General features: G+C 40.9%; 2 protein-coding genes and 1 long non-coding RNA gene across 3 annotated transcripts; 2 read left to right on the top strand and 1 right to left on the bottom strand.

Moving 5' to 3' along the window:
- Nucleotides 1–24,061: 24,061 nt before the first annotated feature.
- LOC122404176 lies at nucleotides 24,062–24,736 on the bottom strand. Its single transcript, XM_043408104.1, has one exon. The coding sequence runs from the start codon at nucleotides 24,734–24,736 to the stop codon at nucleotides 24,062–24,064; it is 675 nt and encodes a 224-aa protein (XP_043264039.1).
- A 2,966-nt stretch (nucleotides 24,737–27,702) lies between these two features.
- On the top strand, nucleotides 27,703–37,561 carry LOC122404174. The gene is made up of 3 exons (XR_006259699.1): nucleotides 27,703–27,718; nucleotides 37,185–37,200; nucleotides 37,364–37,561. It is a non-coding gene; the product is annotated as an uncharacterized LOC122404174 (long non-coding RNA).
- Nucleotides 37,562–65,830: 28,269 nt separating this feature from the next.
- LOC122404175 lies at nucleotides 65,831–67,315 on the top strand. Its single transcript, XM_043408103.1, has one exon. It carries the CDS (start codon nucleotides 65,978–65,980, stop codon nucleotides 67,313–67,315), a length of 1,338 nt encoding a protein of 445 aa, XP_043264038.1. The 5' UTR covers nucleotides 65,831–65,977.
- The last annotated feature ends 1,148 nt before the right edge of the window (nucleotides 67,316–68,463 follow it).

The raw sequence follows: 68,463 nt of genomic DNA, 5'->3' as shown, positions 1-68,463 counted from the left end.
ATTTGGGGAGGAGGAGCAGAATGCGTTTCAGTCTCTCAAGAAGCTCTGCGCCGAAAGCCGGTTTTGCGAATATATCGGCCCGAAAAGAAACAGAGCTTCACACCGACGCGTCTATGTACGAGCTACGGGGCGATATTGCTACAGGCGACAGCGAGGACGGCGCGTTTCACCGTTATACTACCAAGTGGGAAACCACACCATCAGAGCAACGATACCCGAGCTACGAGCTCGAGGTCCTGGCGATTGTGAGGCCCTAAGAAGTTCGGGTCTATTTGTTGGGCATTCGATTCAAAATATCACGGACTGTCGGGCGTTCGCGCTGACCATGAGGAAGAAAGACCTCTGCGTTCGGGTAGCGCGATGGGCACTTTGCTGGAGGAATTCGAATATGCGATTGAGCACCGGCCGGGAACAGCTCGAATGAACACGTTGACTGCGCTAGCCGTATCCGACGTCGAATTGTCTCGCGATTGAGAGTGGGGACAGCATCACAGCGTGAATTTGTAAAGCGCAGGAACGCGACGATGGCCTGCGGAAATTATGGATACTGTTAGCGAGCGGGGAATCGACGGGTACATGACAAGCGGGGGCTCCTTCTGCGTGAGGTAACGGCGAATGCGTATCGTGTGGTGCCCAAGGACATGCAGACGCAGATTACGCGAAGTGCACGAAAACGGACACTTTTCGTCGCCAAAACGGAGGCATTATTGCGTCGCGATTATTGGTTGCCCGCGATGCGGGAAAAAGCGGGGAAAAAAGTCGATAATTGCGTGGACTGCATTCTTGCTGAGCGTAAGAGGGGGCGGCAGGAGGAGTCTTGTTGCACACGATTGAGAAGGGGGATCGGCCCCTCGATACCTATCACGTTGACCACCTTGGCCCTCATTGCGTCCACCAAGAAGCGGATACGGTCACATTCTGGTTGTGGTGGATGCATTTTCTAAGTATGTATGGTTGTACGCCACGCAGTCGACGAATTCTGTAGAGGTTGTGATCGGTTGAGAAAACAGGCGGAGATTTTCGGGAATTCGTGACGAATCTCTCGGATCGGGGCACAGCGTTTACAGCCCAGGTATTCGAAGATTACTGCGCCGACCAAAGAATCGAGCACGTCTGATAGTCACGGGGGTGCCGCGGGGAAACGGGCAGTTTGAGCGAGTGATCGCCGTTGATTCCGTTGCTCACAAAGTTGCTGCGCCGCAGCCCCACGGAATGGTACAAGCACCTATCTAGAGTTCAGCATTCCTCAACGCCACCCCCCACCGGAGCACAGGGGTGTCTCCCTTTACTCTGCTTGTGGGACACGTATCAGTTGAGGACGACCCCGCAGGTAGGGAGTTGCTCGAGGCCGAATGGGCGAATGTTTCAGAGCGAGCGGGATGAGATGCGACAGCGGGCGAGGGAGCGGTTGCGGCACGTCCAGCAGGAAAATCGGAGGCAGTACAACAAGAGGCGAAAAAAGGCTCAAGTCTACCGTAGAGGGCGACCTGGTGTCGATCCAGAGACGCAGCCGTGCTTGGATTGAAGCTGGCTGGGAAGTTCTTGGGACCATACGAGATAACGCGGGCGCTCCGAAACGATCGCTACCTGTTGCAAAGGTCGGCGAACACGAGGGGCCGCGCACGACTTCGACGTCGGCGGACCATATGAAGCCTGGGTCGTAGGTGTTGTCGATACGGAGAGGAAGATGGAGAAGAGACGGAGAAGGAAGTGAAGAAGGCATCTGAGGCCATATGCCTCTTCAGGACGGCCGAATTTAGGGGATGAGTGTTTTCCGTCGTTTCGCATCGATCGTGAAGAACGGCTGAGTGATCTGAATGTGTCGACTCTAATGAATGATTAAATGTATGAGTGCGTTGGCCATAGTGATGAAACGTTTGGAAATGTTTGTATGTAAGAACATTCGGGAAAGATACCGGATGTGGAACTGGTAAGGATTGAATTGCGTGAATGTGTCGACCCTGACGATTGCATGATTGGATGTATGAATGTATGAAGTATGTGTAACGAAACGTTGTTGCGAAACGACGGGAATGTTCTGGAAACTTCTCCGGATATGAAACCGGCGGATGTTCGGGACGGGAAGGGTTAAAGGACGCGTCGAGAAGGCAACGAGGTCTTTTGCGGTCGATTCGACGACGAAACGATTGTACGTAACGGTGATTACGGTTATAACGATTTGGTGAATATTATTTGTTTGGTGTTTGTTCTGGGTGTTAATAAAGTTTCCTGTCCATGTTTTGTTAATCGCGAGTCTGACTAAGTGATTAAATTACAATATTATCCTACATATGTTATTTCAATGTACGAAGTACATGAATCTGGATGGTACTTTCGTAAAAACAGTGAAAACATAACAATTTCAAGCACCACCTACATATAATGAAAGTTCTGTTTTCACAGAAATAACAAAATTTTGTATTTAACTCTGATGGAAAGGCCGCTTCATTTGTCATTGATAAATGTGAACGATTTTCGGATAGTCCTACCTTTTAATTGAATGTTTAAGGTCACATGCACCTTCTTAGGTATGAGTGACCACGTTTGCTTTGGAACTGTAAGGTACTTATGTAGGTTCATAATTATCTTCAAGGCTTACAGTTTGTGATAGATTCCGATATCTTTCAGGAAGGCTAGGATTTTCCTGCATGAGTCTGCCTTTTGTAGCATGCTTGTTACGCTTGATATATATATCGCATCCTTTGGCACAGTATTTCGGGCATTGGACTAGGATGTGCTCGATGGAGATTTGTTCGTTGCATACTTCACACACCATTGGGCTTGATTTGGTGATTAGGAAGGAATGGGTTATTCTGGTGTGGCCTATTCTTAATCTGGCTAGAATCACTTGATCTCTTCGGTTCATGTAACTGCCGGGCTAATATCATATACATTGTCGCGAATTTTGTGTAGTGCAGTAGGTCTTGAGGTTATCCATCTTGGTTCCATCGTCTTTGCAGCTTTGGTGAGATTTTTTTGGAGATCTTGACAGGAACAGGTATAGAACTTGTTCAGATGTGGAGGTGCTCGCTTCTTTTGCCGCTGAATCTGCCGCTTCGTTCCTTTAATACCTACTACATGTGATGGGATCCAGGAGAATAGGAGGTGTTTCCAGAGCTAATTAAGAGCAACATTTTTTCCGATAATGTTTGTATTATTGTATTGTCGTTTCCAGATTTTGTAAAGCGATATAGTACTTAGGGAGTCGGTAATATAATAAATTTATTGTATGACTGATTCTCAACATACAGCAGGCTTGGAGGATAGCATAAGCCTCGCTCGAGAAGATTGAGTAGGAATCCCGGTAACGTTGAAAGGAGTTGTCTTCTGGGGTGACATACTGCGCATCCTGTCCCCTTCTTTTGACTTCGACCCATCCGTAAATAGTTGTTTGTGGTTTGGGGTAATCATTAGTTAGTTCAAGAAATAGGGATTGTATGATGTTTCGATCTGTATTTTGGTGACTTGTGAGAATTTGTCTATACACAAGGTGGTTGTATTGTCCATGGAGCATCGCTAATTGTTTCTGGCGAGAACTGGGAAATTTCAGTTTGCATATCTTGCAAGTATTTTTTAAGTCGGAAGATCAGTGGTTTCGGGTGCGTAGGTTTTATGCGGAGGCGAGTGATTGTTCATTTGACGTTATTAGGCCATGTATAGGGTTGATGGGCGTGGAAAGTTTGGCAACCGCGTCGGTTAGACTAATTGTTTTCTTCTGACTTCAAGTGGTTATACATTGGGCTTCGGCTAGTAATGCGACGACTGGCTGGTCCTGAATGACTCCGATGCAATTCTGACTCCCGCATTATGGATAGGTGACATTATTTTTGAAGAAGGTGCGGTTTTGCCGAGTCATAGACAATTGAACCGTAGTCGATTTTAGAGAGAATTAGAGCTGTGTATGTTTTGATCAGAATATGGAATTCAGCTCCCCAGCTTTTTGATGCTATGGTTTTTATGATATTTAATTTCCGGGTACATTCGGTTTTTAGGTTCTTAAGGAATGGGATCCATGTGTGTTTTTTATCGAAAACCAGTCCAAGAATTTTGGAGGTGTCTGTTGTTTTTAGTTGTTGTCGCCCGAGATACAATTGGAGTTGGTAATTTTTATCCTTCTGCTACTTGAGAAAATAGTTACCATAGTTTGTTCTTGGAGAATTTAAAGCCAGTTAGTGATCCAAAGTTTTGGAGTCTGTCCAGATTGTCTTGCCAAAATTTGTTGGCTAGTTTTGAATCTTTCCCGGTGATATAAATTGTACAGTCATCCGCAAATAAACATGCTTGACTGGTTTGGTGAAAATATTGTAATTTCATTTATTGCTACTAGAAATAATGTACACTTATTACTGAGCTTTGTGGTACTCCGTTTTCGATTATGGTTTATTCGAGAGGTGGCCATTTACTCGGACATAAATTGATCTGTTTTTGATAAAGTTGCTAAAGAATTGAAACATATTTCCCTTGACGTTTAGTTTTTGTAGAATCCGGTGTCTCCATACCATATCATATGCTTTTTCGATATCTAGGCAAATTGTGATTAGGTGCTGTTTTTTAAGGAAAGCCTCGCATATGTTTGAGTCAAACATGGCGAGACTGTCGATTGTTGATCGATACTGCCTAAAACCGTTTTGGTTTTCCGCCAGTAGGTTGTTCTTCTCTAAGTACCATCGCAGCCTTTTATTTAAAATTTTTTCTAATAGTTTGCATAGGCAGCACGTTAGAGCAATGGGTCTGTAGCTGTCAGCGTGGGATTTATTTTTGCCTGGTTTCAATATGGGAACAACTATTGCTTCATGCCAACTATCAGGGAACACGTTATTAAGCCATATGCAGTTAAAAAGCTGGTAAGAGATATTCCACTCCTGCTCTTGGCATTGTTGCAAAAAGATATTTGGTATATTATCGGGTCCTGGACTGGAATATTTTAATGTTTTAATCGCCGATTGGAGTTCAATCAATACTATTTTGGTATTCAAATTGTTGTTATCTGCACTGGTGTCATGCCACAGAGGTTTTTCAGCCTGAATTTTAGCGTTGAGGAAGTTTGGATCGAAATTTATATTGCTAGAGTTCATAGCAAATGTGGTTGCTAATATGTTGGCTATTTCTTTGGAATCAGTTGTGATGGAACCGGTTGGTGCATTAATGGAAGTGATTCAGAGTAGGATTTTCGACCGTTTATTTTCTTTAACTTACTCCACATTCTTCACTTGTTGTTCTGCTATTTAGCGAAGATATGTAATCCATCCACGAATTTCTTTTGGCTTGTTTCAGGGTTTTCCTTGCTATTGCTCTTCTAAATTTGAATTCACTAAGATTTGCGTCAGTCTTATGCTTCTTGTAAACGTTGAATGCATGGTTTTTGTTTCTTATTACGTTATCACATTCTTGGTTCCACCAGGAAAGACTCTTGTTACATTTGTTATTGGAAGTTTTGGGTACGGAATGTGAGGCTGCGTTAATAATTAGCTTTTCGAATTCTTCCAGTAGCTCGTTGATTCGTTTGCAGTTGTCATTGTTAGGAAATTCCAATAATGGAGCGTTCTGTTCTATTGTTTTACGGTAGTTTGACCAATCCGCTTTTTTAAATTTCCATCTGGGAGTGATTATGAGGTTGTTTGTATTCTTCCTATTAATTCGATAAATAGAGGAAAATGATCGCTGTTATACAAATCCTGAGAAGCTGTAAATTCTATGGTGTCATAGAGGGAAGGACTGCAGAAGGCCAGATCAATTGAGCTGTAGGAGCCGTTGTTAGGTTAAAATGGGTTGGTTCGGTGGTGTTTAGTAGTACGAGGTCGGATTTGGTTATCACATTTTCTATAATTTTGCCTCTGGTATTTGTGTATGTTGACCCCCACAGCAGGTTGTGGCTATTCAGATCTCCTAACAGAATAAAAGGTTTAGGGAGTTGTTTGCATAAGGGTGATTAGTTCCGCTTCCTGCAGTTGATAGTTGTTGGGGATGTACACATTGCAAATAGATATTTTCTTTCCAAGTAGCGTAACTGAGGCTGCAACTGCTTCCAGATTGGATTGAGTAATATTTCGGAGTAGTATATGTTTTCTTTTATGTATATTGCGACTCCACCGCTTGCAACTAAAGCCTCCGGTCTATTTTTAAATGTAACATTATACCCTTTGATACTGATGCATTTATTTTCTTTAAAATTTGTTTCTTGTAAACATAGTGTATTGGATGGTGATCGTGGATTAGTTTTGAAGGAATTCGAATCGTGTATTTAGACTGTTTACGTTCCACTGTAAAATTTTGTTTAACATGGGTTGCTCTCAGGAAGTGTAGATATTTAATTTGGAGGTGGGTTAAATGTGGGGGGTAAAGTCTGTGGCTCAATCATAGTCTCATCTTCGGATGAAGGAATTGGGGAATCTGTTGACATGTTGAATTGTGGAGGTTTCAGTAGTTTTCTAGTGATCCTAGTAAAACGGTTTTTAATAATTCTATCTTTTAGGTGAGGGTATAGTTCATGCATAAAGGATGCTAGGGTGTTGGTATCCTCTACAAATTCTGTGGCTGTCTCCTTGGTACCAGCGTATCCTTGTGCTTTTTCTATGAAGTTTTTAAGCTGATTGTAGTTTAACAATTTACCTGGTTCATCCAGCATATGTTTTATGGGATCTAGCATAGCATCTAGATTTTTGATCGTAGGGTCTGAATTGATAGTTTTTTTTCTTTGGCGGTTTACAAACTGACTCCTTCATCATATCGTTGGTGGTGCTGCTAGAAGTGTCAGTCATTTCCTCACGGGTACGTTTTAATGACGTAGGAGTTTGGTCTGTTTCCATGTTTTGTACTACAGTGAAAACTCGATAAATGTCCTCAAGAGCTGTTCCATAAATGATACATTTTTATCCCCACCACTAGGGGGATCCCCCTTGAACCAGTGAGGCGAAGTGTAACCGGAGTCGTAGCGGCTTCTTTAAAAATCTTTATTGCCTTCGTCATCTTAGTTTAAATGTCCCTGTCAGTGTGACCACACTACTGTACAAGAAGAAAGTTTTTTATTTTTTACTTTTTTTTAATAAAAATTTTACTATCATGTGGGGAAGATTTTTCTAATTAAAATGAGACTAAACACGATATAAATCGGCCAATATTTGTTACCATAATATTGAATTAAATATTGTGTACTCATATCTTCGCAAGGTCAGTGGATTGGTACATTTATCGAACAGTGGTAGCTAACGAAACCCCCTATTTCATAAGTGTTGCAGTTTTTGATCACTTACGAAACGGTGAAACCGTTCCGTTTGAAAATAGCTACCTCCCGTTCGATAAATGTAGCCAGCACCTCGATGCGTCGTTCTTTGATATTTCCGAACATAGAAAAGGACAGCACAAGAAGGATAAATAAAGAGAGAAAGACTCGCAAGTACAATATTTAATTCAATATTATGCTACCAAATATTGACCGATTTATATCGTGTTTAGCCTCATTTTAATCAGAGAAATCTCCCAAACATGATAGTGAAATTTTATTAACAAAAACTAAAAAATAAAAAACTTTCTTCTGTGCAGTAGTGTAGTCACACTGACGCGGATATTTAAATTGGGGCGATAAATCCGAGTTTCAGTCCCTCTTTCTTCTTTAGCTACTGACTCTTTCTACGTTCGAAGCGTCGGCAAACTACAATCAAATTCGAAAGACGATTCTCCTATTCCGTAAGTGTTGCTGACCGGACCCGGAGTAGCGACATTTATCGAGTTTTCACTGTATTTCCAAATTTTGTGTTATTTCTATGTTTGTGGTATTTCCATGTTTTGTGGTATTTCCATGTTTTCCATTGTTCTGTTTTGCATTTCCCTTGTTGGTTCATGGGAGACGTTTGCGTTGCTGGTATGGGGAACTATCTTAGTCGTTTCTTTAGTAGTGGCGGAGGGGGTTCCTTTCGATGTGTCGTTGCACATTGGGCGGTCTTCGTATTTTTACAATTTTTGGCGACATGTCCTTCTTGCTTACATATGAAGCATTTTACTGCTTCGGTAGAAGGGTACACCCAGTATGTTGTTTGATCGTGTCTATTTTCATAGATTCTGGTACCTTGTGTACGTCTTCTGGGCGTATGTAAACCTGCCGACGGAAGCTAAGTATGTGTGCGTAGCCTTCTTCTGTTATGCCAGCTCTTAGGAAGGAAACGGCCGATTCTCTTTTGATTTCCAGCTCGTCGAAACATTCTTCCATTATTGCATGTGGAATCGTTGGTTAAACATTTGAAAGTATGATGCGTTGGTATTTGTTGATGAGCGGTCTCAGATAGAGATCTGTGTTGTCGATTTTAATATGATTGTATTTACCTGTGATGTTATCCGCGGTTTCTTTGGTAGCGAGGAATACACAAATTCTGCCATTAGAAATTCTCGATATAAATCGAATGTTGTTTGGGCTGGTTAGTTTTCCCAAGGCTACGTCGTAATCCTTTATCTGTATTCCCTCTTTGGCTTCAATTACGATTGCTTGTTCTTTCTTCGGGAAACTGTCACTTTGGAGGACGTTGGCGTAGTTTCGACGTTGCTGTACATTGGGGGTGTTCTTTGCAGAGAACATTTCGGTGAAAAGGTGCACCGAGATGCTTATGAGAGAATGACCACAGGAGCTTGCACGCTCCCGTGTACGGATGATACTGATTTGCACTTAATGCACTGCTAAACGACCGAAAAACTTTACTTGAAATACTCGCGATGGCACTCGCATTCACGATACGCACGGAATTTCATAGTCGTACCTTGTAGCTCGTACTTTTTACCTTATACTTCAGGTAAAAAGGGATATAGCTGGGGAAAAACAGTTTTATGACATTACCTGCTAACTTATGTTACTGTTCTACAATGAAACGCTATGTTTTGTACCTTTAAAAATATTCGACTATGTCCTTTTAAAATTTAAGATCCAACCCATACTTTGTATTAAACTGGCAAACGGGATCACTTGTCCAAAATCCGGGATCCTGTGGTTCTTCTATAGTCTCAAGACCTAGATGAGGAAAACCAGCATTCAAACTTCATAACGTCAAACTTCGACACACAAGATATTAAACCTGACATTAACGGAGTGTGCAAGCTTACAAACGGGACTCATTCGGTTTATTTGCTATTTCCTCTGAATCTACATTTTGATAAACTCGAGTATAAAAACTTGTTCGAATCTTTCAACAATCTAAAAGCTATAATAAATGATAATAAATTCATCCTAGTTCTTCCAGAAAAACACTCTAATATTAAAACACCAGTACTATCCGATATGCTTACATTCATTTTTCCAAATAACGAAATAAAACTCTTTAAGAACCCTAAATTACCCTCAAAACCCATCAAGAAATAGAACAGATACTAAAGAAAACCATGATAGCAAACTATCGGGGCATAGCGGGTTTCACAGAGTTTATTCAAAGTTAAAAGAATCATGTGATTGGCCAAACATGAAAGAAGATATTAGAAACTATATTAAAACGTGTCATTCGTGCCAGATAAATAAAACTCATTTCAAAACCGACCAAACAACCAATGGAAATTACCACTACAGCGGAAAAACCATTCGATCGTTTAGCAATCGACATATTGTCGACATCGTGGGCCCATGCTCCTGACCGAACATGGAAATAGATTTATATTAACTGCTCAAGATGATCTCTGCAAGTACTGAAATCTTCGTGCTATTGGAATTCCGAAAACCTTCCTTTCTGACCAAGGATCTGACTTTATGTCAGAACTAATAAAAAATCTCAGTATCTCTTTAAAACAAAGCATATATCCACCACTCCTTACCATCCACAAACAAATGGAGCTTTAGAAAGATATCACCTTACACTAAAAGACTATCTTAAGCATTACATCAAACCAAATCAGACTGATTGGAACGAATATATTCCATTCGCGTTATTCAGTTACAATACTTCGACACATAAATCCACAAACACTCCGTACCAGCTTCTTTTCGGTTACAAACCCTACTTACCTTCATCTATTACGCAGGACCCGAAATTTCACTACACCTATGATGACTATGTAAGAGCACTACAGTATAGATTAAACACATCATTTAAGATAGCCCGCGACGGAATAATAGACTCAAAAACCAAAAGTAAAGAACATTATGGCAGGAAAAATAATCCCATCATGTTCAAAGAAAACGATCTCGTCTGCATACGTCAAGTACAAACTAAACCAGGGCTAAACAAAAAACTATCCCCTAATTTTAAAGGCCCTTACAATATAGTAAAAGTATATCCTAATAATACCGTTGTAAGGATTTTAAAAAATAATAATTTCTTCAGTCTTTTTATTTGTGTTCGCGCCCGAATTGTTTGGTCGGATTGGAGTGATGCGATGTCGTCGTGTTGGAGAGTTTTCAAATGGTTTATTTTTAATAATAACAAAGTGGACTGTATGAATGTTTTCAAGCGCGTTGAACTGTGGGAGGAACTGTTTCCCCCGCGCTTACTTTATCAAAATGCGTTCAACTCAAGTAAAACTGCTGTACTGTTACAGACTTGTTAGTTAGACTTGTTAGACTTAGTCGGTTAACGACTGAACCGAGAATTGAAACTGGTTTGTCGGTTGACGACTGAAACTAGAATGAACCTGGTTTGTCGGTTGACGACTGAAACTAGAATGAAACTGGTTTGTCGGTTGACGACTGAAACTAGAATGAACCTGGTTTGTCGGTTGACGACTGAAACTAGAATCCCAATGTGTCCGGAGTCCGTTTCCTCCTCAGCTTAGATCCCCTCCAAGAGGTACACTTGGGGGTGTTTTGCAAATTCCTCTGTGGAATCGTGAGTCGATTGATTGGCCATCGACTTGGGAGAGGAGGACCCATTTTCCTGCCCCAGTTTGGCAGCAAGCTCCTCCTTCACCTCGGTGGTGGAGGAAAGTCCCAGGCCACGCTGGCGAGGGTGGCCGAGGTTTCCTCCCCAAGTCGACGGCCGCGTTAATTTATCGAGGAAGAAACGGAACTCCGGATTATCCACGCAACAAGGGGTTGCGTCTGGTCTACGTCTGTTTTTATGGCTATATTGTTCCGCGTGTCGGCGATGGCCGTTGTCGTCGGTGCCTACATTTGGCCTCGACGACCGTACCACCCGCGGAACAATATAGCCCTTCGCTGGTCAACTCGAGTGTCGCGTTTCTTTCGTTTTCCAAAAATGCTATTCTTTTACATTGACATTTGCCAGATGCGAGAGACTCGAAGACGTTTGCAACGTAGTACCGATCCCGCATCTGGCAACATAAAGGACCGGAAACAACTCGAGTTGGCCAGCGGAATGAGCGAGCTTTCGTTTACCGAACATGCCGCCCACCTTGAACGGCTGTCGTTCAAAAGAAATATCAATAAATACCAAAAACATGGAACAAACAACAGTGGTAGTGTACTAGTTTAACACATATCTATATCTAATTCGATTGCAAGGCATCCTAAGCTACTATTTACAAATGGTACAATGGTTGATGATCTTGCAACGTAAATCTAAATATTCTACTACACTTAACATTGAGAAAGTTTATACACATGCAGGCTCGGCTGCCGCGGATTCATTTTTTTTTTGTGTCACGATTAACACTCGATCCAGGCTGATCCTTTGGGGATGAACTTTCATCCTCCGTAGGCAAAATGCAAATTTTTGCCACAGGTCGCTTTATGACTCCATCGGCTGTCCGGATGGAAACGACTCTGGTGATCTGGTCAGTGCCTGGGTGTAGAGCCGTGATTCTTCCTAGTTTCCATCTTAGAGGAGGGAGACTAGCGTCTTTGATGACGACCATCGTGCCCACTCCGAATCCTTCTGGTACAGCGATTTTCCATTTATGTCGCTGTTGCAGCTGATGGAGGTATTCCAACTGCCACCGTTTCCAAAAGTGCTGCGACATTGCTTGGAGTAGCTGAAACCGACTTAAACGAGTAGGTTTGACGTCAGTGACGTCAGGATATGGAAGGTCCATGAGTGGGCTGCCGGTGAGGAAGTGACCAGGAGTGAGGGGATTCAGATCTGTGGGATCGGTTGATACAGGACATAGTGGCCGAGAATTCAAACACGCCTCTATCTGCGCCAGAACAGTGGCCAGTTCTTCAAATGTTAGCCGAGTTTCCCCAACGACTCGAGTCAAAAGCCGTTTCGCGGACTTCACGCAGCTCTCCCACAATCCCCCGAAATGTGGAGAGTATGGTGGGATAAAATGCCACTGCATACCCTCAGTGACCGTAAATTCAGAGAGGGTATCCCTTCGTTTTTGGTCTGCAAAGAACTCTTTGATTCTCTGCATTTCATTGCGTGCTCCTACAAAATTGGTGCCGTTGTCTGAATATATTTCGCGACACCGGCCTCTTCGCGCAACAAACCGTTTCAACGCATTTAAAAAGGCATCCGTCGATAAATCTGAAGCTACTTCTAAATGGACGGCCTTTGTGGCTAAGCAAATAAACACGCAAAGGTAGGCTTTAGTCGTCGTCTTGCTACGGACCCTTTCTTTCAGGTAGAAAGGACCCGCGTAATCGACACCGGTAGAAAAGAACGGCGGTCTTATTCGTATTCTCGGTGCAGGCAACTGCCCCATCAGGTAGCTGGTACCCTTTGGCGCAGCTCTATTACATTTAACGCAGGTTCGGATTATCCCCTTGGTCAGATTGCGTCCCGTCAATGGCCAATACCGCGTTCGAACCATTGATAATACCGTTTCGCAACCGGCATGTAAAACGCGTTCATGTGCACGACGAATAATCATTCGCGTGACATGGTGATTCTTCGGTAGAATCACTTGGTGTTGTTGGTAGTATTTTAGCTCCGCATTGGCAAGCCTACCGCCCACCCTAATGAGCCCCTTGTCGTCAATAAATGGGTTTAATGACCGCAGCGGGCTATTGGATGTCACTGTTTGGTTTTTACGCAAGTCAGACAGTTCTTGCGTAAATGCATTACCTTGTACTAATCGGAGGATGACTACCTCTGCAAGATCAAGATCCTGCACCGTCAATTGAGTGCTCCACGGGCGAGTGGTGCGATTGTTACGAAGACTCACTCTATGTTTTACTGTGTGATAGAATTTTAAGCAGTACGCAATCACACGGAGCAAACGTGTGTAGTTTGAGAATTTTAATAGGAACCCCGGTACTTGGGATGCGATTTCCCTTATTACAATACAAGAAATGGCCCTTTCTTCAGGAACTTCTGCTGGGATAGACCCAGTGATTGGCCATTCCGTTGATGGCTGTGCGAGCCATGATGGACCGTTCCACCAAAAAGATAGCTTGTCCAAAGCGGAAGGCTTGACTCCCCGCGACAATAAATCAGCTGGGTTGTCCCCAGAAAGTACGTGGTTCCATGGTCCCGTCGAAAGTGTTTGAATCTCAGAAACCCTGTTCGCTACAAAGGTTTTCCATCGGTTCGGGGACCCCTTGATCCACGCTAGTGCTATCATTGAATCGGTCCAATAGAATTCTTGGACCTTTTGACTGCGGGACGCTACTCGAACCTTATTCACAAGTTGCGCTAGTAATAATGCCCCACATAATTCCAAGCGAGGAAGGCTTATTGTTTTAAGCGGTGCCACGCGTGTCTTTGCGCAGAGGAGCTGTGTCAATGCTTTGCCCGTTTCTGAAATCGTGCGCAGGTAGATGCACGCCCCAAATGCCCGTTCGGAGGCATCGCAAAACCCATGCATCTCTACCTGCACAGGATTCGGGCACAATACGCACCGAGGAATTGCGAGCCGTGTTAATGACCTGAGGTCCGCATAAAAATCATGGAACTCGGAATGAATCGCTTGTGGTACGGATTCATCCCATGAGAGTTTTAATTGCCATAGCGACTGTATAATTAGTTTTGCCTGGATGATGACAGGCGCCACTAACCCAAGCGGATCAAAAATTTTGGATACTTCGGATAGAATTGTTCTTTTCGTAGTCCGTAAGACTGGTTGAGATTCTACACTGACTCGCAACTCATCGGTGCATGGTTCCCACAGTAGTCCAAGAGTCTTTGGGTCCTTTTCTGCTTGTAAATTCAGATCTCTGGATTCCGTTAGAACCTCTTGAACCACTGCCGGAACATTTGAGGCCCACTTTCTAAGTGGTAGGCCTGAAGATTGCAATATTTTCTCAAGTGATACTTTAATTTCTATTGCTTGTTCTACTGTTTCCGCGCCCGTTAGCAAGTCATCCACGTAGAAGTCGTGGATGATGATATTACTTATTACTGGATCTAGATGAGACTGATCCAATCCAATTTGCCGAAGGACGCAGGTCGCTAAAAACGGCGCGGACGCAGTGCCGTATGTAACCGTATTCAATTCGTACGTTTCTAATGGGAGCGTAGGTTCTTCGCGCCATAGAATCCGTTGAAAAACTCGCTGCTCGGGAGCGACTAAAATCTGCCGATACATCTTGGCGATGTCGGCGCTCAAAATAATCTGATGCTGTCTGAATCTAATGAGTATGGAAAATAGATCGTCCTGAACAACAGGACCGATCTCTTGAGTATCATTTAAAGAATATCCGGAACTGGTTTTCGCGGATCCGTCAAATACAACGCGCATCTTGGTCGTTGTGCTTGCTGCCTTTGTCACCGCATGGTGTGGCAGGTAATAGGCAGGACCGGCCTGCGTTCGAGAGTCCCGACTTACCTGAGTCATATGACCCAGTGCGAGGTATTCGCTCATAAAAGACACGTATTCTGCTTTCAGAACAGGTGTCCTGTTCAATTTTCTTTCCAAGCCGAAGAACCTACGCTCCGCCATGGAATATGAATCGCCGAGCTTTGCCAGGTCCGAGTTAAACGGAATCGTAACAATAAACCGGCCGTCGGAGTCTCGCTTTACCGTCTCATTAAAATGCTCCTCGCACGGGTGAGCTGGAAGGTGACCGAGTGTTGGGATTTGTTCGATATCCCAAAATCGAGTTAATTGTGAATTTAATTGATCATTCGTGACTACATTGCACGACTGCGACTCCGCGTTGAGCGACGCCCGAATTTTCCCACCGAAAACCCATCCGAACTGGGATTTGAGCAATACCGGAAGACCCTGTCCCAGGCGTTTCTGTCCTACGCTCATTATCTCCCACAAATGCCCATTCCCTATTAGCATGTCTACATCACGCGGTTTGTCAAAGGATGGATCTGCTAATCTGACATTTGCAGGGATGTTCAATGCTGATTTGGCGATTTTAAAATTGGGAATATCGGAAGTGATCTTTTGCATCAGTATGCATGACATCGTAGTTGAATATCCGTTTTGCCGCGATTGTATTGTAACGCGAGCCTTACCCTGAGCGCGTTTACCTGCGTCCGCGGCCCCTACCCCCGAGATCGCTAATTGGGTCGGTTTACAACTCAAGCCGACAAATTTCGCAAATGACTTTTTTATGATATTTACTTGCGAGCCTTGGTCGAGTAACGCCCTACATTCAAATTTTTGTCCCTTGTCGTTGAGGACATGTATAATAGCCGTGGATAAAAGAACATGCTCCTTTCCCGACGAGTCATGAGTTGCATAACTCTGAGGGGGCGTATTATTTACTGCATTTGCTATACTAACGACGGGATCTGCAACCACGGGATCTACGGTAGGCGTCGAGTCATTTTTTAAATGAATCAACGTATGATGGTTGCCGTTGCATTTGTGGCAATTCCCCTTGTTGCAGGTGTTTGAACCATGACCTGGTCGCAGGCAATTAAAACAAATACGGAATTCTTTGACCTTCATAAACCGAGCGTACGGAGTCAAAGCTTTAAACCGTTTGCATTGTGTGAGAGGATGATCCGACGAACATAATGGGCATTCTAAACTTTGCATGCTAACCAGCGTCATGGGGTGAGGTTGCGGTTTCTGACCTGGGTTCCTATTTTTCGGAGGGAACGGACCCGGAGGTATTACTCGAACTGACTTTATTAGGATTTTGTACTGCTTTTCGAGAAATGTCTGTAAATCTGCCAACGTTTTCTTACGGCCTATTTCCGCGACCCGTTTATCCCACGCTTCGCTCGTTTTCCGGTCGAGTTTGGTCGCTAATAAATGGACCAAGATCGTGTCCCATTTTTCGACGGGTTCCTCCAGCGAGGTTAAGGATTTTAAATTGTTGTTAAAGTCGTCTAAAAGTTGCCTCAGACTCGCCGGTGAGTCCTTTGGCAACGTCGGCAAGTCGAACAATGCACCGACGTGGAAATCGATTAATTCATTTGTGTCTTCGTAACGCTCGCACAAGAGCTTCCACGCGGCCGTGTAGTTTTCATCTGACATCGGTAATGCTTTCAATGCCCGAGCAGCGTCTCCCTTTACTGCTGATCTCAAATAGTGAAACCGTTCGATATTGCTTAACACGGTATTTTGGTTTATCAATGATTCGAAGCTGTCTCGAAAATAGACCCATTCTCCGACCGTCCCGTGAAAACTGGGCAACGGAACTGACGGCAATCTAACCGAGGGTGCCGCTACGGAGGCTGTGGGTGATGCAGCATCTACACGAAACGTCTGTTGCGCGGTAGAGCTCGGATTCGGAACCGGAGCACGCTTAGCCGAAACATGTTCGCGAACCGCGCCTATGATATCGAAATACGCGTTTTCGAACGCCTCGCGAATTTGATTTTGCGTGTGTTCTTCCGGTGTCCCGGCGGTGATCGCATCGATGCGATCCTGAATCGACTCAAATCTATCGAGTAAATGGAGATTTCTGTGCAACCGTTCCTCCAATGCAGCAGCCCCGGTGGTTGCTCGCTGCGTCTCGAAACATGTCTTAAATCGCGTGAGCGACGATTTAACGCGACCGCGTTCCTCGACTAACTTATTCAAAGTATCCTCTCGTGGGGTGGCCATTGTTCAGCGCAAAATGAGAAGTAAATGAAAACTCGACTCACCGGACGTAGACAAGAGTCTGCACAGGACTCGCTTAGACGGCCTCTGCAATTCTCCAGGAATCGGTGGTCCTGTTGTCGTGCCCTTGGAGTGCTCCTTGGTGAGCTGGACTCGTAGAAGCGTCTGTCACTTCCTGGTCCACTGGATGAAGCGGCTGTCGCTTCCTGGGTAGCTGCACGAAGCGCCTGTCGCCTCCTTGGTAGCTGAATGAAGCGTCTGTCGCCTCGTAGGTTGCTGAATGAAGCGCCTGTCGCCTCGTAGGTATACTGCCACACTGGCAGTTATCCTCTCTCGTTCACGAACGTGATGGGTCACACGATACGGCGACTGTCCCCGTATCACACTCTTTGCAATCGAGTGTACTCTCAATCCACGATCCGGCTCGAAGGACCAATGTTCGCGCCCGAATTGTTGTAGGTCGGATTGGAGTGATGCGATGTCGTCGTGTTGGAGAGGTTTCAAATGGTTTATTTTTAATAATAACAAAGTGGACTGTATGAATGTTTTCAAGCGCGTTGAACTGTGGGAGGAACTGTTTCCCCCGCGCTTACTTTATCAAAATGCGTTCAACTCAAGTAAAACTGCTGTACTGTTACAGACTTGTTAGTTAGACTTGTTAGACGTAGTCGGTTAACGACTGAACCGAGAATTGAAACCTGGTTTGTCGGTTGACGACTGAAACTAGAATGAACCTGGTTTGTCGGTTGACGACTGAAACTAGAATGCCCAATGTGTCCGGAGTCCGTTTCCTCCTCAGCTTAGATCCCCTCCAAGAGGTACACTTGGGGGTGTTTTGCAAATTCCTCTGTGGAATCGTGAGTCGATTGATTGGCCATCGACTTGGGAGAGGAGGACCCATTTTCCTGCCCCAGTTTGGCAGCAAGCTCCTCCTTCACCTCGGTGGTGGAGGAAAGTCCCAGGCCACGCTGGCGAGGGTGGCCGAGGTTTCCTCCCCAAGTCGACGGCCGCGTTAATTTATCGAGGAAGAAACGGAACTCCGGATTATCCACGCAACAAGGGGTTGCGTCTGGTCTACGTCTGCTTTTATGGCTATATTGTTCCGCGTGTCGGCGGTGGCCGTTGTCGTCGGTGCCTACATTTGGCCTCGACGACCGTACCACCCGCGGAACAATATAGCCCTTCGCTGGTCAACTCGAGTGTCGCGTTTCTTTCGTTTTCCAAAAATGCTATTCTTTTACATTGACATTTGCCAGATGCGAGAGACTCGAAGACGTTTGCAACGTAGTACCGATCCCGCATCTGGCAACATAAAGGACCGGAAACAACTCGAGTTGGCCAGCGGAATGAGCGAGCTTTCGTTTACCGAACACTCCGTTCTTTCTGCCGCTTGCATAAAGAATGATGGTATAGAAATAGAAAAAACAAACACGAGAAGCGCGGCCCGATTATTTACCGCATTAAATATGACAAGCGCTATCGCGCTCTTCGGCTTTTTTCGACACGTAACCGGAGGAGCGCTATCGCGCTCTTCGGCTTTTTTCCACACATAATCGAAGGAGCGCGATCGCGCTCCTTGGCGTTTTTCGATCGTGTTTTTTCAAAACCCTCTGGTACGCAAACGGTTAATAAATACTAAATCGCCTTCTTTGTACTGTTTCGCCGGTTTACAGTTTTTATCATATTGTCGCCTATTTTCCTCCTGTACCTTTAACAAATTTCCTTTCGCCAAAACTCTTAAATCATCGCGGTTTTCATTGTACATTTGTATCGCTTCCTGTTCGATAACAGTGATAATTTCGTGATCTTCTCTGGTTTTTATTTTTCTTCCAAAAAGGACTTCAAACGGTGTCATGCCTATTGTTCGCTGGTATGTGCTATTTATACATTTTTGAACTCTACCTACATATTTATACCATTGGTCCGGATTATTTAATGACAATTTTGCTAATACAGGTATTATTGTGCGTATAGTGCGCTCTGCCTGTCCGTTCCCGCGAGGAACTCCTGTCGTAATTTCTATTTTTTCTATATCTTCTTCTTCGCAATATTTCTGAAATTCTAGAGACGTGAATGCAGTTCCCTTGTCTGATATGATGCGATCTGGATTGCCGAAAAAATTCTTTGCTGACTATCTAACTTACCAATTGTTTCCTTGCTGCTACCTGTTTTCGTAGGATATAACCATGCAAATTTGGAAAAACCATCTATTACTACCAAAATGTATCTATATGATTTACTTGTCGCCGCCATAGGGCCTACATGATCTATATGATACGTACTTAAAGGCCTATCCCCTTCTGGTATCGGAGTTAACTTACCTTCCTTTTTTCCTAATTTTTTCTCGGATAATATACACGGAATGCAACAACTAACAAATTTTTTCAATTTTTCTTCTAATGTAGGGATATAATATTCTGACTCAACCGCCTCTTTCATTTTTCTTACGCCAAAGTGGCCATTTTCGTGCGTTTTTCTTATTATTTCTGTTTGTAAACAAGAAGGTACCACAATTACATTTTTACCGTTCCTTCGCCTCATCAAAATATCGTTTTCTATTAAATAATCTTCGTACGTTTCGCTTTCTAAAATACGTCTAATTATCTGTAGTCTTTCTTCTTCGGTTTGCTTCTTTTTTATCATCGTGAGCAATTTATTTTCTATCACTAAGACCGGAAATCTACTGAGCGCATCTACGTGCTTAAGTCGCGTTCCTTTTCGATGTTCTATTCTATACTCAAATTCTTCAAGGGTCAATGCCCAACGCGCAATTTTAGGTGACAAATCTCTTTTTGACAGTGTTTTCTTAAATGCTTCGCAATCAGTAACTAATTTAAACGGCACGCCCAAGAGATACACGCGAAATTTCCGTACTGCATTTATCGCCGCTAACACCTCTAATTCATAAGAATGACATTTTCGTTCTGTTTCGGAAGTTTTCTTGCTGTAATAATACACAGGATGAAATGCGTTTTCGTTTGTTATTTTCTGTAGCAAAACTGCGCCGAACCCTTCCTGGCTGGCGTCAGTATGGACCTCTGTTTCTGCGTTTTGATCATAAATTCGTAGCACTGGCTTTGTAGCTAATATAGATTTTAACGCTAAAAATGCTTGCTCTTGTTCTTTTCTCCATATAAATTGCACATCTTGTTTAATTAAATCAGATAGTGGCTTTGCGATTTTGGCATAATTTCTAACGAATTTGCGAAAATATCCCGTTAACCCTAAGAAGCTTTGCATATGTTTTTTATTCTTTGGTTTTGGAAATTTTTCGACTGCCCGAATTTTATTGCTACTTGGATATACGTTTCCGCTTTCGACTTCGTGTCCTAAATATTCTATCCTTAACTGCAAAAATTGACATTTATCCCAGTTAATCGTTAGCCCATTTCTGGCTGCTACTTTTAAAACCTCACCCAACTTCCGAAACGCATCTTCATCATTTTCTCCCGGTATTATTACATCGTCTACATAAGTTAACATTATTTTACGTCGAATTAAATCCTGAAATATCTCATCTATATATCTTAAAAACACAGTTGCGCTAATAGACAACCCAAACGGCGTCCTTAGAAATTCAAATTGTCCGCTATGTGTTACGAACGCAGTATACCTTATACTTTCTTCCGCTACCGGTACGTGCAAAAATCCATTCTTTAAATCAATTGTAGAAAATACGCGCGCCTTTCTTAACTCGTCTATTCTATCCTCGATGAGCGGCATCGGGAAATGATCACGCTCGATTTTCTTATTCAATTCTCTATAATCGATGTAAACTCTATAAAAATTATTTTTTTTCGGAACTATGACTACCGGACTTGCAAATTCGCTCTTACTCGGTCGAATAATTCCCTCTTTTAACCATTCATTTACCTGTTTATCTAATATCGCTTTTTCCTTTGGCGCTAACCGTCGCGGTCTGCAGTTAAGAGGCTTATCATCTTTTAATACAATTTTTGTCGTTACCTTCGTATTTGCCGTTTTCGCTGGCTGATATTCGCTAATTAGCTTGAGTATTTTGTCCTTGTATGCGTCCCTCACATTCACTTCACCTTTTTCGATATACATGATTTCTCGCAATTCTGCAAATGCTTTGTCAACACTACCCGTGACCGCCTCCTCTTCTACGTTGATGGTCGTTTCTTCGTTTTCCGGACTTTCACTGCTCGCCGGTACATCCTTTGCCGTCGTTATTATCTTCTGGATCTTGATTATTTCACCTTTGTGTATTTGAATATTTACGTTCTTCAGAAAATCCTGCCCCAAAATAACATCGTGCGGAATTGAGTATGTTGGAATAACAAAGAATTTGAGACTATGTGTCTCTCCATCTACCAGTATGTCCGAATCAAAGGCGCCGATGACCTTCGTCGTTGCGTTGCCTGCGCCGGTTATATTCATCGCCGTGGTTTCTAATGCCGGTCTGCCGATATCCCTGTGCTTCGCCTCTCGTACCAATGAGATATCGCTCCCAGAGTCAATTAACGCTTGGCATTTTTTCTCGTTTATTTTTATTGGGTATGTCGATTTAGGATTCGCAATGCAATTTACGTTTGCAGGTTCGGTATTGTTTCCTTCTTTTACCGTGCATTTGTTCGCTATATGCCCAAAATTGTTACATTTAAAACATTTTGGCCCCTTACCTTTATTTGGACAGTTCTTAGCGTCGTGTTCTGGCAATCCACACGTGTTGCAACGAGGCTTCTTTGTTTTAGCGGATGCCTCTTCCTTTTCTTTTACTTCTTCTTTCTTACCATAGTTCAACTTCCTTCCAGCCTTTTCTTTCATTTTATCGTATATTTCTAGATTAGCTTTCAATTCTTTTATCGTACGTGACTGATACAGAATAGCCTTGTTATAATCTCTGTCCTGAATTCCATTAATTATGTACTCGATAAGGGCACCTTCTTCGACGTTACCTTCGCTGGCTATTTCGCGCATCGAATATATATATTGTCGTCCAGTTTCTTGAGGCAATCTTTTCCGTTGATACAGTTCTGAATGTACCACAGCACTGTTTGTCTCCGTTTTAAATTCTTTTTCCAATCGCTTACGCAATTCTCCCCATGATCGGATACCTTCCTCTGCCGTGATAAATTATTTCGCCGACCCTCGTAACATGCGTTCTGCGTAAATCAGCATCTGCAGATCGTTCCATTGCAATAACGTACCCATGTCTTCGAAATCTTGGATCCATTTTTTGATAGGTAACTTATCGTCGCCTGCAAAATACGGTATGGACTCCTCAACATCTTTAATTGTAAAAATACTGGATTGTCCGCTGCACGCTTTTCCCATCGATCTGCCCTTATATTGCTTACTTCCGGTCTTATCAAATTCTTCATCTTCACTTTCTGAGTCTTCCTCAGATTCTTCAGTTTCTTCTTCTATGTCATCCTTGCCTTTCATGTAGTTCTTTAATCTTTCTCTTAAATCTGCTTTTTTACCTGTCGCTTCCAGTCTCAGTTCGCTCAACCTTTTGCGTAGCTCACTGATTTTCATTTTGTCGATTTCTTTGCCTTTTGATTTCTCTTCTTTCTGCGTCGCAATCTCGCTGGCCATTACGGTTTCTTCGCTGCCGTTATTTCCGTCGTCCGTTTTATCCATTTCCTTCTATTTTTTCACTCACAAGTCACTTTTACTTTCTGTTTTTTTCGATTCGCTCACACCACTGATTCGCCACTAAGCTTACTTTATCACTTTATCACTTTATGCCTTTGTGGTTACTTCGTAGTACGACCGCTCGAACTTTTCCACTTTTAACCCGTTTTCTCGACTATCCTCTCGGCGGACGAGCCCCCATTTGTAGGATGTGGTAGAGAGGGGTGACGAAAAGACGGTAATCTAACCACTTAAATGAGGAACAATATTTAATGAGAATAAAATAGGTAATCTGATGGACTTTACACGTGCTTTTTCTTTGACTCCACCTTAGCGACTGACTCGTCGCAGACGAACAGGACGATCGTCCACTGTCCTCACGCACACACACAGCATACGCGCTCCCGCGCGCACCTACTTTGTAACATTCCCTCATAAATACAATAAAATATGATACTCTTTTGGCCAACTTTACGGGATTTGCGACCACTGTGAAAAGGCGTTAAATTTATTAGTTCAACCGGCAATGTTAATAACAGAATCCAGCACAGAAAGCGACATATCTGATAATGAATATGATTCCGATGATTCTCCTTGAAACATAGCAGTATATATGTAATTGGCGTAAGATGTTTTGGAGTCATTTCATTTAATAAATGCAATTGATTATTTATTTGTCATTTTTCCTTTAATTCGTAATCAGCAACCTCGATAGTAACTATGTATCAAATTTCAGGTGATTCCGACATTTCTTTCGCATATGTGTGACTATATCGGAGCCGCCATTTTGTTTTTTAAAATTATGACTTTTGATTCGTAATCAGCAACCTCGATAGTAACTATGTATCAAATTTCAGGTGATTCCGACATTTCTTTCGCATATATGTGAGCTATATCGAAGCCGCCATTTTGTTTTTTTAAATTATGACTTTTGATTCGTAATCAGCGACTTCGATAACCCCTACCTACAAATTTTTAGCTAAATTGAAGAACTCCTTCATATTTTGGCCAACTTTTCGGCATTTGGGACCACTGTGCGACGGTCGACGCCGCCGTCATCTCCTCGTTCGCAACGACGGTCAACCCCTTCATCGTCTCCTCGCGCTCAACGCCGATCAACGCCGCCGCTGGGACCGAAACGAACGGGATACGCCAACGCAAAATGCCCCGTGTGCGAGGCATGTTAGATGCAACGGTACCGCGTCGCGTTGAAGCCGCTCGCAAGACACATTTGTGTCTCAATTGCTTGCAACCGGACCACCACACGGAAGATTGCAAGGCCGGAAGATGCCGTGTGTGTAATCAGCGGCATAACACGAAGCTGCACCAGGATCAGCATCCGGAAACCGAATCCTGACTACGATCGACCGTCAGAAAGCCCGATGTTTCGAGGGCCGCCAACTTCGCGATCGACGAAACGACCACCGAATTAATGGCTACCGCGATCATACAAGTATTAGATCGCGACCGAAAACCGATCGAATGTCGGACCCTGATAGACACGTGTTCGACCGCGAATTTCATTACCGACGACCTGACAACGAAATATTCGCGTATTGTGTTCCTTCGGACGGAACATGCTCCCCCCGTTGAGCGAACGTATCGCTCAAGATTCGATTGGGTTTGTTGGTGAGAGGCCTGGTTATCGTTGGGGAGGTTCCTCGTTTGTAATTGGGAGCAGCGCCAGCTGCTTCACGTTGCGTCGGTAGGTGCCCTGGTTGGTCCGGACGGTGACTGCTCGGATGATGTTATCAGCTCCTGGATGCACCTTCTCGACTCGTCCGAGATGCCATTGTAGCGGTGGAAGATGATCATCCTTTAAGATGATCAGGGATCCTTCCTTGATCTCGTGCGAACCCTTGATCCACCTTGTTCGCACGTTCAGCTGGTGGATATACTCCTTGTGCCATCTGGTCCAGAAGTCCTGCTTGACCTTCTGAATGTGTTGCCAATTTGACAACCGATTGCTGGGAATATTGCTGAAATCGGTCTCGGGTATGCTCGTTAAAGAAGTGCCAATCAAGAAATGAGCGGGAGTTAACGCGGAGGGATCGTTGGGATCAGATGACAGAGGAGTTAATGGACGGGAGTTTAAAATTGCCTCGACTTCGATCGCGAATGTGTTGAACTGTTCGAATGTGAATAGTTCGTCCCCGACCACCCGTTTTACGTGGTGTTTAAAAGATTTGACTGCGGCTTCCCACAGTCCACCGAAATTAGGGGAAAGAGCCGGTATGAAATGCCACGAAACTTCCTTGTCCGCGAGGAAGCGTTGCACCCTTTCGTCTTTCTCTAGCGTTTGATGTACTTCGGCCATCTCGTTGCTGGCGCCTACGTGCGGGATATCACGACGCGATCGCGAGATACGAAACCAACCTCGTATCGGAACAAGGTGCATATCCGACACTGCATTCTTTACGAATTCCAACAAGGGAAAAATGCTGCAAGAGCATGCGAATCGATTTGTTCCTTTCTCGGTGAAGGTGTTGTATCGTATGATGTGTGTGCATTTTGGTTTAAGCGGTATAAAAGCGGTGATTTGAGTCTAATCGACAAACAACGCTGGAGGCCCTTGGAAGAGAAACAACGATGATTTGGAACAACTGCTCGCTGAGAAAGCGGCACAAACGCAAAAATAACTTGCAGAACAGTTAGGAGTAACCCAGCAAATGATTTTCAAACGCCTACGTGAGATGGGAAAGATCCAGAAAGAAGGAAAATGGGTTCCGCATGAACTCACTGCAACCAACAAAAATCAACGAGTGGCAGCGTGTCTTTCTCTTCTCAATAAGCAGCGTCGAAAGTCTTTCTTGTGGAAAATCGTTACGGGCGATGAGAAGTGGATACTCTATGACAATCCGAAACGCAGAAAGTCATGGGTAAATCCCGGCGGATCATCAACATCGGTTGCAAAACCCAATCGCTTCGGAAAGAAGGTTCTTCTCTGCATTTGGTGGGATATCAAGGGCGTGATATATTATGAGTTGTTGGAACCGGGTGGAATAGTTACTGCGGACTGCTACCAACGTCAATTAATCGACTTGAGTCAAGCATTGGAACGAAAACGTCCGTATACTGGCAAAGGAGAACGTCCAGTGAAATTGTTGCATGACAACGCCAGGCCACATATTACTTCCCATACAAATACACCATAATGAGTCTTGGCTGGGACGTCTTGCAGCACCCGACGTATTCACCAGACATTGCTCCATCTGTTTATCACCTGTTCCGGTTGATGTAACACGCCTTATCCGATATGCACTTCCAATCAGTGGATGAGATCCGAAAATGGCTTGACGACTTTATCAGGTCCAGAAACGTCAAATTTTTCCGAGATGGAATTCATCAGCTGTCTAAAATATGGCTTAAAGTTATAGAAAGTAACGGCGAATACTTTGATGGAACAATTCAATTTACTTTCTTTTAAAATAAACATTGAATGTGGCTGAAAAATTGGATTATTCATTTGTACACCTAATATTATAATTACTATTCCAAATAATATTTTTCTTAAAAGGGCTAATAAATTTTTGTTTATTAAATATTACAAAACTTCTATTTACGTTTTTATCTTTTACGTACTGTTACGTAATTCTGTAAAAAAAAGGACAATATTGCTAATCATGACAATAAACTATCCAAAAATGAATCGAACTTATTATTTTGACCAACTTATTTATTTCTACTAATGAAATAAATTGTTTTCAAATAAATAATTATGAATTTAATCTTCAATATCTACAAATTTTATTGTAAATATTTTTAAATAGCTCCGAGACACCGAGATCCGTTCAGTTTTCCATAAACAGGATTCTGATTTTAAGCTCAGCTTAGAAAGACCTGTAATATGGACTTCATCCTAAAATTCCAGGCGGTCTGTGCATAAAACTGAATCGGAATAGGACCGGCATTGGGGAACGGCTGTGCCGAACTATTAATCTTCCGCTTCTTTGATGTCGAGCAAACCATCGAATTTCTCAAAGTAATGCAAGATTCTTCCAGAAGAATGTTCACCCCTTCTGCCCGTACCTTTCAATCCGCACAAAATTCTGTCTCTTCACTGATCGCAAAGGGATTCTTCCGATATTTACCGGAGGATGGGTTTTACCATCGTCGTGTTTTAAATTGCACGCCTTTGAAAAATGCGTATCAAAGAGCTAGAGGTTGCTGATGACACCGGCAATAAAGCCAATTAGTCCGACACTGGCCTACTAAAGGGGTTTCCTCACGTCTCGGTTTCAGAATGGGCAATATTTGAGACATGCTGATATTTCATAAGAAAACTACTTGACTTATTATACTAAAACATTCTATATTAATTAATATACTTGCGAAGACGATGCATGAATTTTTCCAAGTAATTTACTGTAAAAATAAATGAATTATTAATAATATGGTGTATTCAATAATTGCGAACGACAAATATAAACAGAATTTTATTCTGAATATGTGTAATTTTTGTTTAATAACAAATTTTGTGTTATAAATAACTGATATTTCTGTATTAAATGAATAGGTTCACTCTATATATTTTCAATAAATAATGAACAAATATTTGAGAAAGTAACATAATAATAATGCTAATACACAAAAGCAAACGAAATTTAATATTTAGTAGATCCTCCTTTCTTTTGTATCACCTAAAATACCCTTTTAGACATCTACAAGGGTGTCTACGCTAAAGTGTGACAGTCGCGATATTTCAATAACTATTGATGATACGAACAAATTGTTTATATAAAAATTGCAGGATAAAATAATATCTTTATTTTGGCGTAAACGAAAATTTTGTTTATATTATTAATTTCAAAGATACGATGGCGAAGTTTCGTTTTTTAAATGGAACTATATATTTTTTTTTTGATCATGAGATAGTGTTTTTCAAGACGAATTCATTAACCCGCAATTTATTCACCCGATTTTTATTAGTTTTCAAGATATAACGCTTAGACATTTACTGATTTTTAGCGGAGATGTCTTGGCTTGAGTGGTAAGTCATAAAAGCGGCCCTATTATAATAATGACATCTAAATGATGAATTATAGATTTCGAGTATTTCTCACCGGAGCATTAAATTTAACTAGTTCTAGAATTTCGGACAGTTTACACAGTTATTGATAATTGTATGAACAAATGACTAATGAGATGTAGAGCTACGTTATTCAAGCGTAAAAACCCCAATCTTATACAGGGTGTTAGGCCATCCCTGGGAAAAATTTTAATGGGAGATTCTAGAGACCAAAGACGAAAATCGAGAATATCAATTTGTTGATGGAGGCTTCATTAAAAAGTTATTAACGTTTAAAGTTCCGCCTGTACTGAATTTTTTTTCGAAAATGTGCCGGATTTTGGGGTATATGTATTCACCAAAAATTATTATAATTGACTCCCGTAACCGAAAATAATTTTTCTAAAACAATTTGAAATTTTTTAACTTTGTCGAAAAATTTCACACCTTCTTGAATTTTTTTCTCGAAAGTGGGTAAGATTTCGAGGGCATGTCTAATGACCAAAAATGATTGTAATTGACCCCCGTAATCAAAAATAATTTTTCCAGAACGATTTGTAATTTTTTAATAACTTTTTAATGAAGCCTCAGTCATGAAATTGATATTCTTGATTTTCGTCTTATTTTGGCCTGTAGAATCTCCCATTAAAATTTTTTCCAGGGGTGGCCGAATACCCTGTATCTATATCAAATAACTCAGACGCAAATTCAGATGTAGATAAACACTCAAAACTTTAAATTAAATTATACGGAAGACATAATCATACAATTACAGGAAAGCCTTTATTATCCATAGAAAATTATTTTACTCTAAAAATCTAAACAAACAAGTGTGGCGGCCAAGGCGCCACATACGCCTTAGCCGTTCGAAGCCGCTACAATGTATGGTTGCACACGAGACGATGGTTGCACACGAGACGATGGTTGCACACGAGACGACCAGAGCCGCGTGAGCCGAAAAGCCGTTGTCGTCGTCTCTGACCGTCTTTTGTTTTTGAAGGCCTCTTGGTACGGTGGCGATGATCGTACCAGAGAGTCGAGCGTAACCCGCACCACGAGTCACGTCGTTGTACGACAGCAACTATACAATTGTGCGGAACGGAACAGGGCGGAGTCATTACCTTCCCGATCCCACATTGGTGACCCCGACGTGATCTCGCCGCGCAAGTAAAGTTTTTTTAAGAAAATTTGGACATTTTTCGTATACGGACAATATTAGTTAGAGTAGAGAAATAAGTGTATAGTGTTAAGGACATAAGAAAAGGACACGGTCTGACAAATAGTAAGCGCGGTGTGTGTGTGCGGTGAAACTATTTTTTTTTTGTGACCAAGACTGGTAAAATGACTGACCCTAACGTTAACGCAGGGACATCCGCGGGTGTGCCGTTGGCAGTTGATCGCGTCGCTGTACGGATACCCGAGTTTTGTCCGGGAGACCCGGAGATGTGGTTTTCAATGGTAGAGAGAAGTTTTGAGGTATCCAATGTAACGTCGGAGACCACGAAATTCGGGTACATTCTCGGCGCGTTAAGTGCGCGACACGCCGCGGAAGTAAGAGACATTATCATGAATCCCCCGGCCGCGGATCCGTACACGACGCTAAAAAATGAGTTCATTCGCCGGCTTAGTGCGTCGCAGGAACAGAAAACGCGGCGGTTATTGGAACACGAGGAAATCGGGGACAGAAAACCGTCCCAATTTCTTCGTCACCTGCGCGGATTGGCCGGTACGGCTTTTTCGGACGGTGTATTGCGGACGCTTTGGATGGGCCGACTACCTGCTAATATGCAGGTGATTTTAGCCACGCAGCGGGACACCCCGCTGGATAAGGTGGCAGAGTTGGCAGACGCTGTTGCGGATACGATGACACCGCGGGTACACGTCACGGAGGCCGCGATTACGGGCGTATCTGCATCCTGCCAAATACCCCCGCCGGGCCCGAGCATCGAGGCCATGTTAAACATTAAGATGTCACAATTGGCTCTTTCCTTGAGGCAGGAAATTTCTGCCATCCGTGAATCCTTGGTGGACCAGGGGCAATCTTCCCGTCGCAGGTGGACCCACCGAAATCATCCAAACTCGCGCTACCGCAGACGATCTCTATCGCGATCGCGAGAGCGGCCCGCGGGAGGACAAATGGACCATCAAGGGAAATGCTGGTACCATTGGCGGTTCGGTCCGGCCGCGCAGAGGTGCGTTGCACCGTGCAATTGGAACGCCACGGATCAGGGAAACGACCTAGGGGAGTCGTTGATGGCGGCCAGCGACACAAATCCAGCATCACGCCGCCTCTTCATCTTAGACAACAGCTCGAAGACGGAATTTTTAGTGGATACCGGGGCCGATTTGTGCGTTTTTCCGCGCCGCCTGCTAGGCGGATTGCGAGAAAGATCGGAGTACCAGCTGGCGGCGGCGAATGGGAGTGTAATTAACACCTACGGGACAGTGTCGTTAAACCTGCACCTCGGCCTACGACGGGATTTCGTGTGGCGATTCGTGGTTGCGGATGTTACAAAACCCATAATCGGGGTAGACTTTCTCGATCACTTCGATCTTATGGTGGACATCCGCAATCGTCGCCTCGTCGATCGGACCACGTCGTTAACGGTCCGCGGAACACGAGCCGAGGATGAAACGCCGTCGGTGAAGACAGTAGCAGGGACTACCGTGTACCACCAGCTCCTGATGCAGATGCCGGAACTTACACGGCCTAGCGGCACCCCGATGAGGACTACGCACCAAACGGTGCATTACATCGAGACAACCCCTGGACCACCCGTTTCCAGCAAGCCGCGGCGGCTTGCACCGGACCGGCTCAGGGCTGCCCAGAAGGAGTTCGACGCGATGGTGAAGATGGGCATCGCTTGTCCTTCGAAGAGCGCGTGGTCAGCACCCCTTCATATGGTTCCGAAGAAGGGCGAAGAAGCTTGGAGGCCTTGCGGTGACTATAGAGCGTTAAACGCACGGACAATTCCCGACCGATACCCCGTGCGTCACATTGAGGATTTTGCGCAACAACTGAGTGGCAAAAAGGTATTTTCCACAATAGATCTCGTCCGAGCTTATAATCAGATTCCGGTTGCGTCGGAAGACGTCGGAAAAACGGCCATTACAACGCCGTTCGGGCTTTTTGAATTCCCGTACATGTCGTTCGGGTTACGAAATGCCGCGCAAACATTTCAGCGCTTTATCGACGAAATTTTACGCGGTTTCGATTTTTGTTACGCGTATATAGACGACATTTTGGTCGCCTCAGAATCCCAAGCCGATCACCTGCGCCATTTAGAATTATTATTTAAACGATTAAAAGATTATGGCATTGTTGTTAATCCGAATAAATGCACGTTCGGACAGGAAGAAGTTAAATTTCTAGGCTATCGGGTAAATGAAAGCGGCACTCAACCTTTGCCCGGCAAGGTACAAGCCATAAAGTCATTTCCCCTTCCGAAAAACGCGAAGGATTTGAGGCAGTACTTGGGAATGCTTAATTTTTACCGCCGTTTTATCCCAGATGCCGCTCGCTTTCAAGCACCCTTGAACGACCTTCTAGCCGGCAATTTAAAGGGCAAGACCTCGATAGCCTGGACTTCGGAAGCGCGTCAGGCTTTCGAAAATACCAAAAATAGTTTAGCAAACGCAACCCTGCTTTCTCATCCTGCGGTCAACGCTCCATTGTCGGTTACCTGCGATGCTTCTGATTACACCGTAGGAGCTGTTTTACATCAGTGCGTCGGCAACGAACGACAACCATTAGCATTCTTTTCTAAGAAATTAGGATCTGCCGAAAAGAAGTATTCAGCTTACGACCGGGAACTACTTTCTATCTATTTAGCAATAAAACATTTCAAACATATGCTCGAAGGCAGACATTTCACGATTTTTACAGACCATAAACCCATAACTTTCGCTTTCAAACAGAAATTAGATAAATGCTCTCCTCGACAATTCCGATACCTAGATTACATTGCGCAATTCTCTACAGATATTCAACATATTTCCGGTAAAGACAACGTCGTTGCCGATGCACTGTCCAGAGTGGAAACGGTTAACCACTCGATTAATTTCGAAGAATTGGCAAAATCGCAAGCCCAGGATGAGGAGTTGCAGCGGTTGTTGAATAGCGAATCTAGCCTGCAATTACGCAAAGTCTCGTTGCCTGGCACGTCTTCCGAAATTTTTTGCGATATTTCGACTAAGAATGTAAGACCTTATGTCACCCCTCCTTTCCGACGTGCAGTTTTTAATATGTTACATGTATTATCACATCCAGGTATTAACGCGACGATCAAGCTCATAACGCAACGTTATGTTTGGCCGTCGATTAAAAGAGATGTTCGCACGTGGACACGTTGCTGTATACCGTGCCAAAGATCAAAAATTTCCCGTCATGTGACTGCACCATTGGCTACATTTGTTAAACCTTCTGCGCGATTCGAACACATTCATTTAGACATAGTAATTTTACCGGTGTCCGAAGGTTTCAGGTATTGTCTGACCTGTGTAGACAGATATACGCGGTGGCCGGAAGCCTTCCCCATGGTCGATCAGGAGGCCCAAACCGTAGCTCGAACCTTTTATGACGGTTGGGTAGCGCGGTTTGGTGCTCCCGTACGGATTACCACCGATCAGGGTAGGCAGTTCGAATCCAAATTATTTTTTGCGCTGAACAATTTAATTGGATCCACACGCCTTCGCACAACGGCGTATCACCCAGCGGCCAATGGGATGGTAGAGCGTTTTCACCGACAGCTCAAGTCGGCTATAAGGTGCCACGGATCCGACAGGTGGACAGAAATACTTCCGACGGTTCTACTCGGTATTCGTTCCGCCTGGAAAGAAGACCTCGGCGCTACCTCAGCGGAATTAGTTTATGGCGAGCCATTAAGATTACCGGGAGAGTTCTTGTCTTCGCATTCAGCGGAAGGCACAGAAAATGCTTCCGATTTTACTAATAGACTACGCAACCATTTTTCTAAATTGAGTCCCTCTAATGCATCACGCCATTCCGTTAATCGTACATTCGTTTTCAAAGATCTTAGCAGTTCAACACATGTTTTCATCCGAACAGATTCAGCCAAAACTATTTTACAACCCGCTTATGAAGGTCCATACGCCGTAGTGCGCCGAGGCGAAAAAACATTTACAATAAACATTAGAGGTAAGGAAATAAATATATCAATTGAAAGGCTAAAGCCTGCTTATATGCTAGCAGAAAACAGACCGGATCCCGTGAGCATAGAAAATCAGCCGGTCACACAAACAAACGTACCTGACAATGCGCCGGTTATACAGCAACGTGTCACGCGTTCAGGTAGACGCGTACGTTTTCCCGAGCGATTTCAAATTACGCGGTAGTACTTAAGGCTTGCGCATTATTATAATAAGTATCATATACCATTTATTTTTTTCCATCACTTTTATGTACTTTCATGTATTTTTAGGTATTACGTATTATATATTAAACTCCATGTAAATTCCTTTTTTTTTTCAACTCTGTTCAAATACTGTAATGTAAATCTTAGTTAGGATAACGTATTTTATATAATAGAGTAAATGGTAGTGGTAATGTAGTCGGTCAATTTTTCGTAATTGTGCCAATTACTGGCAGGGGGGTAGTGTGGCGGCCAAGGCGCCACATACGCCTTAGCCGTTCGAAGCCGCTACAATGTATGGTTGCACACGAGACGATGGTTGCACACGAGACGATGGTTGCACACGAGACGACCAGAGCCGCGTGAGCCGAAAAGCCGTTGTCGTCGTCTCTGACCGTCTTTTGTTTTTGAAGGCCTCTTGGTACGGTGGCGATGATCGTACCAGAGAGTCGAGCGTAACCCGCACCACGAGTCACGTCGTTGTACGACAGCAACTATACAATTGTGCGGAACGGAACAGGGCGGAGTCATTACCTTCCCGATCCCACACAAGTAAAAATCCTCCGCTACAAGCTACTAATCAGATCTATTTTAACATATGGTTGTCAAATATGATATAACATTAGCTCCAGTATCATGGACAAAATTAGATTATTTGAAAGGAAATACTTAAGAGCTGGCTTAGGAAAATATAGATCAGCTAGATCTGATTGTACCAAATATATCAGCAACTACAAACTCTATCAGGAGGCAAAAATAGTCCGAATAGATTTATTTATTTTAAAATTAATTAAGGACGACTGGCCAAAAATAAACAGAGTCACATTAAACTTGCGAATATCTCACTCATACTCTCCCAATCCACAATACTACAATCCAATAGTACAATCCAGATTACACTTCACTAGAATCGTTTATTTACAGGGACGAAGAGGTCTCCATTCAATACGAAAATAATGTCCTTTTGATCTATCATATTAACAGAAAAACATAAATGCAAACAACGATAATCTTAGATTCATGTACATATACATATACTCCCATCCATAGATTTAAAGGATAATCATCGAAAGAATGTAAACAAATGCTGGCGGTTAAATTAAATTAAATTATACGTAGTAACACACTTTAATAAAAACACATCACACTTGTTGTGCACTCGGACTCAATGTGTTGCACAGCTGCAAGAGCTCTTCTCGCACGTCTGCTGATATGCAAGTGGTTAAATGTGTTGTGGACTGTAAATCCGTGGACTTGTGTACCGTTGTTGATTGTTGTATGGTCGTCCCTTTCTCTCGTTCGTTGTTTGCTCGTGCGATGTGCCGTGGTGTTGCTCGTACAAGGTTTTGTATTTGTATATATTTTGTATGTAAAGCGTCGTGACTTATATGTTACTGCAAGAAACCAGACGCAGCCAATCAGAACCTTTTCCGTTCAGAATTGAAGAGAAACCTCGAGAGGGTGGACCGCGCGTCCCAGGTATTAGGAAAAAACTGTGGCCCGACATAGTTATACATTGCTCATAGTTATACAATTGTGTGAATGCATGTATCGATTCGTATATTATCTACATATTTAAATATGTTTATGTATTTGCATGTGTGCGTGTATAGATATATTTATTATGCTTTTAAACTTTAACGAACAGTATCACTTATCAGGAATATATACAGATTTAATAAACAAGTATAAGAATAAAAATACATATAGCTATCTAAGCATACAATATTGACAAAAAAATTTAATAAACCTTAATGAGCTAAATTTTGTACCAAAGACGAAACATATACAGGGTGTTACTCTACCTATAGTCAATATTTTGGGGGGTGATTCTACAGGCGAATATAAGTCGAAAATCAAGAGTGATGAAATTGCGGTAAATGCTTTGTTTATTAATTATCGATGGTTAAAGATTGGCGTCTGGAGCGCCTGAATGACGGCAACTTGACGGACAGCGGTAAATACGGTAAGAACCATTTGTAACCGTTTGGTATTAAAAACTGTACAGGAAAAGCAGACTGGATTTGTGCGTACCGAAACATTCCTCGAATGCAAAGGGTTAATAGAGAAATAATTAAAATTCGAACTGCGGTGACAATAGGGCCGGTCAGTACACCAATATCGATCGGCGGCCGGGCTGTTCCATCAGCTGATTTTCGTTGGGGTCTTCGACGTTGCCGCCGATCGATATTGGTATACTGACCGGCCCTATTTTAAGTTGCCGTCATTCAGGCGCTCCAGACGCCAATCTTTAACCATCGATAATTAATAAACAAAGCATTTACCGCAATTTCATCACTCTTGATTTTCGACTTATATTCGCCTGTAGAATCACCCCCAAAAATATTGACTATAGGTAGAGTAACACCCTGTATAATACTCTTGATAGCATAGTGATCACTATCTCTTCCTTTTTTTTGTTCTTTACCTCCTATTCATTAACCTATTGCTAAATATCATTTTTCTCGCTTACCATCCCCCTATAATTTTCTCCCCCCCTTTTTCCTTTCTCGTTGCCTATTCTAGTACACTTTATTCTTTTGCATTTTCTATACTAATTTGATGCACAATAGATTAGATTCCTTTTGCTTATTTCAGTTAAGTTTATTAATCTGCATTGAGTATAATACACGTAATTCACACTGAAGACGAGGCGTACTCAAATAGTCTTCAGTCTGTAAGAATTTATTTTCTCTAAGTCATTTGTTTTTCCTATTTCTATACGTTTAAGGATTCTTTGTTATATTGCTGTTTCTGTTTGTATATATTTCAGAAGGCTTTAATAAACGTATGTTATAAAAAATAAGCTAGACCTGCTAAAGTTACCTTACTGATGAGTCACATCGCCCATACTATACTGCAAACCGCAACAATTTTATTTCTCTTGTTTCCTGTTTAAAGTTCTCTCCTTCTCGTTTACGTACAGAACAATCACAGGATTGTACCCATCGACAAGTTCTTTTCCATTTCATTAACGATTGTCTATGCTTGTTAGAAGAAGTCTATCAACACGGCTCCCCATCGTTTGGTTTATTTCAATGCTGGTTAAGGGAAAAAATTTGTATACGATTTATAAATTTTAGCAAGGTTACAAAAATAAGTACTGAAACAAATTTTGGGTTATGTACTGTACATCTACAAGCAAAGTTTTAGATTTGCAAAATATTATACGGTTTTGATCTGGCAGTGAACATGTTTAATAGGATCCGGTAAGCCTGTTTCACATTTTATAATCCGATTTAATGAATTTTCTTCAAAAGGGGATACCTTCGAATATTGCAAGAAATCATCTGGGAGAGGTATTCCAGTTTAAAAGATATTATCGTCGGGTGCACACAACCGGTTTAAGAGATGAAAAGACCGCGTAGTAGATAGAAAGTGAGGCTTCCATTCGTAAAAATTGAATATCGTTCGCCGCCATAACTTACGAAATGACGAGGGGATCCCGCGGTAGGAGAGAATGGCGGCCAGTTGCGCGGGAAGGATTTAAAAGTAAAATGCAATCTCAGCTATGCAAATGCCGCATAAATCGACGGAAATATGCGGTAACGGCGACCAGTTGTGTGCGATGGATCAAAAGCATTTCGGTGCTCGTTGCGTTTCTTTCCGCATCCTCCTTGTCTGGATAATGTGTCCAACGTAGTTGGTCGTTCAATTTCCACGCGAGAGCAAAATTTTTGCGCGAACACGTACCGACCTTTCCTTTACATGGAGATTCTTTGCGGTTTCGCAGCAAGATAACATGTTCTTTTTGGTTCGATCGAGGCTAGACGCGAGATGATCCGAGCTGAACATTTCGGGATTGAGGTTAAACGTGCATTCTCGTTCTGATAGACCGAACTCAAGCTTGGATACGATCTGGGGAAGCTTCTTTTGAGAATAAAATGCGTGTACAGAGTGTAAAATAAGTATTTGTGACGGCTTTGAGGGATAAAAGCTGTACATATAAAATCTTTCAAGAACGCGATGAATCTATACTTGGGTATCAGAAAACTAAGACACAGCGGATAACAAAGTATTCGTACACTTACTTTTAGTGCAATAAGTTTATAAAACAAATGGTACATTAACGAAATTTATGTGTACTATAATTATTTGTAATATTACACTATAATAGAATAAGATATATAATATAACAAACATACAAAATTTAAAGTCAAAACAGTAGAAGAAGTAGTAGGAACGTGAGGTAACCTTTTTATTTTTTAACCTACAGACTGAAAATAGTCAAAATTAAGAAATTTTAAGAATTTTCAAAATTAAAATTAAAATTAAAATTAAGAATTTTCAAAATCGAACATCTAGACAATGGGATGCTAATATGAGGCAACATTACTTTTGTGGGAAATAAGTTCTGAAACTACATTAAAGGGTTTCTAGAAAAGTTTTAATAACATACAAGTCTAAAATATAGCAATACAATCATAGTTTATACAGTTTTACAATAATCGCATATACAGGGTGTTCGGCCACTTCTGGGAAAAATTTACATGGGCGATTCTAAAGGAAAAAATAACGCAAAAATCAAGAATGCCAATTATTTGATAGAGGCTTCATTACAAAGTTATTAACGTTTGAAGTTCCGCTTGTAGAATGGCAACCCGCGAACAGCAACGTTCACGCGGAAGGTTGCGGCAGACCAGTGCTAGTGGTTCTCACGCAGCATGAAAAATTCTACTTACCGACATTATCGACAGCCTTAGATTTTTGTCCACTTATGGAAATGCGAACACCTTACGTTGAATAACATTCAACCTGTCTTATGAAAATCCGGAAGGGCATATCAAAACTCGTCTGACGAGATTTTGTGAACAAAAATCACCCACACACGATTATACACGCCCCACGATTGTCCAGTGTCCGCAAGTGCCCACAAATAATACTTTCAGGCACTAACCACTATGCAATTAAATAAACACACCGTGATTATGTTATTCGTGACTGTCTATGTGTACGTGTACCACGATTGTTCCGAGTTACTTACGAATAGAAATGAACTTAATTTTTCAAATACACTTCAATTTAAAAATGTAAAACGGAATCGTAGGATAAATGAAATTTTCGTATCGATTTACGTTCACGTCGAAGAATGTAAGGATACTAGCACAGACGAGATATATGAATAGACGTCTCACGTAATGTAATTTTTCGGCCGGAGTTTCTGGGGTCCCGGGACCCCATTACCATTTTCGTGTCACTCGCTACGTTATCAACAGATTCAGAAATTAACACAAGAGGAAGTGAGACAGAAAATAAAATTACATAAATTTTATTATTTTTTAACGGAATTAAAGCTGTAGGGTCCATCATTGGACATTAATCGATTAATTTAATTGGAGAAATCAATCGATTAAGAGTATTTAAAAATTTCAAGATTATTAAAATTCATAAGGATGTATTTCATTGATACGTACACCGCAAATTCTCTATTTTTTATTTTAAATTGTAATACATCATTTATTAAAAAAAATAACTCGGCAGAAACGTATTTGCGACTCGAAATCAGTTTAATCAGACTGTGCATCGGGGCCCCGGAAACTCCTCATTCCTCGCTTTCGCACACTATGCCCAATTGCGTGTACGTGAGCTCGTTGAGTTTCGGAAGAGCCGAGAAGAACAGGCTGATACTCGCTTTCCTTCTCGCTCTTGCATCGCTGACGTCGCTTACATTTCTCGAAAGCAAGCCTGGCATCGCCAACCGTTCGAATCGTCAGTAAACGACAAAAGCCATCGTGACTGACAGACCTTACATTTCTCGAAATCGGTCCTGGGCGCTTTTTGAAGATTCATTGACTTTCCATACGAAGCGACCATGCATTATATACATATACATGTTATACATGCTAGGAACTATAAATTGTATAACTTTCGTTGTATATCTACTTTCTAATAACATGGGAAAATTTTAAAATATAAAAAAAATGTAAGAATACTGTAGAATTTTTGCTAGAAGGCGAAACGAGGCAAAGAGATGCGAAGCGAGCGTATGCGTGGTGAGGCGAGGCGAAGCGAGCGTATGCGTGGTGAGGCGAGGCGAGGCGAGAATAGCGAGCGGGCAAGGCATATAGGGTAAGGCTAGGGTAAGAGTAGGTTAAGCGGAGGGAAGGAGAGGGGAGGATGGGGTGAAGATAGAGAATAAGATAGTGTAAGGAGGAATTGTAAGGGAAAGGAGAGGAGATATGTAACCCTAAGGGGAACATTAAATACATACTACTACTGTAGAATTTTTGCAATGGAGAATTATTGAAAGAAAATGAGGTAATTATTTAGAAAAGGCCGGGTCTCACCGATTTCGATGATTTTTGAATATGTTGTAGAAATCAACATTTTGAGCAACTTTTTCCTATACATATAACCGCCGCTCGGCCTTAGTTTCCGAGATTTTTCTTCAAAAATATCGCTACTACTACAATGAATTCTGTCTATATGTACATATCTGTGGCTCTGTATTGCATCAGTCCACGATCGTTGCTTTTTTCTCTTGTTTGTATTAGTCGGCATGACAACCGACGACAAATAATGTATAATGTGTCGAGCTAAATCTAGTTCTGCATTGTTGTCAAAGGTTCGAATATTCTGAAGTATGGAACTCGCCAAATACATTATGTAGGCTATTTAGGTGAATTCTTCTTCCGTCGACAATATCATGCTAATGATCTAATAATTAAATTTGTCGAAATAATGGCTGAAATCTTTCCCACTTCTGATAATATCAATAAAGAAAATTGAAATAGTAAATGAATGTGTGGCCGCCGTTAGGCGGCCGGCTACACAAATCGAGTTTTTAAGCACAGCTGTTATACGCATTCATTGCCGGCCGCCTCGATGTATCTATAGAAACAATAAACAATCGGCGAGTCGTATACATACTGCAGATTTTTTGTCAACAATCGGCGAGTCGTATATATATAACAGGCACGTAAGTGTAGATAGAATTCATTGTAGTAACAGCGATATTTGTGATATTATATGGTACAACTTTGGAACCAAGTAAGGCATTGTGTTGAAATTTGGTTTATATGTATTTATGGACATTGAAGAACACATATTTACAATACAAAATAAAAATTTATTTCTCATAATTTTCTATGGTATGGTAAATTCTGAAACAATTCCCAATATACATAGCAGGTTGATTTATACATGTTTCACAATAAAATGTTGTTTGACGTCTTTCTCCTGGTGTTTTCCTGTCGGAACAAATAATGCAGTCCCGGTTTCTTTGGCCTACATTTGGAATATGTAGCTTATTATTCATTCTATTGTCCGACAAAGAATGTTAATTTATTTAGATTATAACGAAGATAGCAATAGGAATGGTTCGACTTTGAATGAAGTTTCGATTTTACGTTTATAGTTTTTTACGTTTACGTTTTATGTTCTTTATGTTAAATAATTTTAGTAAACATTAAATAATATAGTTTATATAGTTACGTTTATTGTCCACGTGTTTGAATCCGACCATACGCCTCTGACCATCCTCGACAATCCTTCCACTTCCAACGTAAAAACAGCTGATATATTTCTCATTTTAATAGAATATTTCCCATTTTAATAGGAAAGTACAGGAAAACATGTGTTTCTTAAAAAATTGCGGTGAAATCAGTTCATTCTTCTTAATCACTAATAAACTTTCATGTCCCCTCAGAGGGGACAACCGAGTGCAAAGGGTTAAAATATGTTCATAAAATATTATCGTTTTAAAACGTGTATTTCCGTAAAAACAAATTTTTGTAATTTTTTCTTCATTATGGTATATTGCTTATACATTGTATATGCCTACACAGGTCGGAAAGTCAAAAATGCCTAGGCAGTCGAGAATCTCGGCTCGAGAATATGCGAGATCGAATTTCAGCTGTGTTGAGAGCAAGAAGGATAGACTGACATTCGCCGCCTTTCTCGAATCTACGAAGCTATACGAAACGCCAGAACTCATATACAAGGTGGTTGGCATTAGTGTGTGTGAGTGGTGGGGCAGTTCCCTTTCGGCACGGGTCTGCCGTCTGATAATACTCCACTGTCTTTTCCAATCCTTCCCATAATCAACTCACATGTATTTACGTACACACTCAGCTGGCTGCCCATCAATACTAATTCAGTGCCTAGTTTCTCAGCTAACCGCCATCCATGAGAAGAGGCCGCTAAAATCAGCTACGAATTTTCAGGTCGGTATGACAGTCAGATTCGGCCGCGAAAGTCCATAAGGTGAAACGTCTATTCATATATCTCGTCTGTGATACTAGCAGCTGACTGTGCCATCGACCGTCGAGGTTCAGAGAAACAAATGCCGAACAGAACCCCGATTCTACATCTCTCGCCTCGCTTATCTCTCTCACCCACACGTACACGCACTCTACACTGAGTGGAGACAAAGGGCAGCATCGGCACGTGTTCGGTCAGCTAGTCAGTCGTAAAAAAGAATCAGTCAAGACAGTTCACGCGACACATTTTAGACACATTTCATTCAGTTATGTATTAAGTAGTATGTAAGAAATACAGTTGTTTAAATATCGTGTGAGTCCGAGATGTAAAAACTCGGCCGCGATTCCCGTATCTATTTTGAATTCGCGGAATTCTAGAAGGTTCTGCTGACGGAGAATTTTTTCATCGTCAGATTAGTATACCGCGGCCATTTACGTGTTTTTGCTAGGTAGCTTCACTGGAATTCTTGATTCTGAGAACAAATTCCAGAAATCGTGTTGTTAGCGCCGAGAGACAGAGAAAAATCGATTTATCGAATCGAGATCGACAGCCGAAACGCGGCAGCGCCGCGTCGTGGCTATGCGGCACGTAGCCGCCCGGGTCCAGCAGCGCGATGTGTCGCTATGCGACTCCGCGCCTGCGCGACGGAACCCAACCGCAGCCGTCGATGCTTGCAGATCGTTACGGATCATTCGTGAGCCGTCGGCGATCAGGAGGAGATCTTGTAACGATCTCTTCCATTTTCGTACGAAGCGCCGAGGAGCATGAGACGATCTCTCTCCTCGTAATCGAATCAAGTTTGCGGACATTGATTTATTCATGGAAAATCTCGTCATAGCGACTTGAGATTTTCACGAATAAAAGGACAATCTGCCTGTTGTAGCGATCGCTGTGCACGCCGCGCGTGACGCAATCGTAGACGCAGGATTGTGATTGAACGTTGCAATTCGTTGCCGCGACTGCGACGTTAGGGATTCGGTGTTAATCACTTTGAGACTCTTCCAATTTAATACGGTTTGAACCACTGGAAATCGATACCGACATACTGGTTATCGCCTGGTGGTGGTTTGCCGTTCGAAGGGATCGAGGAACCCACTCGAATCACCCGTCTGGTGTACCACATAGAGTGCACCGACCGGTGGAGTTGTGGTTTCGACGGTACGTGTGAGCTATACGGCGTAGGAGCAACCAGAAGGTAGATACCCAGATATTGGTATCACTTCGTGGTGCTTTCCGTGCATCGGGCTTCGGAGAACCCGCTCCAGTGATCCCGTCGTGAGGTGACGATCGTTGAGCACAAGCGTACGGTGGAGCAAAGGGTTCGAAGGGCCTTCCTTCCACCTCTACACCCACTACCAGATGTGAGTCGACCACACTGGGCTGTGACCGTAGTTGGTGTTGCAGAGGACGTCGTCCTAATCCGGCGAGCCGCAGGCCAGGCTCCTCGTTCCATAGGAGCATCCGTCGAGGTAGTCACGGCTGGCTGCCGGGCATTCCTTCTGGATAAGGAATTGCTGTCGAGGCAGCTGCGTGGACAGGCCGCTGGTCGCTCCTGAGGGGCCGCCGACGAAGTACCCGAACCCGGACCAGAAGTCCTCTTGCGTGGGTGGCGTCCAAACGTCACCCGCACGGTAAGCGTGCTCGCGGGATATAGCCACCTGGAGCCTTACAACCTCCATTTGGTTTCCCGTCCGTGGCATTGCGAAGCGAACCTGGCAGATCAGAGGAAAACCTCGTCTACCCGGTTGTGCGTGTCGGTGCTATCGTAGAAATCGAATATCACCGACCAGAAAGCAAAATTATACAGTCCACTAGCTATTGCGCTAAATTGCCAGTTAGCTCTCCCCTCCAAGCACACCAGATTGTCGCTGGAGCGCGAGATAAGCAGCTGACGAGCGCGTAATCGTTGACTTGTCCGCCAAATATTTATTTGCCGGAACTTTTGTTACAGAAAGCCCCCAAAGCAGTAAAAGATCGGAATAGAAAAAGAGTAGACGACCGGCCAAAACCAGCAAGCCGCCGTCCAAATATTCTTTCGTTTTCCGTTTTTTCGTTTATTTACCATTTTTGTACAATTTATATTAGGCTATATTTTGTAATAAAAATTTAATTGAAAACTTGTAACAATTTCTCTACCCTGTCTTTTCCCTCGTCCGGAACCACGGTTAGAGTCCCTCAGTACTCTAACAACAGTGATATAAACAATCAGCGAATACTTATTAAATTCCTTTTTACATTTTTAAATTAAACTGTATTTGAAAAATTAATATCAGTTCTATTCGTAAGTAACTTTGGAGAATCGTGGTGCACGTATACATAGACACTCACGAATAACATAATCGCAGTGCGTGTTTATTTAATTGCATAGTGGTTAGTGCCTGAAAGGATTATTTGTCGATACTTGTGGACACTGTGGACAATCGTGGGGCGTGTATAATCGCATGTGGGTGATTTTTGTTCACAACATTGTGTATTGGAACTGGCATTCACCCTTTCTCTGTGAAAATCTCGTCGGGCGAGTTTTGATATGCCCTTCTGGATTTTCATAAGACAGGTTGAATCTTATTCAACGTAAGGTGTTCGCATTCCCATAAGTGGACAAAAATCTAAGGTTGTCGATAACGTCGGTAAGTAGAATTTTTCATGCTGCGTGAGAACCACTAGCACTGGCCTGCCGCAACCGTCCGCGCGAACGCAGCTGTTTAGCGGATTGTCATTCTACAGGCGGAACTTTAAATGTTAATAACTTTGCAACGAAGCCTCCATCAACAAATTAGTATTCTTGATTTTCGTCTTATTTTGGCCTCTACTATCGCTCATTAAAATTTTTGCTATAGGTAGCCGAACACCCTGTATATGCGTTGGGCACACACATCGGATGGCGGTCACACCAGATATAATGTATGGTTAATGTTCACTATAATATCTGGCGTTTACTATGTATACTAGACACTAGTAAAAGTTATTTATAGCTTACAATATTAGTAAAAATTACTTTAGTATTTACGTATTAATATGCGTTACATATGTACATATGGTAAGGAATATAATAAGTATAAATTAATTTAACCTATGTAAAAATTTAACCTGTGTAATTATATTTCAAATGTATGTATACATGGTATAAATTCATCACCTGAATTTTTTACAAGATGTATGAAGTTTATAAAATGATTCACTTAATATTCAAATTTGTCGCAGAAGTGATACTCATGAAAAAAATGTTTTAAACAAAATGCTTGTTTACACCAAGAGAATCTAACTATCGGTGTTTCATCACAGAGTGCACACTTCATTTGTATGTTCTGTTCGAAAGCAAAGTCTACAGGATTCACAAAATTTGATATTTCAGCTGTGTACCCACTTTTGTACCAAACATATTTTAATAGATTTTTATATCTTGGTGAAGACAGTTGATTGTGTACAAGTAATTGTAATTTAATTATATTATTCCTTCAATGAAGATTAACGTTGTAATCATGTAACAGTACATCGTCGGAGAGACGTCTAACATAATTTTTCTACACCCTAAATCCATAAACATCTAGAGGTTGGATTCGTTCAGTGATACCCGTTGGGTTCGCATTACGTACATCTTGCTCACAGTGTCCACTCCAGGAGTCTAATAGCAACACAGATGTTGTTTTAGTATTGGGGAAAAGACCTCCTCCAACCAGATTTTAAAATGAGCTTTAATATTAAATTAAAATCGTTAGTAATTATACACATGTTAGCGACGACTTATTTTTAAGGAACGTCGAGGGCATTAGCTCGACGATATTTCGTTTTCGAACGATTTATGATAGGGACTTAGCCTGCGTGTGGCCCAAGAGGGAGGGTTGCAGGGATGCAATCCAGATGTCTGTCGATGGCTGGTGACTCGAAGTCACGCAGCTATCGGGCGTCATAGGATTGCTTATTGAAAGGAAACGTAGGTATGTTAGAAAAAGGCAAGCGACCCGACGTTGTCTTGCTTTAAAGAATAGGAATTCTGTTCCTTGAGGATCTGGCCACGGAGTGGGGAAGGCAAGGGTGCCTTCTGGTAAGAGGACTAAGTTTGACCTCTTGGCACTTACCCCAGAACCGGCACTGAGTGAAGTTCTCATTTTTACAAATTTCTAACATCAGAAGTGGGATAGTGAATCTGTGCTCGCTTGTGTTGTGCTGTGTTGAAGAGTAAATCATCTTCATTACGTAGGATTATACGCGTACGTTTTAGCATTTTCTTTTTGCCTTCTTGTACTTTGTGTGTGTGTTTGTGAAAAAAAAAAAAAAAAAAAGGAGAGACTATGGAAAACTCCAACCCGTCCCAGCCGAGCATAGAGGACTTGGTTTGCCGCGTGCTCCAAAGTCTTGGGGATAGCATGGCTTCGACATCGGCGTCGGCTGCAACACCATTGACCGTTTCGGCCGTGCCGGAATTCAGTGGCGAGGACCTTGGAGACGATGCGAAAGGGTGGTGCGATCGGGTTGAAGAAATCACCAAGGAAGTGCCGAAGCAGCGGTTGAGCTTGGCAACGCACGCATTGACGGGACGCGCGAAAACGTGGTACAAACGGTGGGACGCTCGACCATGTACATGGGAGAAATTTAGAGAGGACCTGTGTGCTGTGTTTGTTGCCGAGCGGAAGCTGCACGACCGAATGCTGCGTGCATTGCAATACACAAGTGACACCGCGGTTGGTTACGCCGATTATGCGCGTACAAAACTCTCGTATCTAAAACAAACGGGTGTGTCGTTCACCGAAAAGGAATTGACGGAACTAATAATAAGCACGATAAGTGACGTGAATGTGCGACAAGCGATGCTAAATGCTCGATTCAATGCTACGTCGGAGCTTCTAGTGGGAATCGCCGATTATAGAAAGGTCGTCGCTACCGAAGATGGAAAACGGCAAATAGAAAAGCACTCGTCGCAAACATCGAAACGGTGCTACTCGTGTAACGAGTACGGGCATACGGCGAGGCGATGTACGAGGCAACGGAAGGACAGGAGTCGGAGTCCGCTGAGACGTAGTCCGCCGAGACAGGGGTCGACGACCACAAAAAGGGGTGCGCCTACCTGCACCTATTGTTCGAAAAAGGGACACGAGGAGGTTAACTGCTGGGCGAAGCGACGGGCGAATCGAGATGGACAGGTGCCGAAGAAGTTTGAGACGAAAGACAAGAACCAAGTGAACGTATGTTATTCGGTGATTCATAAACCATCCGCGATACTATTAGAGGGCCTGCTCGTAGAAAACTGTCTGCTAGACAATGGCGCAGCTTGCTCCATAGTGCAAGAGTCGGTAGCCAAGCGGGCAAACTGCCGAATCGTCCCGCGCATCACCACCTTGCGGGGTCTCGGGGATTCGGCTACGGTCACGATCGGAGGTACCACCGCGATGGTCCAAATCAAGGACGTGTCGGCCAAAGCCAACTTGTACGTCGTGCCGGACAGGACAATCCCGTACGACGTAATTGTAGGGAAGAATTTCGTCGTGGGGAAAGGCCTACGCATGGTCACCGACTCGGATGGGACGACAACGGTGGAGCGCGGACAGGTACACACCGAAGAGGCTCCCGCCGCTGATCCTCTCCGCTACGCTGTGGACCAGGAGGATCCCAGAACGAAGGAAGCCGTGGCAGCGCTACTAGGGCGGTACCAACATATGCTGGCTTCTGGTAGCAGCGTGCGACGAGTAAGTACAGGCGAGATGTCCATCGTGACGAAAGAGGACCGCGTGGTGAGTTACCACCCGTACCGTTTGTCATTCGTCGAACGAGAAAAGGTTCGCGGTATAATAGATGAACTATTAGCGAATGAGATAATACGCGAGAGCACGTCACCTTATGCTAGCCCGATAATCCTTGTAAAAAAGAAAAACGGCGAGGACCGTATGTGCGTTGACTTCCGCGCGCTAAACAAAATAACTGTTAAAGATCGCTTTCCCCTGCCACTAATAGAAGACCAATTAGATCGGTTAGGTACGGGCAAATATTTTACGACCTTGGACATGGCCTCGGGATTTTATCAGGTCCCGATTGCGGAAAATTCAATAACAAAGACGGCATTTGTTACGCCTGACGGGCATTATGAATTCTTACGTATGCCGTTCGGCCTAACCAATGCCCCAGCCGTTTTCCAGCGGGCGGTAAACAAAACTCTGGGTAATTTACGTTATAAATTCGCTTTGGTATATCTAGACGACATTTTGATTCCGCTGGAGACCGTACAAGAGGGTCTTGAGCGGCTGGAACGGGTTTTGCATGCTCTAGATGTAGCCGGATTTTCGTTGAATTTAAAGAAATGCAAATTCTTTCAAACGACTATTGAATATTTGGGAAGAGAAGTTTCGGCCGAGGGAATTAGACCGGGCGCAAAATAAAATCATAAATTCACTGTTAGAAGCACCGGTCCCGGAAAACGTCAGGCAGGTACGGCAGTTTATGGGCCTAGCCAGTTATTTTCGGAAGTTTATACCTGAATTCGCGACACGAACGGCTTGCGTTACAAAACTTACGAAACAGGACGTACCGTGGTGTTGGGGTAACGAACAGGAGGAGGCACGAAGGTACATCTTAGAGAAACTCTGCTCAAAACCTTTATTGGTAACTTTCGACCCAACAAGGGAAACAGAATTGCACACTGATGCTAGTGCCCTTGGGTATGGTGCAATTCTGTTCCAAAGATTAGACAATGAGTGGAGAGTGGTAGCATACTTTAGTAGACGTACGACCACGGAAGAATCGCGGTACCACTCGTACGAGCTAGAGACATTAGCCATAGTAAACGCATTAAAACACTTTCGTGCCTACCTCCTGGGCATCAACTTCAAAATCATAACGGACTGCAATGCTGTGAAAGCTACGGGAACGAAAAAAGATCTCGTGCCGCGAGTTGCTCGGTGGTGGATTTTTCTCCAAGATTATTCGTTTGAACTAGAGTTCCGAAAGGGGAAACACATAGAGCATGTCGATTACCTGAGCAGAAATCCTCGTAAAGATTATCGAGTCAACCTTGTCTGCGAAGGCTCGTGGTTAGAGGCGGCACAAAGAAACGATGAAGAAACTCGTGAGATAATCGAAAAACTAAATTCGGGGCATAGTTTAGCGTCGGACTACGAGCTCAGACAGGGGATTTTATGTCGTAAATTACTTCGGGATACAGGGCGTACGGTGTACCGTAGTTTTGTTCCGAAGGGGACTAGATTGGGCCTACTTCGTTTGTACCACGACGAAAATTGCCACATAGGTATCGATAAAACATATGATCGAGTGGCACAAAAATATTGGTTCCCGAGAATGCGGCCGTTCGTACAAAAATATATTAGCCATTGTCTGACCTGCTTGCTTTCCAAACGGCACACGGGCCCGAAGCAAGGGTTTTTGCATTCAATACCTAAGAAATGCATTCCGTTTGATACAGTACATTGCGATTGCCTTGGCCCGTTCCCCGTTACAAAAGAAGGGTACCAGCACATTTTACTAATTGTAGATGCTTTCACGAAGTATCTGCAATTAATTCCGTTAATGACCTTGAGTGGTCCCGAAACGTTAGCGGTGTTCCGGGAACGCCTTACATTATTTGGAGTACCGCGGATGATTGTTTTTGATCGCGGAACTAACTTCACGTATAAGCCGCTCAAACAATTTATAGAGAAGCACGGCTGTGAAGTGCATTTCATTACTTCGGGTACACCGCGTGCTAATGGACAAGTTGAGCGATATGTGGCGACGGTAACTAGCTCGCTTTCAATCGAAACGAAAAAAGAAATGGAATGGCCGAACAAACTGGCAAAGGTAATGTTAACGTTAAACACGACTGTGCAGAAGTCAACGGGATTTTCGCCTAGCAGGCTATTATTCGGTCTAGAATTAGGTCCGGGTAATATTATGCGTGCGGAAGGTCAGCTACCTACCGATGACCCTATTGACGTGGGCCGCGACAGGGCCGTCGCAGGTAAACGATTAGAAAAAAATGCTGTAGCTCAAGAAAAGAGATTTAATAAAACACGTAGGGACACCGTTACGTTTGAGGAAGGTGATACTGTTTTGCTCAAACCGGGTGACAACGACAGAAGGGCAAAATTAAATGTTAAATGTAGCGGCTCCTTTTCTGTAACAAAAAAGTTGCCTAACGACCGGTACGAAATTCTAGGGAAGTCAGGCCGGCCCCAGACAGTATCAAAGGAACGATTGAAACTTTGGAAGGGCGATTGGGACGCCGACTTCGAAACCGATAAGGAGGATACGGATATGCCATGTTAGCGTGTTAATAGAATATCTTTTAGTTGTATTATAAAAAAAAATTAATTCATTTTCGTTTGTATCCGATAGTCTAGTTTAGCTGTATTATTAGCTTAGTTGTTTAGTTTACGTTACGAAAATTTATTTCATTGTAACTTTGTATCGAATATTGTGTTTGTTAATATTAAAACATCGTAACTGGTAAACATGGTTATTCAATTGTAACACGACCTCCCGTACGTGTGTTGACATGCGGCTGTTGAGTTGTATATTAAAAGAAGCTGTGTTATCACAGACTCCGTAAAGCGCGCTGTCGTTGGAGAAGTGATGTGTGATTGTCAGTTAGCACCCCGTAAGGCGCGCCGTCGCAGGAGGTATACTGGTTAATTGTCAATGTGTTCCCGTAAAGCGCGCTGTCGTTGGAGAAGCATTGACTGGTTGTAAATGGTTGCCCCGTAAAGCGCGCTGTCGTTGGAGGCTGGTGAATGTATTTGAAAATATGGCAACAGTGGATTGAGAGTAACAGCAACGTAGCGTCTGAGTGACAAGATTGCGTTAGTTACGATCTCAATGGGAAAGTTGTATTGTATTCTGTATGGGTGGATGCTTCCCGAGAGCGTGAAGCATGCCAGGTTGGCCGTGTTAGCGACGACTTATTTTTAAGGGACGTCGAGGGCATTAGCTCGACGATATTTCGTTTCCGAACGATTTATGATAGGGACTTAGCCTGCGTGTGGCCCAAGAGGGAGGGTTGCAGGGATGCAATCCAGATGCCTGTCAACGGCTGGTGACTCGAAATCACGCAGCTATCGGGCGTCATAGGATTGCTTATTGAAAGGAAACGTAGGTATGTTAGAAAAAGGCAAGCGACCCGACGTTGTCTTGCTTTAAAGAATAGGAACTCTGTTCCTTGAGGATCTGGCCACGGAGTGGGGAAGGCAAGGGTGCCTTCTGGTAAGAGGACTAAGCTTGACCTCTTGGCACTTACCCCAGAACCGGCACTGAGTGAAGTTCTCATTTTTACAAATTTCTAACACACATGTGTATCGGTAATTTTCAATCAAAGATAATTGTTAGATATAGGTTACCAGAAGTGAGTTTTCCATATTTTGATGCAGTCACATATACGTTAGTCGGTTTAAATAATATTTTCTGAACTATTGGTCTAAATTGTCCAATTAAGTAAGTCCAAAGTAGAGTGTGTTGTATAATCTATACCTTCAACATCGCACAGTTACAAAAACTGCCGATGGAAGATTGCTGTCACCCCGTTTTATGGTTTTGCAAGAAGCAAATGGACAATTTGGACCAATAGTTCAGAAAACATTATTTAAACCGACTAACGTATACGTGACTGCATCAAGATATGGGAAACTCAATTCTGATAACCAATATGTAAAAATTATCTTTGATTGAAAATTACCGGTACACATGTGTATAATTACTAACGATTTTAATTTAATATTACAGCTGATTTTAAAATCTGGTTGGAAGAGGTCTTTTTTCTCAATACTAAAACAACGTCTGTGTTGCTATTAGACTCCTGGAGTGGACACTGTAAGCAAGATGAACGTAATACGAACCCAACGGGTAAAGAAATTATAATTAAGACAATACCAAAGGGTATCACTGGACGAATCCAACCTCTAGATGTTTATGGATTTAGGATGTGGAAAAATTATGTTAGACGTTTCTCCGACGATGTACTGTTACAGAGCTAATGGAGAATTACATAAATTTTCAAATAATTACATTGACATATATTAAGCAATTATTAGTTTAAACTTCTGGAGGGCAGCAACGGCCCCAAGAATCGCACCGAAAGATACAAACCGCTTGCTCGAGGGGATCGCGAAACGAACTTCTCCAATTATAATAAATTGTAGAACAAAACAGGATGAGCCGCGACAGCTATTCCGTCGTTGCTCGTCGGCTCGGCGAAATATCCGGTCTGTTCTAATTATACAGAACAGTTAATAAAAACATTCTGGCCATTGGCCAGCCAGTTTCGAACCGGGGATACGGATACAGAGCAAGCAGAAAAGGGGGCGAAAGCACGGAGATGGACGCGGTGAAAAAAGTCGCTGACACAACAGCCACGGCCTATAGCGTTCGCTAAGAGCGAGCTGGAGGGTGAGTGCAAGCCAACGAATCGCGTCGTCTGCAGGTTAACCTGCCGGTATACGATTAAATCCATTGTCACGGCAATCGAGGCGAAATGTTTCCGATGCATTAATAACGCATAAATGTCAGGCAGCGAGTAGTTTCTGGCGTGCCGCCAGAGAGCACGCTTCGGGCCTCCTCTATTTAGGAAATCCATCATCCCCTACGGTCAGCCGTCGTTCGTGCCTTCGAGCTGATAAATACGCGGTGCGCTGATGCTCGTTAACTTTGGCTACGCTCGTTTCGTTTCAGTTAAGAGGGCTACGAGACTGTTGGTTTCCCAGCTGAAATCGCCGAAAACTAATTGATGAATAAGTGAATCCACTTGACAGAATGAATATCAGGTCTGCGAAGGGTGAGTGCTATTTTATCCTATTAACTGGGGAAGAGAAGTTAATTCATGATTCGAGAATGCCTTTGTAATGGAGCAAGACGGGAAAATCTGTAATAATAATTGAATTACACATATTTGGAAACAGTTGAAACACAGGATTACATTTTATACCAAAAATATTTAACCTCCGATTTATTCCACCATTTATTTTCAAAGCTATTAACATTACACAACGTTCCTTGTCTTATTTTAATCAAGAAGGATCCATTTTCTTTGGAAAACTGTTTTTTAAACCTTATAATTACATTCATGGCATAAAAAAAATAGATAAATTTTTATTATACCAATTTTAATTTAAAATAATAACTTTAATTTTTTAAGAAAGTCACAATCAGTTTCCTTAAAGAATCGTTACTAAAATAGAAGATTAAAAATGCAGCATTTATGTTAAAACTTACGATTAATGAATTATTAATAGATCCTAACGTGATCTATTTTATTTAAGAGGTCACACGAAGGCTCAAAACGAACGGTATTTTTGCGAATTTTTTACAAGAAATGTATGCATTTCGTTGAAATTACCTGTTTATCATATATAAATCATTTCTTGAACTTTTAGAAACAATTTTTTAAAATGTTTATATTTATTTGTAACGGAGAAAATGGCGTTATTTTGAGTTACGTAACGATGTACACGGTACACTAATTTATGTGATAACTAAAAATCCGTTCAACCGAATATAATGAAATTTGGTACACATATTCTCAATAATATTCTCTATCAGTTGATGTATCGATTTTTTTTTTAACTCTTTTTCGGGATATGATAAAAAAACGTCGTTGTAAGGTCCATTTACCATAAGCTGCTACAATTTTATTGACTTATTAGTTACCTTATTTTGTAGTTAGAACATAACAAAATCAAAATATTGTTTTTAGTTTAAAAACACCTAAACTTCGATGAGAAATTTGTAAAATAAAAATTTGTTGTATATTTTAAATATTATAGAATTATACTTCCATCCATTTATCAAATGAAAATAAAGCGTGTCTTTGAAAATAATATATAAAACTTTCTTCGCAGCGGTCAGTGTATCAATGTCATATTCCGCCATTTTTTCTACGGTATGGGTGGTTCCGTAACATCAGGTATTTCCAATAAGATTCGTCGCTAGGTAGTCGCTTCATCGTTGCAATGACGATGATGGTCGTTTTTATGCTTTAGAAAAGAATAGCAACATGCTTAGCAAAGGACGGGGCATAGCACGAGCCAGCGTTCGAATCGGATTGACTAAAAGGTAGCCGAAAAATCGACAACATCGCCGTTAAACGGCCTACCTCTCAGGTATCAACTTAAATTAATTCGACAATACACTTCACGACCGATCATCAAATGACCCACTAGCAGGCTCAGGACGAAACGCTTCCTCTACTTTCCTTTTCTTTCCTTCTGCTATCTCGCTTACTACTTCCTACAACAGCAAGTCATCACGTAACAAAACAAAATATTAGGTCAATCGAAAAGTTCCGTCTGTTTTTTTACAAAAAGTAAAGCTTTATTTAAAAAATAAATTGAAAAATTACGTTCATCAAAATATTGTCTACCGTTACTAATGACTTTTTCCCATCTTTCGGGCAGCAAGCGAATTCTTCGGTGAAAGAATGAGTCATCTTTGGAGACTATCCAGTCAGAGATCCATTTTTTCGACATCTTCATATGAATTAAAACGTTCCTCGGCAAATGCGTGTGCCATCAACCGAAACAGGTGATAGTCGGAAGGGGCACAGTCTGGCGAATAAGGCGCATGGGGTAGTACTTCCCAACGAAGTGCTTCTAACATTTCTTTGACAAGTTTTGTGACGTGAGGCCGATCGTTGTCATGAAGCAATATCACTTTATACTATCTTGTTTCATATTCTAGTCATTTTTCGTGTAATGTCTGGCTCAAACGGATAATTTGTGCTTGGTAGAGATCCCCTGTGACTGTTTGACTAAGTTTTAACAGTTAATGGTACACCACTCCTTTCTGATCCCACCAAAAAGAGAGTAAGGCCTTCTTTCCGTGGATATTCCGCTTTGGCGTCAATTTTGAGGGTTGGCCAGGGTCACAAATGGTTTTTCGACGTTTGGGGTTGTCGAAATATATCCACTTTTCATCCCCAGTAATCATGCGATGCAGAATCCTCTTTCTGTGTTACCTATGAAGCAAAATATCCCAGATGGTTTTTCACTTTTCAATGTCTCTTGGCTTGAGTTCATATGGGACCCATTTTCCTTCCTTATAGACCTTCCCCAAGGCTTTTAAACGATCAGAAATGACAGATTGAGCACAATTTAATGCTTTCGCAATTTGTTTTTGTGTTTGACATGGATCTTCATCAACCAATGCTTGCAGTTCTTCGCTTTCGAATACTCGTGGCAGTCCAGAACGCTCTTTGACCTCCTCAAAATGATTTGGCTTGGTGTTTCGCGAGTCCCGGCACGCCGACTTAATCATGTACGGGTATTTTAATGAATATATGTTGAAGTAGTGGACTATATGTTATTACTCCGCAAAATACAAGTGATTTGACTATGTGTGTTTATACTATGAGTTCGGATTGATGAATGTTTTTTAGTCGCTTTCTTCTGGACCATCAAGACTCTCAGGCCCTCCCTCCTGTTCCTCTTCCATATGTGACAATGAAAAATCTAAGTCTTTCCTTATCGACGAGTGGTTGGACGTTAACTAATGAGGACCTTGTTAACCTCCCCAAAATGGTCAATGCCCAGGAACCACTGACATTACTCAGGATTGTCGGAGCGGTGCATACGTTACCTAGATTCGGAAAAATTCAGGCAATGATGCCTCGCTCACGACCGGAGGGCCCAAGACCTTGCAGGTTTATGACACGTCGTTACTATTGGGACACCAACAGGACATTATTAAATTTCAGCCATGGTCCTTCAAATTAAGGATTCGTCTGGTCATGACCAAAACGAGAAATTGTTAAGTCATATTGTTATATGTATACATACAGGGTGTCTGGCCACCCCTGGGAAAAATTTTAATGGGAGATTCTAGAAACCAAAATAAGATGAAAATCAAGAATACTAATTTGTTGATGGAGGCTTCGTTTAAAAGTTATTAACGTTTAAAGTTCCGCCTGTAGAACGGCAATCTGCGAACAGCTGCGTACGCGTGATAGTGATTCTCACTCAGAAAACTGTGAGGCTGTCGATACATCACTAAGTAGAGTTTCTTATGCTGAGTGAGAATCATTATCGCCCGCACGCAGCTGTATGCACGTTGCCTATCTACAGGCAGAAATTTAAACGTTAATAACTTTTTAACGAAGCTTCAATCAACAAATTGGTATTTTTGATTTTCGTCTTATTTTGCCCTCTAGAATCTCCCATTGAAGTTTTTCCCAGGGGTGGCCGAACACTCTGCATAATCGTCAATAGTGGCGTCCCATAAATCTTGCTTCCAACACTTTAACACGTCGAAAAATCCATTTATACGAATAATTGTAGAACAGAATATTATCATTACAAATATCTAAAACGTCATACAAAGAAATACGATTTACCTGGATACCTGCACATATGTGACAATGGAAAAGCTAACTCAGCCGCAAAAAGAGCAAGCATACTATAGGGAAATGATAAAATTGTATCGATCTCAACACGATGATGTAAAATAATACCTAAACAGAGAAAATCGAGAATGTGCGGATGGGAAAGAGAGTAGTGAAGTTGATGAGAGAGTTGGAAAAGATAAAGGTAGAAAGGGCAAACGAAAGAGAGGAATGAAGGAAAGAAGGAAGAGAGTAAGAGTGTGACTGAGTCTCCTCTGTAATATTAAGGTTATAATTAAAATTAACGTTTAAGAATTAGGATAAGATTAGAATAAGAATTATTACTGTGTATAAAGTAGATGTAAAGCTAATCTAAGGAGGGTAAAATAGCGTAAGGACGTGGTGTAAGGACGAACGAGGCAAGGTAGAGAAATTTAAGAATGCAGAACGGATAGAATGAGGGCGCAGTGAGCAGATGAGATATAGTAATAAATAAACAGTGTAAGTATAAGTAAACAGAGGAATCATCAATAAAACAAAAACGCACTTCATAGAGGGAGTTCTAATATGTAGGTGAAACTGTTGTGATTAGAAAAAAATGAAAGAGGAAAAAGTTTTATAGTTGTCTATGCTTAATAGGACAGTGTATATTAATTTCGCATATTTACATTATTTTGCGAAAAATGAAGGTGAGCTTCAATTTTTTAAATGGAATACCATATATTTTTTATATCACATGACAGTATGTATCAAGACATTGATCTTCATGACTTTCGAGGTCATAGAAGATCAGGAATAAAAAAAGCTTGAATATTTCATAACATTGTGATTATTAGATCTCTGTATTAGTAAAATTACAAAAGATGTTCATTATGATTTCCTTGTGTACGAATACACATCTTACTTCTACGGATTACGTTTTTAAATTGTGTATATCTATGGGAGATACATCGTAAACAAACCTCGAAGATCATCATATACTACCATAGAGAGATGACTTGATAGCTAGGCACGCCGATTGGCCGTAGTGTAATAGCTACGCTTGCTCTCACACGCATTGTTATTATTGGATAAGTCGCTTACAACTACAATTCCATCGCGCAAAAAAAGACGTAAATGAAACATACAGGGTGCTCGATCACCTCTGGGAAAAATTTTAATGGGATATTCTAGAGACCAAAATAAGACGGAAATCAAGAAAATCAATTTCTTGACTGAGGCTTTGTTAAAAAGTTATTAAAAAATTTCAAATCATTCTGAAAAAATTATTTTTGGTCGCGGGGCTCAGTTACAATCATTTTTTATGAATACACATATTCCTGAAATCCTACCCACTTACGAGAAAAAAATTTGAATAGGTACTGAAATTTTTAGACGAAATTAAAAAATTTTAAATCGTTCTAAAAAAATTGAGTACGGGCGGAACTTTAAATGTTAATAACTTTTTAACAAAGCCTCCAAAAACAAATTGGTGTTTTTGATTTTCGTCTTATTTTGACCTCTAAAATGTCACATTAAAGTTTTTCCTAGGGGTAGCCGATCACCCTGTATAGCGACAGAGCATGTAGGGTAGGACATGTCTGAGGGATATTGGCGTAATCGTACACTCAGAATACTAATTATGAGCGGAACTAACAAGTCATCTCTCTATGGTACATGAAGGAACTTATCTTGACACATACTTTCGTATGACATAAAAGAATACATGGCATTTCTTGTATCAAAATGTTCTTATTACAATAACGTAAATATGCAAAATTAATGTATACTGTCCTGTCACAACAAAACTATAAAACTTTTTACTCTCCCATTTTGTTCTAATCACAAGAGTTTTCGAAAAATTCGCCGACTAGTAATAGCGTGAACATCCTGTATATTCAAGAGAAGGTTTACGAAGAAAACTTTTTGAACGGTTCACTAGCAATAGAATAAATTAAGCTGATCAAATTACGAGGTTTATCCATTATGGTACTGGTGCAGAGTAACTGTAAAATCATAAAGCCAGTGAATGTAGCTTCGCACTCTTTAAAAATTCAAGGTTTTTCGTTTGCAACTTAGTGGCAGTAAGACTGTTATTTAATTTGTAAATTACTTACATTAAAGCCAGGTCCTTTCTTCTAAACAGCCTGAAGACTCGTCACACTAATCTGTAATGACTCCGGTTACTATTACGCAATGAAATTGTTACATAGTAACAACATAATTACAACGCGACCCAAGTACGCCCGAAAAAAGGTCTAAAGAAACCCTGAACTGACCCGTAACAACAATGAGTTTACGAAGCCATCGACCATCGGTTGCCTATTACGACGTTTTACAATCAGTAATATGATTCTTTATTTTAGGCTTAAACATCTTTCAGTTTTATTTCGTCTTGCATGTTTAGTAAGGTCAAGGCACTTCATAAAATTATTACCTGCTACTGTCAAGGCACGCGGAATTTCCCGGACGTCACTCGATGGCGCCCTCGGTACCTGAGGGTGATCGATGGCTTGGAGGCGGTCACTTTGCTAATTTTTACCCAAAAACACTCTTCCAATCAGGGAAAACGACCGCCTTTCCTAACAAAATTCAAAATGTTAACGACAACCAATCCGCGTGACTCATCCCCGTCAGAACCCGAGACCGATTTGTATTTAAAGGTAGCATTTCTGACGGGAAAGTTAGAATAAACCAACAGTTATACTCAAGGTTATAATCTCAAACATTCAAATCAAAAGTCAAGTGTAAACCGTACTGTGTTAACAGTAAGATAGATTATTAAATTTAATATAGTTTAACTGCGTTACATCATTGCACAACCCCCCAGGTATTTAATAAAGCGCTATTAAATTACCGCTTAAAGCGCATATCTAATATAATTTGAAACAATCACGAATTATAAACAAATATGCACGCTGAACAGAAATAATATTAATATTTATTTCGGTATTCGGTAGTACATATATTGGTTTCAATATTATAAAGGTGTTGATATTTACACAATAAATACATGTACGTATCGATTCTCTCTTCTCGTATCGGCTTTTTAACTTCAGTTACTCACATTTTACATTGCCGAAGAGGAACAGATTGCATAGTACCCCGTTTCTTATTACAACGACTGTTATATGTATATTACCGTCTGTCAGAAACACGACTGTTAGTTATTCAATTTTCAATATTGCATTGGCGAATCGAAACAAATTGATTTAAATGTTTTAAAAAATTCTTATATTTATTTAAGGTTCCCTTATTATATGTTCACATATTATTATTAGACTGCAGATTTTATGCACTTATTGCATACGCAATTGTAAAAAGTATGTACTAAACGTAAGAATAGATAAGTTGTTTTGAGGAGCAAAGACAAATTCAACGTAGATATGTTTGAAGAGAAAAGCATTTAAAACTTTTTTTTATAAAGGTAAATTAAGCAAAAAGTTCTTGTATTTTCATAATTATTATAATGTAATTATGAAGGTACAAAAACGAAAAGTGTAGAAGAAAAGTATAATATAATATGATTATACAATAATTATAAAGCTACAAAAAATATTTATTGAGTTCGTCTTTACTTACACATACACTTATGCAAAATGATATATTAATATTATTATATCAATTAATAAAATATACTGTTATCACGTCTTGCATATTAATATAAACCATAAGCGCATAATATCTGCAGTGTGTCATCAATGATGTTTACCTTTATTTTCAACTATTATTTATTATTTATTACACAAATTAATTCAACAAAATTTCAGAAAAAGGTCCAACGTAGAGTTGAAGTATTAAATCGTTCATTATTTTGAGTTTATTATGCCCCATAGAGTCATAAAATCGTTTCTTCGATTGAACGTTTTACCAACGATATTAGTAGTATGAATTTATTGATTTCCCCTTAGGGTTACAGAGCCTTTCCTCCTTTCTTTCACAATTCTTCCTTAAACTAACCTTCTACCTTCTTCTACCTTTTACCTATCCTCCTTCGTTCGCTTTCCTCCCCTCTCTCTCTTTCCACTTATCGTTTTACCAACGATATTAAACAAAGCATTAAAAATTATTTTCATTTTATTATAAAATTCTTCATTTTCTATTCATAAGATTTTGCCTTCGTTCCGTGTTGCGATGTAGACTGAAAATGGTATCTTTTTTCACTCGATGATATTGCGCTGGTATTGTGGTAACTGATTAAAACCGAACACGTGAAAAATTTGAATGCGAAATCCATTATCCTTCGATGTTGGCGGTTGTTCCAGTTTCCAATGTAACGTAAATACGTGTATGTGTCAATGCTCGTTAACTTCAATCACTCTCGGTTTACATAGCCGAAGAAAAATAGTTTGCGTAGATTTCTATTTTTTATTACAATGGCCATCATACATCGCCACCTGTCAGAAGCACGACTGTTGTTCAATATTCGATATTGCATTGGCGAATCGAAGCGTGCAGAAATGTTATTTCTCTCTATAAGTACATACTTCCAATTCTATTGTTAGACTAATTATGATTACATTTTCATATTTTTATATTTACATATATTTTAATTTTACGTATATTTTCATCTGTCTAGTTTTGGTGCGAGTATTTGTATTTTGTTAAAACTATATAACGAGAACAGTTGAAGTTGACACTTTAAATTCTACCAGTGAGAAATATGACTCATTATGTCGTTTTTATTTGTTTTTTAATGTTTATGCAGAGAGTAATTTTTCCCAAACTGGTGTTTGGGAAAAACCGATAACCTTGAAGCCCGTTGTTCTTTTTAGTTGCACAAGAATATTTCTAGACTTGTGGAGAATCGACTCGAGGTTGTATGGCTCGATCAAACGAATTTCAAATCATCATTGAAATCAAAAATTGATATTTTGATTTTCGTCTTATTCTGACTTCTAGAATCTCCCATTTAAATTTTCCCCAGGGGTGGCTGAACACCCTGTATAGTTACGTTACGATTGGGTCTCTACTCGATTTCGCCGTTGCTTACTTCTCAGAACTCGATTTAAAAAAATCGTACCTTACATGCCATAAACCTTGCTTCAAACGTCTTAACAATGTTAAATATCGTGATGGCCAATTCAAGACTCAACCTGTAAACAATTTAGTCTAGCAGAAGCTTAATCTTGTTAAAATTGATTAAAAAACACGTAACTCGAAGTGCAAAGTTCTGATTGATGAAAGAGTTTATCTAAATAAGAAATAGAGCGGAACGATCAATTGATAGTTAGGATTTGTCTCTAATTTTAATTTATGTACCTTTCTATCTTCGGATATGTAATTCCAACGTACTGATTTTCTGTCTTAATCAACTTTAACCTCTCTACGGACGCTAATCGTCAATCGCGGTTCGTGTTCTGCAAATAGCCCAATTATCTCGAGGTGACCCGTGAGAGGTTGCCTCCTCCTGACGATTTCTTCTTTTTCCCGCTTCGTTCTACTCTTTGCTCCTTAATTTGGAACAATTCTATTCAAGTTGAGAATGTCACCAAGATGTTCTCAGAATTATCGCAGACGATTGCTTACGAATTGACGCGATTCGATACAAGAAAGAGATTGTTTGGTTTAGGAGATTCAAGATTATAACAGGTGGAAGAATTTGAAGGCACGGAGTAGAATATGATATTGTCAAAAAGAAGTGATCAAGTAGCAGATTTGACTTAACAAAAGACATATTTCAGCTTTGAATTTTACATAATACGTTATAAAAAATAAACCAGTTATATCTTGAAACGTTTAACAATATATAAAATGCAAAATTTTATTATAAAATTTAAATTTCTTAATGTTGGTCTATATTAGTGTTGAAATTGTACAGGATTGGTTACTACATAGTACCAGAAAAATGTTTCTTATAGAGTTGCATGGTTTCGAAAAAGGTTCATCCTAATGTTATTAATCTTTTTTGCAGGTAAATGCGTAGAAGACATATAACGCTCATTAATGTTTTTCAAATGGTATCGTATATTTTTCATCACACCAGTCGATGTACCTTAATATTCTTTAAAAAAGTATTGACCTATTTATGTCCAAAAATCATTAGCTCAGAAGATACTTTAATTTTAGTTTTGATACGAAATTATGGCACATTTGTTAATGTTATTTTATTCACAAGGTTTAATATGACGATCACTTACAATACGACATTTTCTGAATCGAGAGAGTAATAGTCGTTAGTAGATGGTAATACAATCTTTCATATCAGCTATCGAACTCAAAGTATTAACAAAAAAATCACGACTTCGTAAAAACATTAAAATTAAAATATTTTTTAAACGAAAGTTGTGTGTGCCGTGACAGTAAAAATACAAATCAACGTAATTTATTGAAAGGAAAGTTGCGACATTCGCCGCGTCGAAGTTCGCTCAGCTCGAAGGCATTTATTCATAAACAGCATGATTTCGTGTTGGCACAGAGAACATATTTTACGTTCAGGACGTCGTGTACCCGGAGAAGACGCACTTACGTACATCCCTTGCGCGGAGTTACGACGGGAATATTTGCAAGAACGATATTTCTGCGCAGGAAAATCTAAGTTAATATCGAACCGTGCAGATGTTCTCGCGTTATTGCGCAATATCTGCGAGATGTTAATCATGCGAAGTCTCCGAATACAAACAGGTTGTAACCAACGCCTTTATCCAATCGTTTTTTAATTTGTCCCTTTGAATCAAAGATTTAAAAAATATCAAAAATATTATGTTGTCCCACAAGTTTTTTTTTGAATTTTGACGTTCGGCTTTTATGGACAACGTCTGAGGAAATACGAGGTCAGGTCTGCTTCTTCAAGACGTTACGACCTTCAGTTGTTTCTTAGCTTTCAAACGGTGTATTTTTCTCGTTCTCAAAATATTTTGTTCGATTTCTGGATATTTTCAAGTATGAAAAACCACAAAAAACATTTACAGCTTCACTGTTTTAAAACAAGCAACAGTGTTGAGGATGCTGTTAGAACCACCTGAAAAATCTATCCATAAAATCAATTCCAATTCAACGAGACATACACAATAGACAAAACAAACCAATATATAAACGAAACATGTAATATAACCGATATGTATGTACTGTCCGCCGAAAACGAGTTGGCTAGGCACCTACAAACTAAACGGGGCAAGGGCAAGGAGAGAAGGTCTACGCGCCGCCCTATTCCCACCATAGAGGCCCGCTCTGACGTCACGCTACATAGTAGTAGGATCTCAATATCTGCGAGAGATACAGGGTGTTCGGCCACCCCTGTGGAAAATTTTAATGCGGGATTCTAGAGACCAAAATAAGACGAAAATCAAGAATACCAATTTGTTGATGGAGGCTTTGTTAAAAAGTTATTAATGTTTAAAGTTCCACCCGTACTGAATTTTTTTCTCGAAAATGCGCAAGATTACGGGGGTATGTCTATTCACCAAAAATTATTGTAATTGACCCCCGCAATCGAAAATAATTTTTCCAGAACGATTTGAAATTTTTGAATATAATTGTTAATAACTTTTTAACGAAGCTTCAATCAACAAATTGGCATTCTTGATTTTCGTCTTATTTTGGCCTCTAAAATCGCCCATTAAAACTTTTCCTAGGGGTGGCCGAACACCCTGTATGACGAAACCGCTTTTACTTACTGTTTACTAAATAATGCAAGTTCATTCATTTGATGAAGTCTAGAATAGTCTTCAAACATTTCACGAATTATAAACAGACCAAAACATGAATACTACTTTCGAATAAACGTATAATTCATATGAAATATATTTAAAAATGTAAGAATTATTAATAAGCTTTGAGATCTTTGTGCAAACATTTAAGAATAAGTATGTAATTATTTATATGAAAGATTTTATTCGCATAATTTATATGCACTTTTTTTCATTCAAGAATTTTATAAACGCTTATTTTATCGGATTCATTCATCCTTTAGAGAGTTGTGACAAAAGGAGTTCGTGTCGTTTGTCTATGGGCGGGATAGGGGTTGTTACAAATAAATAAGTCGTCTATGTTTGGAGGCAAATTATCACTGTAGGTCGATACCTGCAAGAGAAATGTTTAATTTACGCGATAATGATGGACGCTCAGAACAATCGGGCCCATAATAAACTCGGCTGGCAGGTAAACTGTGCAGGCTAATTGGGAATTTTCCGGCGACTTTCATGCGATTTTTGTTACACTTTCAGGTCGTCGCAAACCCTTGAGATGCTTAACTGTGGATACTCTGCAAACTTTTTGACGCTGGTTCGTGCCCCGTTTGAAGCACATCTTTTTTTTTTATTAATCATATATTTTTTTAATTTTCAACTATATAACAATGAAAATCTATTTAAAATATTTAAAAATATTTCTCCAGTCAAGCATCTTAGTCACTGCACCATCGCACCTCTTGGAAATACCGCTGCTGCTTCTGAATATAACGCACATAGCACCTTTAATTTGGTGACTTATTTTTGTTTTTCTATTCTATACGCCGTTCTATTCAACATAGAATTGTTTAAAACCATAGAATATAGTTATCCATTAAAGGGAATACAAAAATTCAGAGTATAAGTTGCTTTTTCACGTGAAAAACGCAGAAAATATCGGTTTTGATTTTTGCCACTACGGCGCACCCTGCCAAAAAATGTGAAAAAATTCAGGGACATAACCAATGACAATATGCATTTACAGTAATTATATAAATCTAGTGTCTCGAAAACTTCAATACGAAATCGGTATTTTTCTGCGTTTTTAATTTTTCACACCTAGGATTTGGAATCGAAAAATCGGAAAAAATTCTCAAACACGTATCCCTTTGTGGAATTAGTACGAAAAACTTTATGGATCTATAACTTCATTTGTTTCTAAATGAGGAATGGAAGAAGGGTCTGCGACGACCTGAAAGTGTAACAAAAATCGCATGAAAGTCGCCAGAAAATTCCCAATTAGTCTGCACAGTTTACCTGCCAGCCGAGTTTATTATGGGCCCGATTGTTCTGAGCGTCCATCATTATCGCGTAAATTAAGCATTTCTCTTGCAGGTATCGACCTACAGTGATAATTTGCCTCCAAACATAGACGACTTATTTATTTGTAACAACCCCTATCCCGCCCATAGACAAACGACACGAACTCCTTTTGTCACAACTCTCTAAAGGATGAATGAATCCGATAAAATAAGCGTTTATAAAATTCTTGAATGAAAAAAAGTGCATATAAATTATGCGAATAAAATCTTTCATATAAATAATAACATACTTATTCTTAAATGTTTGCACAAAGATCTCAAAGCTTATTAATAATTCTTACATTTTTAAATATATTTCATATGAATTATACGTTTATTCGAAAGTATTATTCATATTTTGGTCTGTTTATAATTCGTGAAATGTTTGAAGACTATTCTAGACTTCATCAAATGAATGAACTTGCATTATTTAGTAAACAGTAAGTAAAAGCGGTTTCGTTATGCAGGGTGTTCGGCCACCCCTGGGAAAAATTTTAATGGGGGATTTTAGAGGCCAAAATAAGACGAAAATCAAGAATACCAATTTGTTGATGGAGGCTCGTTAAAAATTATTAACAATTAAATTCAAAAATTTCAAATCGTTCTGGAAAAATTATTTTCGATTGCGGGGGTCAATCACAACCATTTTTGGTGAATAGACATACTCCCGAAATCTTGCGCATTTTCGAGAAAAAATTCAGTACGGGTGGAATTTTAAACGTTAATAACTTTTTAACAAAGGCTCCATCAACAAATTGGTATTCTTGATTTTCGTCTTATTTTGGCCTCTAGAATCCCGCATTAAAATTTTTCCCAGGGGAGATAAATTCGGCTATACCCTTTAATATAATTCCTTATAATTCAATTTCGTATAATTTCGTAAAATTTTATTTTAAAAAGTGCATTCAACACATTGCAAAAGTTCTTTAATTTTTAATAATCTTAGAAAAATAATATTATTAGTGCACCAACAGATTTATTATTTTGCCGATCAATTCATAAATTGTGTATAAACATGTAGATAATTTTTATAGTTTTCAATAAAAATCATCACTATTCGGTAAAGGAAACACTGAGCGAACTTTCAATACGGAATCTCGACTTGGGGGCGGTAAAGGAGTGACAAAGAAAATTATGTCGAGGAAGGTTTATGATACTTCAAAGTTCTTTTTGTTCTTTTGCCATTTTACTTAGAACCACCCAACGACCAATCATATTTAAAATACTGTAAGATAGAACAAAGCACACCCACTTTTAAGCTTCGTGAAGCACTGAAAAAAAGAAGGAGTCATTCTTGTTGCAAACATCTAGCGAGCAACAAGTGATTTCCCTTAACTCAAAAGCAATCAAATTTTACAAAGTCTCTTCAGAGATTTCTGATTTAGTATAAGATATAATATTTTATATTATTTTATATATTTCATAAGATATTAATATTAATTTTAGTTAGTGTAGTATTAAAGTTTAGTGATACATTTAGTATTTAAATTTTACATTTCAGTGCTAAAGTTTAGTGATACATTTAGTATTTGAATTTTACATTTCAGTGCTAAAGTTTAGTGATACATTTAGTATTTAAATTTTACATTTCAGTGTTAAAGTTTAGTGATACATTTAGTATTTAAATTTTACATTTCAGTGCTAAAGTTTAGTGATACATTTAGTATTTAAATTTTACATTTCAGTGTTAAAGTTCAGTGGTAAATTTAGTGTTACAGTTAGTGTTAGTTTAGTGTTAAATAATGGAATCGCACAAGAAAGGACAAACAGTTCGCAGTGAAGCGAGGACCATGGTGAAAAAGATAGCGGCAAAATGTGACGAGGAAGCGTCAAAGGGTGAACTTCTGCACCCAATACAGCAGGCAAATGCACGTGTTGCCGAATACACTGGTTTGTCGATCAGAACGATCACCAGAATTCGGAAGGAAAGTTCAACGTCTGAACAAGGAAGGTTGTCATCGCCAGGGAAGAAACGGCCGAGAAGTATCGGGAAATGTCATTGCACGGAGGAAGAAAAAAAAGTGATTAGAAATATTATCCACGAGTTTTACGTGGAGAAAAAAATTGTGCCGAGTGCTCCGAAATTGTTAGCCGCGATAAGGGAAAAAATTGTTTTCCCATGGGAATTGGACACGTTACGCCAGTTATTAAAGAGCATGGGATACACGTGGAAAAAAAGTGTTAATATCAGAAAGATATTAATTGAAAAGCCAAACATTGTTGCCTGGAGAGGGAAATATTTAAAGGCAATTAATCAGTATAGAAAGGCAAACAGAAATATTATTTATATTGATGAGACATGGGCTGATAATACCTTGTCTTTTGGAAAGTGCTGGCAGAGCGAAGAAACACTTGGTATTGTGAAAAATATGAGTTCTTCTCACCGATATATAATTGTCCATGCTGGTGGGAAGAGTGGATTCGTCAACAATGCACTGTTGATGTTCAAAGCGAACAGCACAAGTGGCGACTATCATGGTCAAATGAATGCCATTAATTTTGAAAAGTGGATGACTGAAAAACTTTTGCCGAATATCGCACCGAATAGTGTTATTGTGATGGACAATGCCCCATATCACTCTATTCAATTGAATAGGCCACCATCGAAGTATGCAAGGAAGAGTGATATGATGGACTGGCTTCTTCGGAATAACGTACCGTATTCCGAAGACATGAAGAAATATGAATTAGTGCACTTGATAGAACAACATAAAGGTCCAGAAAAAATATTTAAAGCGGATGAAGTACTGAAATGCCATGGACACATCGTGCTGCGGTTACCACCGTACATGTGCGATTTAAATCCGATTGAGTTGGCCTGGGCACTAATAAAACGGAGAATTCGCGAAAAAAATCCGTCAACTTTAGCAGTGGATGAATTGCTAGCGCTTGCGGAAGAAGCGGTAAATCGGACAAGTGTCAGTGAGTGGGAAAATTTTTGTCGCCACACAGAAGATTTGGAAAAGAAGTATTGGGAAAAAGACAATTTGTTGGAGGATGCCATGGATGAGGTACTATCACAAATTTTGGATAATTCCGAAGACAGCGAAGACAACAGCAGCTCCTCCGAAGATGTGTAAGGTAGAATACCATTTTTATAATTTTTACAAAATGATAATGATACTGTAAAATGTAAGGAAAGATTTTTGTTCTATTCATGGTTAGTATTCTGAGCGCGCGGTTACGCCAATGTCACTAACTCTTGTTCTATCCTACTCTATCTCGGTACGTTTCGTTCGCGTCCTTCGTCGCGTGATGGAATTGTAGTAGTGAGCGCTCCAGCCAATAGCGATAATACGTGTGAGGACGGGCGTCGCTACGACGCTACGGCCAACCGGCGTGCCTAGCCATCATATCTTCGGCGGACAGTACCTGTATTGGAACCGATATAATATTCAGAATAAAAGTTCTTCGTAACTGTTTCAAGAACCAAAATCTACGTACATATATTATAACTGTTTCCAACATTTGCTTTAGCTTCTACAAAGTGTTCAAAGGTCGCTCCACGATATTGTGCTGTTTCACCTCTGTATAAATATAGTGCGAGACGAAATGATAGGATGCTGTACATATTTATACAGGCTGTCCCGAAAATAGTGTAAGAGCCGGAAATGTGGGGTAGCTGAGACGATTCTGAACAACAATTTCCTTTGCAAAAATGTCGGATGGGGCTTCGTTTTTTAATTATTAACGAAAACCACTGACCAATCACGGCGCGCGCTTTCCGCGCGCTCAGGACCGACCGAACTCGGAGAGCCACCGCGTCGGGTAGGTAGTAAGATGCGCGTTGAAGATACGTCGAGGAACGAATACAAATAATTAAAAATACTAATTAATTAATAATTAAAACACTGCAATTGTTACCTAATTCGTTAATCACTACGTAATTAGTACGTAAATTACTAAATCGAATTTAATAATTATTTGTATTCGCTGTTTCCGAGAAAGAAGGAATAAAATCTCGGAATTTTTAGGAGATTAACCCTTCGCGACCGAGTGACGTCTCTCACCAGAGTGTTTTAAAATTAAAATATGAATTATTTTCAGAAAATTAAAATAAATACGGTAAGAACCATTTGTAACCGTTTGCTATTAAAAACAGTACTGGAAACGCAGACTGGATTTGTGCGTACCGAATCATTCCTCAAATGCAAAGGGTTAATAGAGAAGTAATTGAAATTTGACTTACCTGTTGTGCTGACAATGGGGCCTGGTCAGTGCCCCGCTA

This window comes from Colletes gigas, unplaced genomic scaffold (assembly GCF_013123115.1).
Source record: "Colletes gigas isolate AHSC1104 unplaced genomic scaffold, ASM1312311v1 Colletes_gigas_Sc00115, whole genome shotgun sequence".
NCBI lineage: Eukaryota > Metazoa > Arthropoda > Insecta > Hymenoptera > Colletidae > Colletes > Colletes gigas.
The sequence above is the reverse complement of the archived record's forward strand: the minus strand, read 5'-3'. Positions and strand labels throughout refer to the sequence as shown.

Excerpts from the sequence above, each read along its gene's own strand:
- LOC122404176 (XM_043408104.1), bottom strand. The coding sequence starts at position 24,736 with ATGGCCGAAGTACATCAAACGCTAGAGAAAGACGAAAGGGTGCAACGC.
- LOC122404175 (XM_043408103.1), top strand. The coding sequence starts at position 65,978 with ATGGAATCGCACAAGAAAGGACAAACAGTTCGCAGTGAAGCGAGGACC.